Raw genomic sequence first — 72,089 nt, 5'->3', positions numbered from 1 at the left:
ACACAAACATGCCTGAAAATAAAAAGGAGAAGGCGATACAAGGCTCCACAATGCGGTCAGATCAACGACTAGGAGGCAAAATGTGGCATGTCACACCTAAATCGTTAATCATGTCGCCTAGATGATTTCTATGCTGCTGCTTAGAAAGCAGGTGCTGGTGCTCCAAGAAGGCCAACAATTTAAACAAAAAGTTAGCGGCACGCCGCAAAAATATCTTGATAACCATCTTGTTCCACGTCGTCCATAGAGTCCAGTTCACCATCGTGAATACTAACCAGAAGGGGCATCTCCTACTCCCGGTATGGTTGGCCTGAGCTTCCGGGAACTCGGCCAGGTTCAAGTCCTGCCACTTAGGCCCTAGAGCCTCACAAACAAAGCTCCACAAGAAGCGAGCAACTGGAAAAGAACAAAATATGGGTCCTGGACTAGGGGATGCCACAAAGGGGGCACAGACCATCGTCTGGTCCATGTTGCTTGCCCATCGCCCCTGAGCAGATGCAATCTCGAAGAAGCTGCAATATCAAAATATGATCTTCAATGGAAGTGACATTGTCTACAAGAGAGTGGCCCATGTAAGAGCCGGCTCACCAAATATTGGACAAGATATGCTGAGCCAACAGAAAAAGGCCTGACAGGGCCAGGTGCCAAGACACAATGTTTGGAGAGCCCGACAGCACCGGCGGAAGGGTCGCCCACTAGTCGGCCCAAGTTAAGGTCTCTGTAGGGACAACTATTTATCGAACGAGATGTTCCAATTCTCATTGTGTGCAGCCGAGGCAACTAACAATTTTTTTTTGAGCATATTGCATACATGCCATGAAATTCGGTGTGTAACCGGATCCTGCCAAGTCACGGGTCCAAACAGAAAAGGGTCCTTACATATTTGCCTATATAGATGCTGGTACTCGTGTCCTGCAGCACTCACATAGTCACTTGTAGCACTTTCGATAAATAACCCAATAGGGTGTTGATTCTCACAGGGAGCGAAAAGTAAGGTAACTGCCATCACCGCAACTACGTTCTCACCTACATAGCTATCCTCACACCCGAACCATAGTATGAAAATGTTATATTCTACCGGTTTCTAAGTAAACGATAATAAAGGGGTATTTGATGAAACTACGAACAAGAATAAAATATAAAAGGCACTAAAATAAGTGGGTGAGTAATAAAGGCGTTCTCAGGGGTTTGGATTCATCACCTACAAGGATGACCGAGTCTAACTGCGTCAGACCACAGGCATCATGATAGGCCTGGGCCACCAATGATATAGGCGGAAGAGCACTCTGGTTTCCTCCCGTGGTCGCGAAGGAAATATGCCCTAGAGACAATAATAAAGTTGTTATTTATATTTCCTTATATCATGATAAATGTTTATTATTCATGCTAGAATTGTACTAACCGGAAACTTAGTACATGTGTGAATACATAGACAAACAGAGTGTCCCTAGTATGCCTCTACTTGACTAGCTCGTTAATCAAAGATGGTTAAGTTTCCTAGCCATGGACATGTGTTGTCATTTGATGAACGGGATCACATCATTAGAGAATGATGTGATGGACAAGACCCATCCGTTAGCTTAGCATAATGATCGTTCAGTTTTATTGCTACTACTTTCTTCATGACTTATACATGTTCCTCTGACTATGAGATTATGCAACTCCCGAATACCGGAGGAACACCTTGTGTGCTATCAAACATCACAACGTAACTGGGTGATTATAAAGATGCTCTACAGGTGTCTCCGATGGTGTTTGTTGAGTTGGCATAGATTGCTATTATGATTTGTCACTCCGTCTATCGGAGAGGTATCTCTGGGCCCTCTCGGTAATGTACATCACTATGAGCCTTGCAAGAAATGTGACTAATGAGTTAGTTGCGGGATGATCCATTACGGAATGAGTAAAGGGACTTGCCGGTAACGAGATTGAACTAGGTATGATGATACCGACGATCGAATCTCGGGCAAGTAACATATCGATGACAAAGGGAACAACGTATGTTGTTATGCGGTTTGACCGATAAAGATCTTTGTGGAATATGTAGGAACCAATATGAGCATCCAGGTTCCGCTATTGGTTATTGACCGGAGATGAGTCTCGGTCATGTCTACATAGTTCTCGAACCCGTGGGGTCCGCACGCTTAATGTTCTTTGACGATTTGTATTATGAGTTATGTGATTTGATGATCGAAGTTTGTTCGGAGTCCCCGATGAGATCGGGGACATGACGATGAGTCTCGAAATGGTCGAGACATAAAGATCGATATATTGGAAGGCTATATTCGGACATCGGAAAGGTTCCAAGTGATTCAGGTAATTTTTTCGGAGTACCAGAGAGTTACGGGAATTTGTATTGGGCCTTAATGGGCCATACGAGAAAGGAGAGGAAGGCCTCAAGGGTGGCCTCGCCCCTTCCCCATGGACTGGTCCGAATTGGACTAGGGAAAGGGGGTGCCCCCTTCCTTCCTTCTCCCTTCTCCCTTCCCTTTTTCCTATTCCATGTGGGAGGTGGAATCCTATTAGGACTAGGGAGTCCTAGTAGGACTCCACACTTTGGGCGCGCCCTATGAGGGACAGCCTCCTCCTCCCTCCATCCTTTATATACGTGGCCAGGGGGCACCCCATAGACACACAAGTTGAACATTGATCCCTTAGCCGTGTGCGGTGCCCCCTCCACCATAATCCACCTCGGCCATATCATCATAGTGCTTAGGTGAAGCCCTCGACGGTAGCATCATCATCACCGTCATCACGCCGTGATACGTCTCCAACGTATCTATAATTTTTGATTGCTCCATGCTATATTATCTAATGTTTTGGACTATATTGGGCTTTATTTTCCACTTTTATATTATTTTTGGGACTAACCTATTAACCGGAGGCCCAGCCCAGAATTGCTGTTTTTTGCCTATTTCAGTGTTTTGGAGAAACAGAATATCAAACGGAGTCCAAACGGAATAAAACCTTCGGGAACGTGATTTTCTCACCGAACGTGATCCAGGAGACTTGGACCCTACTCCAAGGAGTCAAAGAGGAGGTCACGAGGGTGGGGGGCGCCCCCCCCTAGGGCGCGCCCCCTGCCTCGTGGGCCCCTCGGTGCTCCACCGACGTACTCCTTCCTCCTATATATACATATGTACCCCCAAACGATCAGAACAGGAGCCAAAAACCTAATTCCACCGCCGCAACTTTCTGTATCCACGAGATCCCATCTTGGGGCCTGTTCCGGAGCTCCGCCGGAAGAGGGCCGTCATCACGGAGGGCTTCTACATCATCCTAGCCCCTCCGACGAAGTGTGAGTAGTTTACCTCAGACCTTCGGGTCCATAGTTAGTAGCTAGATGGCTTCTTCTCTCTCTTTGAATCTCAATACAAAGTTCTCCCCCTCTCTTGTGGAGATCTATTCGATGTAATCTTCTTTTTGCGGTGTGTTTGTTGAGACCGATGAATTGTGGGTTTATGATCAACTCTATCTATGAATAATATTTAAATCTTCTCTGAATTCTTTTATGTATGATTGGTTATCTTTGCAAGTCTCTTTGAATTATTTGTTTAGTTTGGCCAACTAGATTGGTAGTTCTTGCCATGGGAGAAGTGCTTAGCTTTGGGTTCGATCTTGCGGTGTCCTTTCCCAGTGACAGAAGGGGCAACAAGGCACGTATTGCATCGTTGCCATCGAGGATAACAAGATGAGGTTTATTTCATATTGCATGAATTTATCTCTCTACATCATGTCATCTTGCTTAAGGCGTTACTCTGTTTTTAACTTAATACTCTAGATGCATGATGGATAGCGGTCGGTGAGTGGAGTAATAGTAGTAGATGCAGAATCGTTTCGGTCTACTTGTCATGGACGTGATGCCTATATACATGATCATGCCTAGATATTCTCATAACTATGCTCAATTCTGTCAATTGCTCAACAATAATTTGTTCACCCACCGTAGAATACTTATGCTCTTGAGAGAAACCACTAGTGAAACCTATGGCCCCCGGGTCTATTCTCATCATATCAATCTCCATCACTTTAATCTTGCTTTGCTTTTTTACTTTGCCTTTACTTTTTACTTTGCATCTTTATACCAAAAATACCAAAAATATTATATCTATCAGATCTCACTCTCGTAAGTGACCGTGAAGGGATTGACAACCCCTAATCACGTTGGTTGCGAGTAGCTATCGTTTTGTGCAGGTACGAGGGACTTGAGCATGGTCTCCTACTGGATTGATACCTTGGTTCTCAAAAACTGGGGGAAATACTTACGCTACTCTGCTGCATCATCCCTTCCTCTTCGGGGAAACCAACGCAAGCTCAAGACGTAGCACGCCGTCGTGCGGACGAAGCTCTCCCTCGACACTCAGCCGAATCGAGAGTTCGTGGGACGTCACCGAGCTGAACGTGTGCAGATCGCGGAGGTGCCATACTTTTGGTACTAGGGTCGGTCGATCGTGAAGACGTACGACTACATCAACCGCGTTTTCATAACGCTTCCGCTTACGGTCTATGAGGGTACGTGGACAACACTCTTCCCCTCTCGTGTTGCTATGCATCACCATGATCTTGCGTGTGCGTAGGAATTTTTTTGAACTTACTACGTTCCCAACAGGTCGTGCTCTTCTTCTCTACTTATCCTTCTTATGAAATCTCGGAAGCAGAAAACCAGAAGGCTTGATACCATGAAAGATATTGAAAATTATGAAGTTTGGCATGTGTCTATTGAGACTCGAGAACAAGTATACTCCCTCCGTTCCCAAATATAAGTATTTCTAGAGATTCCAACAAGTGACTACATACGGAGCAAAATGAGTGAATCTACACTCTAAAATATGTCTACATACATCCGTATGTTGTAGTCCATTTAAAATGTCTAAAAAGACTTATATTTACGAACGGAGGGAGTACATCGCATTATAAGAGACCAACTTGAAGTATAAGACAAATTTGCTCGCATCATAACCAATCCAATCTTTATAATAGGGTAACACTTGGACCAGATGGCGAATCAGATGGCGAATCGCCTACCAAGGTGGAAGGCCGCGCTTATGCCTAAAAGTGGTAGGCTCACGTTGGTGCTTTCGGTTCTGTGTGTGATGCCCATTCAAGCGATGATGGCTTTGGACCTTCCTGTCAAAACGCTTGCGGCCATGAACAAGATTTGTCGTGGGTTTCTCTGCCGGAAAGCGGAGGCAAATGGAGGCAACTATGCGGTGGCCTGGGAGACTGTGTGTGCCCCGAAGTGGGAAGGAGGCTTAGGACTGCCTAACTTGAGGTGGATGAATATGGCAATGCAGGCTAAATGGCCATGGTTGCAGAGGACGGATAGTAGCATACCATGGAGTGAATTCAAAATCAAAGTGCCAGCGGATGCAATGCAAATCTTCCAAGCGGCCACAAGATGCACGACGAACAATGGACTAAACACCTTATTCTGGGAAGATCGGTGGCTGGACGGGAGGAGGAATCAGGAGATTGCCCCGGCCGTCTATGACATGGTGTCGCGCCGGGTTAGACAGACGAGCATACTAGGACATGTGATGACCGATGGATCGTGGGCAGCATGCCTTGGCCCTAATCTGAGTATGGTGGCACTATAGCAGTTCCTATAGCTCTGGCAGAGGGTCCACGCTTGGGAGCCGGTTCAGAATGTTTCGGACAGGATTGCTTGGTCTGGGGAGACGACTGGACAGTTCACAATGAGATTTGCGTACGCAGCGAAGTTTTGGGGAAGGTAGGTTATTCCCTCCGCGGAGTTAACTTGGAAATCGCAAGCTCCATCACAATGCAAGTTCTTCGCGTGGCTGGCACTACGAAACAGATGCTGGACGTCTGACCAGCTTGCTAGGAGGGGGCTGCCGCATCAGGACAAATGCCCTCTTTGTGATCAAGAGGAGGAAACAATGGATCATGTGTTACTAACATGCGTCTTCGCCAGGACGGTTTGGATGGTGGTCTGTCGGGCATTAGGGAAGCCAGAGTGGAAGCCTTCCACGCATGTTGCCCTTATGCCATGGCTATGTGGAAAACAAGCGGCAGGTACCATGGCAAGGAAGGATCTTCACACTATACTGATTCTCACGCCGTGGGAGTTGTGGAAGCACAGAAATGCAGTTGTGTTTGATGGTGCTTCGCCATCGACAGGTCACCTCATGCAGAGAATTGAAGCGGAAGGACGGATTTGGTCGATGTGTGGACTCATGAAAGGAAACGTAGACTTTGTGTTTGCAGGCTTAGCTAGGTGGATCGGTGGTGAGGAGTAGGCGAGCTATAGTACGTGGGGTGGAGTTATACATACGGTCGTGAGAAATCACACCACTTGTAAATGATCGATGGAGGCTTTCTATGCCTTTCCTTTTTTTAATATATGATATGCAATTATGCACACTCGTGCATATTCAAGAAAAAACACTTGGACCAGAATCCCCTGCTCCTTGCATAAGATTACAACAATAGGAGGAGGAGAAGAAAAGGAGGATTGTTCTTGTTGTTTGCTACAACACTTCAGATGATTTCCTTGAGAGCTCTTGGACCGAGCGAGGGAGCGGGACAAGCTTGGTCCTTAACGTGTCCTCCAAGTTGGCTCAAGCCGCTATTTCAGGAGAAGAAGGAAGAAAAAGGGAGTTCACGAGTCTGACCTTTGCCCTGTGAGTCACGATATGTTAAACATAAAATTGACACAGAAGTATACTACTCCCTTCATCTTAAAATATAAGAACATTTTTGACATTAGTGTAGTGTCAAAGGGAGTAGCAATTAGGATACATGCACATATCCGCTGCGGCTGGGAAGACCTGCCAGAGCCCAGAGAGCCAAAGGGCAGCAAACTCCCTTTCTGTCTCCTCGAAGCGAGAGGTAAACACAGCTAGAGCACCGTAAAACCAGGGCGATCACGGCCTACGCCCAGAAAGATTCGAGTCGATGGGTGTAATCACGGCATAACTTGGACCCGTGTACACGTCGATCGATCTGCGTGTGCGTGATCCACTTGCATGTATATTACGTGGACAGCTTGCTGCATGCCTCTGGATAAGCCCACAATATTTAACGTGTCAGAGAAGCATATACTGCTGCTACATATCACACCCACGCCCGTCAAATGCTACGGCCGATATGCATGGATCGGAAGGGCCCTTCGCGACCGCGCGGGGCAGGCCAGGATAGATCAGAGGTCAGGTGACTATGTGGATGCAAAGATCTTGTGCACCCCTACGCGACTAAGCTACTACAGAAAACATGGATCGGAATGGGCGAGTGGGGTCACGTGACAGAGTGGCAGGCCATCAAAGACGGCAAAACTAGGTCTCGACGGATCTTTCCGTTTCGGGCACGGATCGTTAGATAACGTACTTTAGGTTACGATTAGCTGCAACTTGCGAGTCTTCTATGGCTCATCTGGGGAGAGGGAAAGAAGCTTTACTTAATTGGGAATTTAGGATGGATGCCTAGAAATAGACTCCTGATCGCCATGCGTGCCACGTGCACGTGTAATATGCTAGGCCTTCTTTAATTCACAGGATTTTCAAAACGTAGGAATAGGAAAAGTATAGGGTTGGAGTGGCATGCACACATGAATCCTACAGGATTAGCATGGAGTGTTTGATGGCACAGAAAAAGCAAAGGAATTGTAAAAAGAGGTTGGAGTGGATGTTAGATTTCCTATGAAATGTAGTATAAAAGATTCCGTAGAAAAAATTCCTATGGGATTCAATCCTATAAATCAAAGGACCAACATAGAAAAAATTCTTAAGGATTTCAATCCTCCAGAAATTCTATAGAATTCCTTTGAATCAAAGGAGCCCTAATGTGTTAATGTGTTTTTCCGACCTCGTCCTCCCAGAATATCACATCGCAGCTTCTACTAGTCACCTGACCAAAAGAAGAAAAGAAAATTCTCTACTTGAAAAAAATTGCATGGCATGCGATGCTCGTGCAAATTACTCACCTCACGGACGTGAGGCAGCGTCAACGTCACCGCCGTTTCAAGGGATGCAGCCCAGTTCTCCGTCCAGATGCGTGAGGGGGGGCGATGCTCGCTAACTGAAATGCGATGGTTGATTACCCTAAAAAGAAATGCACTCGTGACTGACTGGTGGTTGGTTGTCCGAGCAAGAGGCGCTACGACCCGATGCATTCCTGCGTCTATGTTCGTCATATCGCACTTGGCCCAAATCTCCGTCCAGATGCGCAATGCATCGCTAGCTTGGCGGAGCCATATCTCTGGCCGGATGCGCAACGCATTGCTCTCATACTTTGCACGCTTGCACACGCCAAATCCATAAATGCCCAAGAATGTAAGCATTCTGTCGATAAATTATGTCATAGTCCAATGATGAACACAGTTCTACAAGGAAATGGCTCGACAGTAATTTTAGAGCTTCGTCAAGTGAAAATGTGAGAATGCAACAGCTCACTCAAGGTTTAGGTTTGGTTCCTAGCCACACTATAGTACACCTTCAATTAGGCAAGTTTGACCAAGTTACTTTGAGGGGGAAAGTTAGGTTGATGTTTGATTTTGACCACGGGCCACCCTAAAACACCCTCCGTTCTAAATTACTCGTCGCAGAAATAGATGTATTTAGAACTAAAATACATCTAGATCCATCCATACCCACGACAAGTAATTCGGAACGGTATGCACGGGATATCCTGTGCATGGATCCACTGTCCGTGATTACTATGATTTTTGTGTTTTTTCTGTCAAAATTGTTTTGTTTCAAATTGCCTCGTTCAATTATTTTGTTCATTGTGTAGCAACAAAAAAATGCACCAGTTCTAGATCATGTTAGCTGATGATACACAATTAAACATTATGCTACACTTTGGAACGGGAGAAAAACCTATTGGAACACTTTGGAACAAAGACAAGTTCTAAAAACAGATAAAAAGTAGCCTGGATTTCAATGCAACCATGGAAGGGATCCATGCATGTGATATTCCATGTATGATAGAATTGCATTTCTCCTAAAACAGGGTCATTTTTGTGAGAAGCAAGCCTCACATATCAAGATTTCCTTATGCCACCCTTATGCAAACTAAAGTGTGGCTAAGAATTTGAACTCATAAGTGTGGCAAACTATGACAAATTAATCGCCAGCCAAACATGCCCTAGTTTTAAAGAGAATGGTGGTTAGGGCCACTTTGTTTTGCATTGCATGACTCCAAACCGTAGTTACCAAACTCCTATCCAGATTCTTCTGTGCTGGGGAGGGCGATAAACAGAAATACCACATGGTTAAGTGGTCTGATATTTGCAAGCCCAAGGATTAGGGCGGCCTCGGGGTCATTTCATCTAAAAGGATGAATATTTCCCTCCTCTCCAAGTGGCTCTGGCGCATTCAGACCGGAGAATGTGGACTTTGGCTGGGGATTATCCGCACAAAGTACCTGCGTGGGCAACCTCTCGCGTTCACCTCTAGAACTGGAGGGTCCCAGTTTTGGCAATCGGTTATCCTACTTTTACCGATTCTAGTATTGGGACCTCCATTAAGGTGGGCAATGGTTCCGGTACCTTATTTTGGCTAGCTAGGTGGTCCAGACTAGACCCTTTGCGGAGCCGTTTTACGCATTATTCTCTATATGCGCCTGCCCACAACTTACTGTGGGCATGTCATTAGCTGACCTAGGCTCTATTGCCTTCCGGCGTACCTTTGGGGCGGCGGAGCACGCACAATGTGAGGAGCTGCTCGAGTGTATTGCCCTACACACCCCCTCCCTTGAGCCCTATTCTCTGACCTGGCGCCTTGAGCCCAATGGCCGGTTCTCCACAAAGTCCTTGTACCAGGCTATTGTGCCCACTCCTGGGCCTATTGAGCTTTCAGTGATAGGGGAGATCAAGCTCCCTATGAAAATCCGCATATTCCTTTGGCAATGGGTTCGCGACCGTCTGCCTTCGGGCACAAATGTGCGTAAGCGAAATGGCCACGGGGACGGCCTTTGCCCCATTTGCATTGTACCAGAAGACTCCAACCACATTTTCTTTCGATGCCCAGCGGCTCAGTTCCTTTTGAGCTGCTTCCGGGAAGTTGTTGGTGGTGATTGGTGCCATGACAACCTTCTGAACATGTTTGGGGAGATCCTTAGGCTCCCCAACCCTAAACGTGCCCCCTTTTGGGTGGCTATGGGTACCCTTGCGTGGACCCTTTGGTGTATCCGCAATAAACTAGTCATCGAACGCGTGATCCCGTGTCGTGTGACTGACGCAATCTACAAAATGTGTGACTTCTTACAGCTATGGAGACCGCTTAGCAAGTGGCGCGATCGGGACATCATCAACTCCACCATCACGGGTCTTCGCTCCTCTGCATCGGCGTTAGCGCCGCCACCACCGCCACCCCCTTCGGAGACGGAATAGCACATGTTTTCTTTTATGTTTGGGGTTTGTTTTGCTGTGCCCCCAGCGGTTATTTGAGACTTCCTTGAACTTGAGCCTGTCTTGACTTGTTGTTGGATGCTTGGTGCCGTTGCTTTATAATATAAAGCGCGGGGGGGGGGGGGGGGGGACCCTTTTTCGTAAAATGTTATGTCATTTAGAATCTTGCGGGTTCTTGATTTGTTTCCTTGCGCCACGGGAAAATTAAGAATTTTTTAAGAGGTTTGAATGTATGCTAACGTTTCTTTGAAAACGAAATGCGACGCAAATACTCCATTTGTTCACAAATATAAGATATTTCGAGTATTTCTATACGGACTGAAATGAGTGAAGAAACACACTAACATGTGTCTATGTACATTTGTTTCACAAAAAAAATCAATCTTATATTTATGAACATAGGAAGTAACATTTAGTTTAGAATTCAATCCTAAGAATTAGACAACAGTCTTGCTAAGTCTCAGTATATCCGTAATATTTTATACTCCCTCCGTCCCAAAATTCTTGTCTTAGATTTGTCTAGATATGAATGTATCTAACACGTTTTGTATCTAACACGAACACGTTTTGGGACGGAGGGAGTATTAGGGTCCCTACAAAATTTTCTTTTCAGGTTTTTTTCTTTTTCGCTTTTGCATACTTGACTGAGATTTGGTTAGGTCTCAGTTGACTGAGACCTAATCACTCTTTTTTTTTGCGGGAATAGCCACTCCCATTAGACAAACCATACAAGAAACATTTCTAGGGATTCAGAGGTATGAAGTAGGGAAAAGCTAAAACCTCTTGCAAAATAACACAATTATAGCATCTTGGTAGTTTAATGATGAATAATAATGGCAGGTTACTTCTTACTCCCTCTGTTCCCAAATACTCCCTTCTTCCGGAAATACTTATCATCAAAATGGATAAAAAAGAGGTGTATCTAGAACTAAAATACATCTAGATACATCTCTTTTTATTTCATCTTGATGACAAGTATTTCAGGACGGAGAGAGTACAAGTCTTTCTAGAGATTCCAACAAATGACTACATACAAAGAAAAAAAATGAATCTACACTTTAAAATATGTGTGTATATATATATATATACCTGTATGTTGTAGTGCTTTTGAAATATCTAAAAAGGCTTATATTTAGAAACGGAGGGAGTACAAAATACTACTAGTACCATGTATGGAAAATGCGGATTAACTCGTGGAAAACGGGTACTCCTGCCAGGTCGCCAAGAAGTGCGTTTCCATTTGGCTCTCGCGTGCAGTGGCCTTTGGGACCCGGGGATTGGTCCGGGAGGCAAACCACGGCGGCAGCTAGCAAACCGGCGGCCAAGCACGTAGCTGGAACGGCGGGTCGATGTATCGGGTCCTGCTCGTTGTCGTACGACGCAACCTTTTCTTTTCTCTTGAACAGACCCTAGGACGGCAACTGGTAGTACTCCTAGTAAACATTCGCCGTCCGCACGGGCCACCGACGCCGCTAGCTCTCCGCTCCCTGGCTACGTGCTCGACCGGTTCTCGTCGTGCGCCGGGCCGCCCCGCCGCTACCACCGATGGCCGACGAATGCTGTGGGACGACGGGTGTGTGCCTCTTGACCTACGCGTCCGCCACGGAATCATTCGCCCGTACGCCCCCTTGCTCTCTCGACGTAAAAGAAAAAGAAGCACTTTGCATGCTTGGTTCCCTCCGCTGGCTCCTTCGCCCGTCCCAGAAGCTGCCGCCCGCCAAGCCGTCACTATTTCAAAAGAGGGTGCTCTCGGCTTTCTCCGAGCCTCGTCGTGCCGTTGATACAGCCAGTTGAGCGTATACAAAGTCGGACCATTGCCCCGCAGCGCTAGTACGTGCGTGAACTAAAATGTCCAAACCCGCCGCGCAAGAAACACCGCAAAGCATGCATGTGCGCATGTCTCGGCAAGTACGTAAGATAAGACGTACGTACGTACATGTACAGCGGCGGGTCGACTCGAGTCGACGCGGAGAGATGTCCCTTTCCGTGCCGTCCCGTCCCACGGCCGCGCGCGCACGCGGGCACGTCCCCACGCCACCGCCAAGGGCCAAAGCCGTCGCCCCGCTCCCCGGGGCCACGCACCCGCACGTGCTGACCTGGCCCAATCAGAGGCGATCGCCCGTCCTCCAGCCGCAGGGCCGTCCCGTCCGGACCCCGCGACAGTGCGTGGAGAGATGCCGCGGCATATCCATATCCCGCCCCGCCCCTCGGATCGGGTATATCCTGCGCTGGCTGCCCAATTCTTTTGAGGACGGGCACGCACAGCACAGGGCACTCGTGAAAGAAAGTTTCAACGAGGAGACGTTGCGGCTAATCGTCCGGCGAATATGCTAGTACCACCCCGTGAACCCGCTCGCGGTCAAGGAGGGTCACCTGAAAAGCTTTTCAAACGCTCGTCTAGAAGCGACGCGGTACTACTGATAATCTGACGCAAATTACCACCACTGCTATCACGACCAGCGTTTCCTCGATCGTTGTCGGTGTACCATGTATTCAACGATGAAGTAAACGGAAACGTAGACGTCGTGTTCACTGGCTCGATCGGATCCACGTGTTCAGGACTTCACGACGGCACGCCATGTCGAACCATGGTCGGAACTGGAAGCGATAACAGGCCATTCTCTTCTACACATGTCAGCCATCAGTCAATCAAACTCGCAAACAAACGTGTAGCTGATTAATTCAGTGCGCGGGGCAGGCTTGGACGTGACTATTTTGGGCACCTAGACCTGCCCAGCTCCCACAACCTCGTAGCACCGGACCGGAGCCGGAGCATATTCCCGGGCTCAATTCAATTCCCTCACAGCCCGCGGCGTCCAGAAGACAGCAATGCTAATCAATCCGCGCCTCACCTACTAACGCAAGCACGCACGGGTTAATCCGCCGAATAAACCCTTCCGCCAACCACCCTATAAAGCCGCGGCCCGCGAGTGTCAACCTCCGTCCTCCCGGCACCGCGCACCGCAACCTCCAGCTCCAAGTTCACGCACACACAAAGCCCAGAGCGCGCTCTCGCTCGCTCGCCGGCGGCCACGACAAAGGGCAGACATGGCCGTGTACATCCGCCTCGACGACGCCGTGCGCGCGCGCCTCCGCGGGGACGGGGGCGGCACCAGCAGCGGCAGCGACCACGACGCCTCCGCCTGCCTCTCCGGCCTCGTCCAGGCCTTCCTCGAGACGGACGCCGCCGCCGGCGCCGGGGACGACGCGGGCGGCCCGGCCCCGAAAGGGCGTGACGGGTACGACTCCGACGACGCGGACGGCGCCGCGGAGGCGGCCGCGGCGTCCGTGCGGGAGCTGCTCGACCCGCCGGCCGCGGAGGACCCCTTCCGGATCAGGCTGGCGGCCGCCGTGTCCGCGGCGCTGGACGCGGAGGCGCCGCTGCGGGGCCACGGCGCGGCGTTCCGGCGCGCGGTGATGCGGCGGCTGCGCGCCGCCGGGTACGACGCCGGCGTGTGCCGGTCGCGCTGGGAGACGTGCGGCAACCTGACGGCCGGGACGTACGAGTACGTCGACGTGGTCGTGCCGGCCGCGGGGAAGGCGGCGAGGTACATTGTGGACGCGGACTTCCGGGCCGGGCTGCAGGTGGCGCGCGCGACGGCGGAGTACGCGGTGGTCGTGGCCGCGGTGCCGGCCAGGGCGGTGGTCGCGCGGGAGGAGGCCGTGGGGCGCGCCGTGCGCGTGGCCGCCGACGCCGCGCGCCGGTCGCTCCGGGCGCACGGCCTCCACGTGCCGCCGTGGCGCAAGAGCCGCTACATGCTCGCCAAGTGGCTCGGGCCCTACAAGCGGTCGCCGTCCTCCTCATCACCAGCGTCCGGGGCAATGCCGGCGCCCGGCACCACCGGGCTGGACGTCATCAAGTGCCGCGCCGTCGGGTTCTTCCCGTCCCAGACGGCCGCGCCGGCGGCGAGGATCAAGTAGCTCCTCGGCACCGTTGATTCTCCGCGTCCCCGGAAGATCGATGCCATAGATGTAGAGAGATGATCGATCCGTTCGAGCGAGCCTCGAATTCGTTTCTTGTACAAACAATTTTGGTCTAGATTATATATAATGAAAAAGAGCGAATTGTTCTTCCATCAACATGCATGATCGATATCGTCAACCTTGAAGCAGCCATGGGGCACGATTAAACTATGGATCTTGGTCAGCTGGATACATAAAAGCGTGCGCAAAGATTAACAGAATGAAAATTAAAAGAGACGGGAAAAGGGACCATGGAATGGTGGACGCGGCGGGCGGGCAGGTGTAGCCGGATTGGCATGGGTCGAATGATGGCATTACTTTATCACTCTGCGCTCTGCGGTGGTTGTCGGCGTCGAGATCGTACTAGTAATATACTCCGAGCAAGCAAGATATGTTTAGTGTTATCCTAAACGAATCAGGCGAGGCGGAATTCTGGACGTGATCTTTCGTACAAATTTTTGTCTGGGCTAGGATCTTGATAAGCACATGGCGCGCTCTCTCTACATTTCAGCCTTGCAAACAAGATTACAGTAAGTACTGAGTGTACAATCGGACCTCTCAAACCCGTCTCATACATCTGGGTAGAACGCTCGGTCATCGTCTGGTCAAAAAATTTCGATTCAGATGGGTCTGTCAGACGACCCTCAAATGCTTGGGTTGGCCGACATCCTCCATATCTAGCCCAAACATGAGGCAGACATGAAGGCGTCCGGGCACGCCTGCCACGTCGGCCTGACGAAGGGGCTTCACACGAAAATGCCCGAAAACCCGATGGTCTGAAGGACGCCGCGTGGCGCTGTCCCGGCTTGTCGTCCAAGACAAAATCCGGCTATTTAAGCCGGCCGGTGTCCCGCAACCCTAACCCATCCCCCTTCTCCCCTCTCCGCGCCGCCAGTCCGAGCCCATCCGCCTCCTCCCTCTCCCGCTCCGGCGCTCTGCCCAAGCTCCGGCACTTCGCCATGGTCCGGAGCAAGATCACCTACTATGCCATGCTAACGCCGGAGCACGGCTACGAGATCCAGCAGCTGATCCAGGCGAGGGAGGCCGCACGCGCCGCCCGCATAGCTGTCGGGCTACCTCCAGACTCGCCGTAGCCGGAGGAGGAGATGGCTCCGGTGGAGGTGGAGGAGGCGGAGGAGCCGGACCAGCAACTGTCGCCCTTCAACATGGAGCAGGCAGAGGGGGAGTTTGCCGTCACCTAGTCCGGCAAGATAGCGGAGCAGCAGGCTATCCTGGAGTCCATGCAGGATGATGCCTATTTGAAGGCCAACCGGGCGTTCCTTAAGCGGGAGCAGACGGAGTCCAACGCGCTCTTCGCCGAGCTCGACGCGAAGGAGGCCGGAGCGGAGCAGCCGGAGCTGCCGCTGCCGCTCATGCTGCTGGAGTTGGGCGCCGAGATCATTGTGATCTCCGACGAGGAGTGGTTAGGACCGATGTAGTACGCAAGTTTTACTTCTTTTTGTATGTTTTTGTATGAATATAAAAATTGAGTATGTGATGTCCGGACGCAACAAGTGAAATTTGATGTGTGTCGAGTCACTGCCCGCGTACGCGCCCGGGACATTTGAGGGGCCAGACTTGCCATATGTGGGTGTAGATGCTCTAACTGCATGACCGTAGCATCAAGGAAACAACGGGATTGCCATTTCGGTAGATGATCATACAGTAGTTGGGATCGGAGGGGATAAGGAAAAGGTGATGGAGTTGGGGTCGGAGGAAATAATGCCGAGTGTGGTCCAGGGTTAGATGGATAACGGGGTAGCGACGAGAGCTGTCCACTCGAGCGCGCGTCGGATGGCTTCTTCGTCCACCCATGCGCCACTCGCGGGACCCGCAACTGATTCCCACGTCCGTCTCCGATCGATCGAAGCCCCGACCGGCACATCCCGGCGAGCTGACGAGGCTCCAGTCCATTGGCGGGACAGCGAAGCTTAGCGGCTTTGCACTTGCTAATGGTCCATACCATGCATATATTGTCTGATTTCTGATCGATCGATCTACCTTCGTGTGTGAGAGATCCCCTCGCTTTCGAGCGTTACCACCACCCGTCGACGTGGGGTGGCCACCTGTGGTGCAACTGCAATCGTCTCGACTCTGCTCGTATCTTCCCGGTTGGTGATTTCAATTTTTACCTCCATTTTTCTTTTTCATGTTACCGGCTGCATTTGCCGGCTCCAGTCCATTGGCGGGACAGCGAAGCTTAGCGGCTTTTTCATGTTACCTGTGGTGCAACATTTTTCTTTTTCTTTTTCAGATGTCGGGGTACTGTATCTGGAGAGCACGTGCCACGCGCTTGGACATGACAGACCCACATAATGGACACGACACATGCGCAATGATAGACATGTTGAGAGCGCCACCTTGACGGGACAGAATGAAAATGGTGAGGGCTAGCTACCTGGCCATGGATGGAACTGAAAATGCATTGGTTCAAAGGTTTGGCTAATGGATGGTCGTTATTAGCCTAGTGTATCTCCGGGGAATTCCAAGCAAGATTTGCTGGATTAGGATCACATGTTTTATTTTGTTTTTGAGAAACAAACACCCGTGTATTAGTATTACTCATTGTCAGCATGGGAATCATGTTGGATACATACGGGCATGCAGGATTATAGGAACCTGATACATCCAAGTACTCACAACATTCATATGCAAAAAAAAAGGTACTCACAGCATTCAGTTTCGAGGCAATTTTGGCTGTGTAGACGTGTAGTGAGCAGCCATATTGGCTGAGAGCAGCGTTTTCTTTTCTGAACACCAGAAAAAAATGCGGCGTTTTGGTGCTCGAGTGCATCTTCACCTCTGTGACCAGTAGATTCAAAAAAATACAAAGTAAATTCAGAAAGACTCTTCTAGGCGCTGGCAAATTTCCGCACAGAGATGACACCGGAGCAGCTAATACAGAAAACCTAAATCAGAGCTCCGAAATGTACAAAGTTGCAACAAAGATTCGAGCTCTAATATATTTTTTTGTACCGAGCTCCTTGGATGTCATCTGAGCGCGATAAGTTGCAGTCGCCTAGAAGAGTTTTTCATCTTCGATCTGTGTTTTTTCTAGATTTTTTTTCGAATTTGTCTGGTGTTTAATTTGAATTTGCTGTTCACAAAGGGAGCTTCTGAATTCGGGATCAGAGTTAGATTTCCGCATATTGACCTTTCTTCTTACATGATTAAACTCAAAAGAAATGCACTCCCTAGTAAGATCTTGGATTTGATCCAACAGCGGGGAGGATACATGATCTATTAAATACTACTCCACAAATTAATCAACTCAAGGCTATCAGTTTTCATTATCACCTTCGACATGTTCATGTTGTGCGGCAAATCTGCTTGTCCCGGCAAGCAAAAGCTTCGACAGTGATGACACTAGGGAGCGCTTCATATACCATTTGCTCCTTGCTGCAATAACTTGACCCCGGTCGTCGCGAATGATCCCTGTGGCTCCTTGTTGAGTATCCAGGTTGAAAGATGCATCAACATTTACCAAAACCTAAGGGGGGCGTTTCCATTTAATGATTCCAGTTGCTTCTTTCTCTTTTGCATCAGAAATTGATGTTTCGATCACATCAGATGCCATACCCCATGCCCATTTGCATGCTTGTGAGATGTTCATGGTTTGTCTCCTCATGGCCTCTTTTATTTCAGATGGTCCAGATTGCCCACATGGGGCAGAGGAGAGCACAGCAAAGCTCCTGTGGAGATAAAGCATTTATCAAGTAAGTCATGCGACCAAGTAACAGGGCGTGTAGGCAATTTACAGCCATGCAATTCTTTAAAAGAACATAACCTAGTAGTTAGGGACATTTTTCACAGGAACTTTGTAGAGTTATAATCCCTAAAAGAATCTAATAGTCTGTTTTGTAGGCCTGAATTCTTTTTTTGTAGGGAACGATTCATACAAAATTCTGAAGAAAGAATCATTAGCTCAAATTCTCTTGAAAAATAAATTGTTTCACTTGTGATGGAACGGGAAAGTATCTAGTGCTCCCAGGTATAGGGTGCTCCCGGTGCTCCGATGCGAAAAACATTTTTTAAAATTTTCAAAAAATTCTGAAAAAATGCAGCACATCGACGGAACATCGATGTCTCTTGTCACAAAATTTCAAATCAAAATTCGAAACATTGCTCGAGATACAAAAATGACAAATTTGACATCAATGTGATAATGGGCCAAAACTAAAGCCCAACTTATGTTATGTACAAAAATTTGTCATTTTTCTATCTCGAGCAATGTTTCGAATTTTGATTTGAAATTTTGTGGCAAGAGACATCGATGTTCCGTCGATGTGCTGCATTTTTTCAGAATTTTTTAAACATTTTAAAAATGTTTTTCGGACATTTGGAGCACCGGAAGCACCCCAAGCCTGGGAGCACTAGATACTTTCCCGTGATGGAACCAAGCTTACAAAGTACTATGCTGTAAGATATGGGGAAAAAATGGGATTGCAATCCTATTATTGCAGGGTCTGAAGGAAAAGAGGCCCGAGAAGTTTGAATTTTAATCTGCGTGAAGTTTTCGTTGTCTTTCTTTACTTTTTCCAACTACTATCCCCCAACAGATTATATTCTTGACAGCCACTTCGTGATATAGTTTCCTTGAAGCAGTCTACACATTTGCTCTCTTTACAATGTCCACCTGGGGTTTGCTGAAAGATTTATTTGTATAAGAAATTAAGAATACTATTTTGATTGTTGTGGCGTATATACATGGGCTGCACTCCGCTTATTTTCAAAGCACGTGTTTGCCCGTAATGGCTGCTTATTTGATTATTCCATTCCAAGTAGCAGTTCATTATCAGTAATAAGTTCGTTAACGTTAACAATTGTAGCCTCACTGATTAGAGCAGGTCTTAGACTAATAACGCGTGGCTCTCATGGTTGCCCAAAGGAGGAGCAGATAGCAACCTGTTGATTGTGCGAACCGATTCTTCATGAGAAAGAAAATGAATTAGAAGTGTCGACCGATGCAAAGAGAAAAGAATGACAACAAAACAAAAGGAAGAAGAAAAGATTATGGCACGGTGCCAGGTGTCCTATATCGTACCGATGTGCGTGATATGATATGTTATCGAAATCTTTGAGAAAGAGATGAGTAACATAACATGGAGGGCAGGGGCCAAGTGGCATATTCCAAAGCACACAACCTAACAGATGAGATCAAGCAATGACCACCGGGGATTAACAATGTTATCTCTCCCTCCACTCCAGGGAACAAATTGACGCTACTGACTAGAGAAAGGGCCGCAGCTGAATCAAATACAAGCACATTGTTTAGTCGAGTCTCCTGGGGTCTTGATGGGAATATAATTTGCTTGGAACCCCTTTCCATTATCTCCCATTCTCTATGAATTAATGAAAAGAGGAAAGCCTGGAGCTTTCATGTTTTCTTAGTTAAAAAGAGGCAATGGGTTGGCCTTTCTCAATAATCGAGAAAGAGAGAGTTTAGAGACATGTCTGAGTGCAGCCGTCGGCTAAAAGAAATGTCAAGAGTTTAAAAAAAAAACGAATGTCAAGAGCTTTCATGTGAAGACCGGTGAGAGTAGAACATACAGTACTACACATTGGGCTGTAAATGGGAGGCTGACCTGATGTTGCTAGAGATATCAATTGGGATGCAGAACAACTGACCACATCATGTTTGCAATTGTTAACTGACAAGGCACCAGAAGAATTTCGAACGCAGAAAGAATATCCTTTTACAGCAGGAAGGCATCTGGTGTCAAAATCTTAAGGTTAGGTCACTTCCATCATTCCCGCGAAAAAAAAAGGCCATTTCCATCAGACACTACACAATTGGACCTTCAGGGTTTTTTTTCCGCATGGTAATACATGTCTGATTCATATATCATAAAGAACAAAGTACAAGTCACGTAAGAACCGACATGACAAAACTGAAAAGATAGCAGAACATCTCTGAGCTTGACACTAACGCTCGTCACCTGCCTCCGGCACCATCACAGCAACCACCGAAGAAAAGAATGACGGATCACCTCCTCACCCAAGCTCGACATGGCTCCATCGCTGATATGCAGCTTTGCGGATCTCCAAGGTGGCTCATCAAAAGTGAAGCCATTGTCGTTGAACGAATTAGACCGGGGCAACACCACGGACACGCCATCGAACTCCAGATCTTGCACCCCACCACGACTAAGACGCCGAAGGAGGAAACCATGCCTGCCATCCATGAACCACGAACCCAACACACGTTCTGTCTTCTAGATATCGTTGATGCAAACCGCAATCTGCATCCGCTCCTGGACTACCTCTCAAGCTCCACGCGAACGCTGGAGCAAACGCCATTGCAATGGCGGAGCCCGAGGACACATGTCCACCACGAGGATGCCGCCGGCGCCACGCCATCCTTGCTTGAACAGACTGGTTTCCAAATTCATCCCCAATCATAGGACCGATGGCCTCGTCAGGGAAGGATCCGAAGAATCTTTATTCAGCGCCGTCATCGTTGTCGCCGAAGCGAAGATGATGAACAACCTAAAAACCTAGACTACACAGGAGTAAAAACGATCCAAACGATCCACGGGCGTGGATCCGGCGACCCCCCTCACCATCGACGACCGAGATCGCCGCAGGAGGACGGCGCTAAGAGATGGCCTCTCCTGGTGGCGGCTAGGGTTCCAGCCGCCAGGGAGCAGGGAGGAGAGAAAAACGCTTCACGTCGCTTGGACGTTGGCCCGCGGTCAGTTTTAAGGACGCGTCTAGCGAGCAGCCGTGCGCTCGCTAGCGCTCCTCGGCAGCCGGCTGTATTAGGAAATTTTTTGTCCCATCTCTTGATTAGGAAAGTCCGTTGATTCCAGAGACCAAAATCGAAAAGCATCATCCACTCGCCTTCACGCTGGCCCAAGTTCTTTTTCATATGCTCTGCCATGCCAGTAATAAAGTAAAAAGGCAATTAATTGCATTCCAAAAAATTCAAAAAGCTATAACTTTCGAATTACATGTCAAAATTAAAATCCGTTTCCACCATCGGAACCCTCGCGACGAGATCTTTAAAAGTAGACCCCATTTATATATGTTTCGATGAACTTTTTTCATTGCCAACTGGTTGTACTAGATGGTGCAACTTTTATACTATGAGATGCAACTATTTTTTAGACCACCGTTTGTGCTACCACAACCAATTATAATACAACGTGATGCAATTTTAGTGCTACATGAACCAACTTCACGTAATGAGCAGTTGGCCGAGCGGAAGTAAAGGGAGGAGAGAGGCGTACTAGGCAGCATCAATCAAGGTAAGTTCCCTTTTGGCTCCAGATCCTCCCTTCTTCACTTCCCCTTCCCCTTTGCCTCTGGATCTACCACCAATCTTCTCCTAATTGAAGGGAGTAGCAACAGTAATCTAATGTCTCTGTAATTAAACACCACTTTGTGCAAGTAGACCCAGTAGCAAAACCAACTTCTGCCTGGAAGTGTGCAAATAGACACAAGGGAGTAGTTTTGCAAAAAAAAAATGTGCAACAAACAGCCCAGACTAGAAACATGGAGTGGATGTAGTGTCTGTGCAAATAGAAGTCCATATTTGTGCAACTAAATCGTGGATCCAAGCCAACTTTTTCTACAATGTGTGCAACCAACAGCCAAAACTATAAAGGAGTAAATATATTTGCACACTAAGCATTAATCCAATGACATCTTTCCTGCAAAATATGTGCAACAAACAACCCAGACTAGAAAGATGGATTGGGTGTACTGTTTGTGCGAAAAGAAGCACATATTTGTGCAACTAAGCCATTAGTCCATAACCAACTTTCCTGCAATATGTGTGCAAAAAAAACATCCCAGACTAGAAAGATGGATTGGGTGTACTGTTTCTGAACATATTTGTGCAACTAAGCACGGGTCCAAGCCAACCTTTTTATGCAAATGTACAACAAAACAGCCCAGACTGGAGACCATCTGTTCTAATCTTTTGGCTGTTGGTTGCACACATTGCAGGAAAAGATGGTTTTGGATCCATGTTTAGTTGGCACAAATATGGGCTTCTATTTGCACAGACACTACATTCAGTCCATCTTTTCCTGCAAAAAATGTGTACAACCAACACACATACTAGATGAAACTAAAAAAGACTGAGTTTGCTGTCTGCAAATATAAACATATAATTGTGCAACTAAACTTGTATCCAAATCCCAACTTTTTCTATAAATGTGTGCAGCAAAGAAACCAGACTAGAAAAAGCACAAGAACAATATTAAAAATGAGCGTACAAATAGGCTTGTCTCACACAAATTGCAAATAGGGGGAATATGTTCTATAGGATGTTACTAAAAGTAAATAGGAAAGAAGATGAAATTATTTTTCTTGTCATGAGAAAAAGGTGCCAAAGGTGATCACATTCCGACTTGAGCACATGCGGTTTTGCAAAACAAAAGGAGCCAAAGGTGATTAGTTAACATTGCACACAAAATATATGTTCTTCTGAAAAACTAGATAAAAAAGGTTGACGATGCCAACTTGATATTATGTTAGTTGTGCAACTACAAAATGCATAGGATGCCAACTAAAATAGTTATTCTTGTGCAACTAGGAAAGGTTGAGGATGTTAACTAGTTAGATGCTATTGTGTAACTAGAAAATGCTCAGGATGCCAACTAATTAATACTCATGTGCAACTAGAAAGGTTGAGGGTGCCAAGTCATTAGATACTCTTGGGCAACCCTCAAAAATTTGAAGATGGGACTAAAAAATTAGTTACTCTTGTGCAACTAGAAAGGTTGAGGATGTCAATTACTTGGATAATGTTTGTGCAAGTAGAAATGCTGAGGATGCCACCTAATTGAATACTATTGTGCAACTATAAATATTGAGGATGCCAATTAATTAGATACTCGAAAAGAAATATTCATCGCTTGCATGACCAATCAAAAATTGCACATTCAGGTTTCAGGCTTCTAGAAGAAATGCTGAGGGTGTCAACGCAGCTACAAAAAGACTAAGGATGTCAACTAGTTGGATGGTATTGTGCAACTAGAAATGCTGAGGATGCCAACTAATTAGGTACTCTTGTGCAACTAGAAAAGTATGAGGATGCCAACTCACTTAGATACTCTCTGGGACACGTCATCATCCTCTCCATCCCCGTCATTATCAGTGCCACATGGTTCCTGCTTAGCACCCCGTTTTGAGTCCCGCCGAAAGGTCCTATTTGGAGAACCCTACAATGAACAAAAAAGATTGAACTACTGAGAGGGTAAAAGAGAAGAGCATAATTAATGGTCATGGGATAAAAGAAAAAGAAAATATGAACCTTTGTTTCACTGCCAGGCACCTCTCCTTCACCAACCAATTTGTCTCTGCAAAACAGAAAAAGAACAAACATATTTGTCAAATTAACAAAACTGCCACCCAGAAACAGTTATACTACTTGGTTGGCAAGTCAATCAAAACAACTTGGATAAGGGGACCTGCCTAGTTGCAAAAAAAAGGCTACAAAATGCCTTTGTATCACCGTGTGATCCACATCGTTTGCATGCTCACTGTGCAACTAAAAAAATAGCAGCCTTAGAAAGACTACCCTGGTTGAATTAAAATAAAAGTTGCACATGATTTGCTGCCTAGTTGTACAAAAAAAACTGCCAGCCAAAAACAAAAAATTCCATCAAAAACAAAAAGTTAGGTTGGCTATTTTTAAACATGAAGTTGGCGAGTTCAATATAACAGGTTGCACAAGGAAAGCTGCCCCGGTTGCACAAATGGCTAAAAAACATTCACACAAAATCTGCGAAAACTTCTAAATAACTAACCCTAAGACCCCTAACGTTGCAACATCGGACAAGGATGTCCCGTGTTGATACTGCCCAGTTTTTGGTGGACATGCATGGAGTGGCGGTTCATAGTACAACTCCAAATAAGACACTACAATCACAACTGAAAAGAACGTATGAATAAAAATATGTTGCTTTGGTGCAAGTCTGGTAACAAAAATGTTTCAGTGCTCCGACGTCCTGTGGCGGAGACGTTATCTAGCCGACATAGTATCACTACATTATGCAACTTCTCAAAGGTCGTATCCAACTGAGAACTACTATGTGTGCAACTACAACTACTGTGGATACCAAAAAAAATGTGACTAGCAAAAAAAAGATAAACTTAAGCAAAATCATCATCTAGCCAACTTAGTATGGCTGTGTTGTGCAATTTCGCAATGATCGTGTCCAACTTAGACTACAACCATGACCAACTTAGTACAACTGTGTTCTATCAAAACTATTTCCATTGTCTATAATAATCCTACAATAGTTCAGACTATTTCCATGTCCTAACTGAAAATGATTTAGCGAAAGTGTCAGTAAACTGTTCGTCAGACTAGTACAGTAGTTTCGAACACTGTTTTCCAAGCACAAGGAGATTAGCACTGACTCAACTGCAAACAGCACTGCTATACACACGATTTTATACACATGATTTGTGGACGACGCTAAAATTACAGCGTACGATGCATGGCAGCAGCACTGGTGCATCGTTGGATATGATTGTCGGCTGTATGTCATGCGTGCAGTTTCGGCTACACATCAGTTTGGAACTGCAGATATGAGGAGAAGAGTAGGGAGTTTAAGGCCTCGATCTGACCAGATGGCGTCAAGACGGAGCGAGATTCGATCCCCGCGGCTGTAGCGCACGCACCTAGGGCTCCCTCGAAGCCAAGGCATGCTGGCCGGCCGCGGGGGCGCGGGGGAGAAGGAGGGATCGCCGGCGTCCTCGCCGAAGATGAACTGGATGGAGTCGATCGAGTCGGGGCGAGATCCGAGGCCCGCGGTTGTGGCCCGTGCTTCTAGGGCTCCCTCGGCATGCGGGCGATTGTCGGGGAAGCGGGGAGAAGGAGGGCTCGCCGGGGTCGCTGCGGCGGCGGCCGCCGCCTCGCCTCGGTTTGGTGGAGAGAGTGAGCGAGCGGAGCAAAAGAAGGAACCAGAGCCGCTGTGAGCGAGCGGAACAAAGGGTTGTCGGCTAGCGCGGCCGCTCGTTTCCACCAGATGGTGGCCGGCCGCTTTTTAGATTTTAGGCAGTTTTAATACGAGCTCTTCAATTGGACCTTCGGTTTTGTACGATCTCTTCAACACTATAAAGGTTTAACAAAGGCCTAGATACAATACACCAACTTGCTGCTAGCAGTAAACAAATGGCATGCATACTGCACAGCTTCAGAGTTCAGTAACCAAACCAAAGCTGATAGGAGTAATAAAATGCTTCTGAAGGAAGTAGGACCAGTGCGTGTTTGATAGACCATTTCTTTTTTGACGCGTCAACGGCGGGCTTACGCCTGCCTGAACCTTTATTACCAAAATGATCAGACAAAATTACATAGAGAACCAGAGATACAGGCGGGTGGGGAGGGAAGCGGGGAAGGTTACAGTGAGAGCTTAAACTATAATCTCGCAGCTAGGTGAAACAACATGGAGCCCCAGTCGCGAAGCAGAATCTGGTTGGCAGAGTTGGAGCAGCGATGAGACCAGAGGCGAAGGTCTTCTGCGGCTGAGCGAGCCACCAGGTGCAGACTTTGATGGTCATACCTGAAGACCTTGGCGTTCCGTCTTCTCCAGATATTCCAAAGCACGACCATCGGGATAGTTGACTGACACTTGTTGTTTATATCCCCCTCCTAGGCGTGAAGCAGATCCTGAGGAGTACCTTGACATAGACTATTTAGTTCTTCCCAAATGGGTGCTAGCAGGTGGCATTGGAACAACAGGTGAGTGATAGATTCACAGTGGTTACAGAAGGGGCATGTGTCGATAGTAGCAATGCCCTGGCGGAAGCGGCGTTCATTGGTGAAAAGGCAGTCCTTGTGAGCAAGCCAAATGAAGATGCGACACTTGTTCGGGGCATAATTTCTCCATATCGCCGGCGCCAGCTGGTCCCTAGGACGTTGCTTCCAAACTGCTTTGTATGCAAGCTTATTGGCGAAAGATTTCCCTCCGTTTCTCATAGTTCTTCTGTCAGCAGCCTGCAAATTCAAGTTTACAGTAGCCAAGGTAGCATGCAAAGTAATCAGATCGCAATTTGCCGCATGCAACAATCGAGGAGCAAGGTCTAAGGTTAGGTTGTTCGAAGCCAAAACCCTAGCCACCGAGGTGTGCGGTCTGGTGGAGTGGGAGAAGAGGGCAGGGAATTGCTGGGCGAGGGTGGTGGTGGAGTGAGGAATCCAAAGGTCAGACTAGAAAGACGTCGTTGAACCGTTCCCAAGGTGAACCATTGTAATGGAGCAGAAGAAGTCGAGCCCTTTTAAAATATCACGCCAAATTGGAGAGTGCGAAGAATGGGATATCCCAAGATCATTCGAGGGAGACCAGCCATATTTGGAGCGAAGGTAAGGAGAGTCCTGGGTTGACTCGGAGGTATGAATTTTTGATAAGTGGTGGAGGAGGAGACATTGGTTCATATGGTCTAGGTTCGTGAAGCCCAGCCCTCCATGAGAGAAGGGGGCGCGGACCAGGTCCCAAGCAACTTTGCATTGGCCACCCGTAACAGAATCTTGCCCGACCCAGAAGAAAGCACGACACCGTTTGTCTATCTCTTGCAGGATGCCCACTGGAAGTCGAAGAACGCTCATAGCATAGATCGGGAGAGCGTGAAGGACCCGCCCGGACAAGAACAGCCCTGCCAGCAAGAGACAACAAGAGGCCTCTCCACCCAGCCAAACACCGGTCAACCTTGTCGATGATGAAGAAGAAGTTTGCAAGGTTTAGTTTATGGGTCGAGAGTGGCAATCCCAAGTAAGATTGGGGGAAGGAGGCTACCGGACAGCCAAAAATTGCCGCGAGTTCCGTGGAAAGGTCGTGGTCTACGTGAATGGGGGCGAAGGTGCTTTTTTGAAAATTAATGGTGAGCCCCGTGGCCTCAGAGAACTGGGTCAGGATATGTTTGAGAGTGTGAAGCTGAGCCGCGTCTGGCGGGAGGACGATAAGAGTGTCGTCGGCATATTGAAGGACCGTGCAAGGAAGAGAAGCGTCGAGAGGGTGAGAGAGTTTCCCGTTGGCAGCAGCCTGGATGATAAGTCTCTTAAGGACATCTGCGACAATGATAAAGAGATAAGGGGAAAGGGAGTCCCCCTGTCTAAAACCTCGGCGGCATTGAAACCAGGGTCCAGGTTTCCCATTTAAAAGCACAGAAGAGCTGGCTGTACGGTTCAAGTTTTCAATCCAGGAGCACCAGAGAGGTGGGAACCCTTTGGCGTGCATAATCAGGGACAAGGCTGTCCATGAAACTAAATCAAAAGCTTTGTGGAAGTCTAATTTGAGGACAATAGCCGGACATTTCCGTTTGAAACAAGTTTGAACGATATCCGCAGCATGGAGGAAATTGGAGGCAATCCCGCGGCCCTTGATAAACCCAGTCTGATCATAGTGGATGAGGTAATCGATCAGGGGCTGGGCCCGAATAGATAGACATTTAGACGCAAGTTTGATGGAGCAATTTTGCAGAGAGACCGGCCGGTAGTTCTCCGAGCCAGTCGCATCGGCCTTTTTGGGAAGCAGCACAATGTGAGCTTGATTAATACGCTTAAGATCTGCCCTGCCCGAATGGAAATCGGAGAGCAAATTGAACAGATTCGACTTAACGAGGTCCCAGTTAGCCTTATAAAAATCCAGGTCAAGCCCATCTGGACCCGGGCTAGCGTTATCATTCATGGCCCAGAGGGCGTCCTTGAGCTCGTCCATGGTGAACGGCGGTGAGATATCTAAGGCCTGGGTTGTGGTAAGAGAGTTTGGCAGCAAGAGATTGGAGAGGTCAAGAGATGTGGATACGACAGGTTGAACCCCCACGAGATTTTTGAAGAAATTGAGGAGGACAACCTCTTTGTCGGAATGAGCAGTAAAGGTTGAGCCATTGCTAGAGAGGGTCTTAATCTGGTTTTTGCGATGGCGTACCGAAGCGCAAATATGTAAGTAGGCTGAGTTTTCGTCCCCAAGGACACCGTCTTTGATCTTTGCCCGCTGCCTCTGCCTCCAATAGGCAGCGATGACCGCATTGTGACGGTGGAGGGATAGTTTGACTGCCGTCCTAAGTTGAGCTTCGATCGAGGAAAGCAGCCTAGCTTCTTCTAGCTTATCCATGAGATTAATAGTAGTATGGCAGTTTAGTGCTAGAATCTTGAACGATCTGCGACCGGAAACCCATTTTTTGGCCATGCTTCTCGTGCGCTTGATCTTAAGGGAGATGAGACCAGCAGATCCAAGGTGCAGGTGCCTGGTACCGACGCTGTTTCAGTTAACAGCAACCTTGTCTTTGAATTGGGAAGGATTGCGAGATAGAGGTTACCGCCGTTAAAAGAATGGGGACGTGTTCGGAGGTGGTTCTGGTCACCGAGGAGAGCGAGGTGTCTCGATAGACTGTTTCTTAACAACAGTGCAGGATCATCACAGACTAGAGACATGCCTAAGCTAGACCAAAAACCATGTGTGCACTTTCTATAATCTAGATCTACATACGATCACATCACAATGGTGGCAAGAAAAAAAAACAGTATTTGGTGCAGTTACAGATACTGCAGTTTCATCCCAGCGGCTTGCAAACACACTCAGACAGAGCACTTACGCATCAGTTCGAGCCATCGGGTGTCCTGTTGCACAAATATTGGCAATAAAAATCTTTCGTGTGACAACGTGTCGGGCATAAAATGTAGCGAATATCTCCAGATACAGGTGCATTTCATACTGTTTTCCATCCCTCTTGCCAAGGGATTGGAGTTAGGTGCTAAAAGATATCTCCCATTCCCTATCTCAACTGTGGTCATATACTCCTACAGATTTGCTATAGTTCTTCCTATCCGTGGTACAACATCATAAGCACTCTGATATACACTGACGTTTAGCAGCATTGCAGGACATACCACATAATGGCAAATTGGCAAGTAGCGACCAAGCGTTTTTCTTCACCTGCTGCTGTCTCCCTCTAGTTCTCTTCGTATGGTCTCAAACAGCATCTCGTTCCATGTATCTATAGGTCCTGGCATGCACCAATGCAGACAATCCTGGGGTGGAGGCTTCCCATCTGGTCCTCTTTGAGTCTTCTTGTTTGGGTCGGGACTTCTGTATGGACCAGGATGCCCGTCAGCTCTCAACGCAAAGGGCTCAGTGATGTCCATCAATTTCAACTTGGAGCTATGTTTCCCAGAATTCTGCACTGCCTTTCTGAAGCCTGCAACTTGTTTCTCATACATTGCATCCGTGTATCCGTTCCTCACCACCGCATCCAAGGGCTTAACCTTCCCGGTGCATGACCCACCAGTGTTCCATGCCCCGCCTTCATAATGATCTGGAGAGTATGTGCGCAGAACAGCTATCCCTGTGAAATTTGGGTGGGTCGCCAAAGCAGTCAGGCAAGTCTCAACTGACACACCAAATGCGCCAACGTTGTTTATCTGCATCTTTCCAGCTTGTTGAGGCCACCAGAGCTGCCCTCCAACAACATTGCCATTCTGGATATAGGCTGACCGTTTGGCGAACCAGTGTCCAGATGACAGGACAAGTACATCAAAAGAAGCGATAAATTGCATGAACGTCTCATCTGCTACATCCAGGAAAACCTTATCAAGACCCTCAGGAGCAAACCCCACAGCTTCAATTGATCTGTGCACTAACCAAGCAGACCAGATGCGGATAATAGTTGTTTTGGTTGACCTGAAGATCCACCTGTTCATCCTGCGGCTGCCACGGTCTACTGGGGCTTCTACCTGTCAAAAGGAGAACATAACGTTGATGCCAAGATAAAAAATCAAATAATATGTTGCTCTATGAAATGAGCTACAAGTACAGGATCACTAAGTTGATTAGGTTGATCTGAACATTCCAGCAAGTAAAGGGAAGAAAACCCTTCAGATGTGTTCCATTATAGTACACAGACAGGTCACACATAATGATGAAACCAAAGGGAAGCAATAAAGCGTCAGAAACTCAGAATTATGCTTTGATCTTAGAGATATACTCCCTCTGTAAACTAATATAAGACTTTTTAGATCACTATCTTAGTTTACAGAGGGAGTACTTCCTAATTCCTAAGAGAAGAATTTACAAGATGTGAGGGGCCTCATAACTTGACAAAGTACACACTTCCGAGCAACAATCTTATCTCAGAAAACTGCCTCTGCATAAATTATGTAAGGATCCATTATCAACCGCTAAAATCAACAATCAGTATAGTGAAGTTGCAGAGGCCGGGGGTTTAACCTCCTTTTCCAAAAAAAAAAAAGTATAGTGAAGTTGCCTTTCAATAAAAGGCACGATGAAAAGCAACTAGCTTTGCTTCTACATCAGGAAATTATAACGCTCTCTACTGCTTCACTAAAAGTATAGTGAAGTTGCAGAGGCCGGGGGTTTAACCTCCTTTTCCAAAAAAAAAGTATAGTGAAGTTGCCTTTCAATAAAAGGCACGATGAAAAGCAGCTATTCTGCTTTGATAGGCGCATGAGCTGATATTACAATTTCATCCCAAATGCTTCCACGTGATATCAGGAAAAGAAAATATCTGACAGCAATATCTAAACTCTAAACCACATTCTCTCGAGGCTAGACATGGTATAAGATGTGCAAGATGACGGCATTGGTTCCTATGGTGTTGGTTCCTATGGTTGACAGCAGACAACAGCAGTAACCCAGTAACTTGTCCAGAATAAGGCAAGGCACTTGCAATATCAGGATAGCAATCAAACTGACAATAAATCTTCTACGAGATCGATAATTTTCACCACTTTTCAGGAACCATGTACATATGGTGAGTTTTCACACTTTATTTTTAAGAAGGAACTTGTAAATAATGTTATGTTACTACAAGCAAGCATCATAAAACCAGAAACAAAATTTGCCATTGTCCACACATAAGTCCAAATAACACCTTAACTCGGACCATCGGTCGGTCAAAAAAAATAAATCATCATTCATCAAAAGGTCTTAGATCTTGTAGCGACTTAATCAGTTTTCAGCAAAAATAATACTACATGTCAATAAAATTGGTCATGGATAGTATAATTGGCAAGCTACCGTCTACTTAGGCAAATTACAGTGAGAACATAAATCATTAATAGTATCAGTGAAGTATCTCACCTGCCACAGAATGCAAAGGAGAGATTCCATGTGATTTCGAGCAACCGAGTCCCCAACAAAGGCAAGAGTCTTGCCTCTCATTAACTCCAAGAACTTAATTCCATCAAAGCGTGGGAGGGTGCACTGTTGAGGTTTCCATCTCCAACTCTCATAGTCCTTGTCCGGTCGCCCATTTCCCTGGCAATTCTGCATCCGTGTGATGACAGGGCAAGAGTTGTTTGTGTACAACGCCCCAGATGAATCGAAAACCCACTCCCCATGATAAAGATCACAGGTACCTGCACAATAAAAGAGGTCAATTCATCGTATCCCAGCTACGCCTTTATCATGAATAAATCAGTATAGTGCAGCGGGAAACAACATTTCATTCATGTCTGTAAGATGTTGTGCAGAAGTCAAACAGGGGAATGAAGTAAAGCTCACCTTGATCAGGCCTTTGAGAATCATTGAGTTTTGGCGTGGTATCATCCATAGCTACTACTGGATCCTGTATTTTGCTGTCAACAGAAACTGGATCCGGTACTGTGTCATCAACCTCTCTTGTATTCAGAGACCCCTCGCTTGAGTTGAGAGTAGCATTTTGGGCGCTGTGCTCAACCAAGGGCTCCTGGCCACCCTGCAACTCTTTCCCTGGTAATGGAACACCAGTGGCAATATCATTCTTGCTCCCATCATCGGCGGTAGCGTTCCCCTTTGGGTGACTAGCTCTGACAGCTGGGTATTCAGGGAGCGACGCCCCGGGCAGGGGCGAGCCCACCGACAGCGAAATCACCACCAGGATCAGCACCAGCGCCAGCGCCAGCAGCACGGCGGTGGAGAGCCACCGCCGGATTCCCCCAGCCCCGGCCGCGGCCTTCTTTCCCGGCAAACTCATGGCCGCATCCGAGACCCGCAACCTCAAGTGATTTCTCCAAGGGCCCAACGACCAGGCCCTGCAACTCAGGGGGCGGATCTGGAACGGCGTGCGCTCACCGGGCGCCGCGCCGCGAATCCGTGGAGCTCGGTGGGGTTTGACTAATCGCTGGGATGGAACGACGAAATGCTCGTACCTCGAATGTCCGAAATAGGGGGCTGGCGCGGAGGCAGCAGGCGCGCGGTGAGGTAGATCGGGTATGCCTATGGCGGCGAACGCGCGTGGGGAGCCGCCGGCGGCGCGGATCTACTCAATTCTCTCTTCTGGATCAGATCTGGGGAGGAAGGAGGTAAAGGAAGCAGAGGGGGTCGGCGGCCTCGCTCTCGGTTCGTTACAGCAAGTGCTATTCGATAACAACCCCAAACTCTCAGTCTCGCACCCCCTTAACTGGTCAGGCACGCAGGCCAAACTCAACCCACACACGCACTCACTCCTTGGCCCGACACTGGCCTGGCCCTCGCCCTTTAGGCCCATCAGTGGTGGCGGCAGGCCCGCTCACACCCTCTTGTTTGTCTGCAGGTGGAGCCCACCTGGCAGGCGTGGCATTCGCCCCTCCTTGAGCAGCGGGTCCTCAAGGCGTTGTAGATGGAAATCGGCGATGAAGCGCCACTGGATCCTCCCATGTTGCCAATGTTGTAGATGGAAGAGGAAGGGGAAAGGAAGGCATGGGAAGGTGGAGAAGTCTATCAATACCAGAGACATTCTCGACACGTAGATCCGAGTTCGCGTGCCACGTCGCCAGAGGGTTAAACCAACTCAGAGTTTGAACGGCACATTCATCTAGATGTTTTTGTTTTCACTCTACTCTTATTATCAATTCAATGTTAGTACATTTAATATCTTGGCCTGCCCGCAATGGTGGGAGCAGATAGGAGTGACTGTTTTAGGCACTTATGTGAAAGAATTAAAGAAAGGTTGAAAGGATGGATGGAGAAACAACTATCTACCGGTGGCAAGGAAATACTTATTAAATCTGTTGCCAAAGCAATCCATGTTTTTGCCATGTCAGTATTCAGTTCACCCAAGGACATTTGCAAGGAGATCACGGACTTGATAGCCCAATTCTGGTGGAGCGATGATGAGGATCATAAAATAAAGCATTGGTATACTTGGTGAAAACTATGCTACCCGAAAAATGAAGGAGTAATGGGTTTTAGAGATCTCTATTCTTTCAATTTGGCTATTGTCGGTGTCAAAACCGGCGGATCTCGGGTAGGGGGTCCCGAACTGTGTGTTTAGGATCAATGGTAACAGGAGGCAGGGGACACGATGTTTACCCAGGTTCGGGCCCTCTTGATGGAGGTAATACCTTACGTCATGCTTGATTGATATCTTCTATATCTAAATAGCTAGCCCCCACTAAGATATTTCTCTCAACATGCAATCATGCCACATCATCAAGCAACATGCATGGCAAAAGGCCCACCACAACACGCATTCATGCACATGAAAATGTCCACCTCAACATGCAAACATATATTAGATATTTTACAATACATTAATCAAACACAATAAAGCATATGGATTTGCAATTTTAGTTTTCGTAGTATCACTATTCACGTTCCATAGAAATCACACATCATCGAAATGTATTGCAAATATTCCCGCAACAACGTGCGGGGTATCATCTAGTTGATGATATGAGTATTACAAGAGTTGATCTACCACGAGATCGTAGAGGCTAAAACCCTAGAAGCTAGCCTATGGTATGATTGTATGTCCTCTATCGACTAGCCTGGCCTCGGTTTATATAATGCACCAGAGGCCTAGGATAACAAGAGTCCTAGCCGAATACGCCGGTGGGGAGGAGTCCTTGTCTTGATCACCAAGTCTTGTGGAATCTTCCATGTATGCGACAGCTGTCCGAACTGGCCCATGAGTATACGACCATGGGGGTCCTCGGCCCAATCTAACAGATCGGGAGACGACGTGGTGAGTACCCCCTAGTACAGGACACCATCAGTAGCCTCCTGAACCGGTCTTCAAGTTAGGGACGCTCCTCGATTCTTCCGAACTGTTCTTCATCTTCGGTTGTCGGTCTTGAAAACTGGTTTAACAAATGTTCTCACCTTCGATCTTGAGGATTGCCGAAATGCATTCGACGAGTTTACACGTCGGGTATCCGAGGAGCCCCTTTAAGTTTCCGGCCTTTATCAATGCCTTGTTATTTATATGCCACACCTCGGGTTTGAAGTTGTTCCCGGGAGGCAGTGCCCTCTTGCGTCCATGCTCTAACGCCGGACTGCATTCGAGGTATCTTTTGCAGCCGAGCACCAATGCCGGACTGCTTCCGAGCTCTAACGCCGAAATGTATCCAAGCTCCAACGTTGGACTGTGTCCAAGCTCCAACGCCGGACTATACCCAAGATATCATAGATCATCTTGGTCCAAAAAAGTTGAAGGAGTTTAGCCGAGCTTAATGCTGGAAATGCCCTCTATGGAGCCAGCCACTAGCGCCCGAGCTTTATGTCGGACTGCTTCCGAGGTGGTGCACCATCCCGACTGTGGGCCAATCTTTTGTCAATATTTTTGATCGGTGCAATTTATTCTCTACCGAGATATATAGACAATAACCCTCAACGTGTGTATCAGTTTAAAACCCGAGATGCACCTGAAGGATGATGTAAGACCACTGATCCCAGTAACCGCTGAGACTCAGGTTGATTTGCAAAATCAGCCTGAGGATCAAGTCCTAGCTCGGCAGAATACTTCGGGATACAAAAAGCGGCGTGCTCAGTCCTCGAGACTCAGGTTGGGTGCGGCCGACCAACCTGAGGATCATAATCTCCTCGGAAACTGTATTGCACTTAAAATTTTCTGCATTGGACAGGCAATGCAGTAGCCCCCGAGACACTGGTCGGGTGACAACACCAGATCAGGGGATCGATGTGCCCCTTTAATATTTGTAAATAATAAGCCCGAAGCCCAGTAGCCCCCGAGCCTTAATGCGGGCATGGGTGGCCGAATTAAGGATCGATATCCATAGTAAAATCACAATTTATGTGTAATGACTCTATGTATCCAAGTACTTTACATCATTAATGCTCGGATCAGCATTGTATAAAACTTTGTTGACCGACCATCGGCTTCCACCTCCTCAGCTAGTAGCCGAGGAGTGTTTGTCCTACTTTATAAAGCCTTTATGAGGGCAAAGATTTACGACAAACAAGGCAATCTGGCCATACAGTGTTATAAACAAAGGTACGGAGAGAGATATGTTATATTACTGTTTAACATAAAAAATGTCTTCCAAAGAAAATAGTCCCGCTATCGGTTCCTTTCTTTGGGTTGTCATGCTAAGCATGATTATGAAACCTCAGCCCTAATGTAAGAGCAAAATATTGAGGATTTAGTTTGGGAGGCCAGTTACTAGCCCTCGGTAGTGTTCGGCGACAGTCGAGGTCAAGCCGTAAACACTTCGGCCATTGTTATGAATGGCCCGTCATTTAACACCGTCATCGGATTGCTGACCAGTTTATGCTTATTGTGACAGTCAGTTTTCGGCTTTCTCCACTGAGGTGCTTAACCATGTGAGCTGGAAGCACAATCGCAGTGGTTCTCCCTTTGCACACCTAGCCGAACAAAGTGGAAGTAGGAGGCAAGCGCAGGAGCCGGGCAACCCAACTATTGACCGAAGACACAATTCGAAACCAATGCATATATAGTGAGATCCGAGAATGTTTTTGCCGAATCTATAAAGGTGTCCGGCATTGCATTGTGAGACTTGTGCTGGAAACACACAAATAGTTTAAAAGTGCCAAAAAGCTTGGAAAACCAAAAAACGTCAGTAAAAACATGACGTCGAACAAGATCAAGTGTTCGGTGCCAATCCGAAAATTGGAAGAGAAAGAAAACATTGTGATTCTGTCGTGTTTTGACAACGACCAAGAAGAAAACACATTTACAGCTCATATATAAATTCTAAGAGCCCCCAAGTGACTTGGGTAAGAATTTTATGTATAATGATTGTATGTACTGAAGTACTTATATCATATTTGTGTTCACCCGAACTTTAAACGCGTCTTAACCGACCATCGGCTTCTCCCTCTTCGGCCAAGGGCTGAAAAGTGTCACGTACTCCGCCTGTCGAGAGTATCGATGGTGTTTCCGATGACCAGGCAATCAGGCCATAAGGTTGTAACAGACAAAACGCACTCAGGGAACTTATGCTATATTACTAACGAAGTGTAAGAAGTACCTTCGAAGAAAATAGTACCCCCACCGATACCTTTCTTCGATGCTCATTATTACTATGAGACTTGTGCAATAGATTTTTTGTACTCATGAGTTTCGTTGTGTGCCGACTATGATTGAAAACAATAAGAGCGCTAGCTTTCGGCTTCACCTAATCTGAGGTCAGAGCTCGGATGACCCAGTCGTGACAATCGTAGAGGTGCTCCCTTTACTCCCTAGCCGAACAATCGGGAACGTAGGGGTAAGCACAGGAGCCAGGCAACCTAGCTTGCAAATCGCTTAGGTCAATATGGTGCATATTGTGGCGTAATACACGAACAAGGAATGAAGCCGTACAAGTATAATCATATGCATCAGGAAAAGCTCCATCAAGGGAGCCCCCAAGTAAACGGGGTATTTGAATTTGTGTGTCACAAACAAAGTTTTGACAAGGAGATTCTCTACAAGCAACTTTTTTTTCAAAAAGGTATAATGCTTGGTCGAACCGAACACAAGTTAAAAATTTAAAACTTTGAGCATGAAGGCAACTTAGCTGGTTAATGTGTTCGGTATTGATGATGCGGCCTGAGCTTGATGCGGGACAAGGTTCCATCCCCCAAGCCGGTCCCAAGGTGGCGGAGCAAAGAGCTCGGCACTCCAAAGTGGTGACATAGCACGGTCAATGCGGGCCGGCAGAGTGATGCCGAAGTTCCTGGCATGGGGTAATGAAGTGTTGACGAAGCCCCCCGTCCAGCTGAGGTGACGTGGTATGTCAGTACGCCGAGTTGACGATACTGCCCAACCCGGATCATTTTCCTGTGCACGAAAAATAGTGCAAACCGGAGATAATAGTAATAATAATAATTAAAAGAATCGTTGCATAATAAATAATTTATGCAAAGTGAGTAATAAAAGAAATATGGCTTGGCGCCGAAGTTAATGTCGATGCAGGGCATTAGCATGACGCGGTGAAGGCGTGACAAAGACTGAATTTGCAGGGCGGTCCAGGCTCCGGATGCGGCGTTCGTCGAACTATGTACGGAAACTGACCGAACCACCACGCGACCGTTTTTAATGTGGCCGCCATTTGATAGACCTGTGTACAGATGATGGAACAAACCAGAGTAATAATTCCTTAAGAAAAATAAACCCAACAAGCAAAAATTGTTAGGATTAATAACACCTGGTTTATTTGTTGTAGCATTTCAAAGAAAAGCGACTCCCAAAATCGGAAATCGATCCGCACACCCATTGCCTGATGGGCGATAAAGCGATGGCCTGGTGATGCTGGCAAAGGTTGGCTTGCCGAGGAAAAGCCCTCGGTCTAGCTAACGTGACGGAGCTGGTCGGTTAGTGACGCCGAAGTCTCCGGAGTAGGTTGATGAAGAGATGGCGAAGCCCCCGGTCTAGCCGAGATGTCGAAGCCTCGGTGTCAGCCGATGAGTCGAAGTAGGTCGGCGTGATGGACACCAGCTTGAAGAAGCAATAGTGCGGCCCTGCCGATGCAGGTCGTGACGTGGTCGATGCCGGCTTGATGAAGTGACCGTGCGGCGATGCCGGTATGCCCGCTCCGTGTAATCCGTGGGGCGGCGATGTTGGTGATGATTTATCCTTCACGATGTCGGACTCTTGTTCGGCTTGTTGAAATGATGATCCAAAGAAGTTGAGCTCGGCTCAACAAAGTGACGACGTGTCTAGCATAGGTCGGCAGCCTTGGAGCAATATTACCGGACTGGTTTGACACCAGCATGATGATGAAGATGACCTCAGGGGAGGCTTAAAAATTTACGGGCACGTGTTTAAAAACAACACACAATACCCTAGAAGAGAATTCCTCTAAAAAGGTTGTCTAATATCATGTTCATAAAGAAACATGAATTCGGGTCGGATCTATATTCGTACAGAAAACGGATCCGAAAATTGGTCCACTCATCGAAAGGTTCCCAGAGTTTGAACCATCAGATCGAGCTGAAATTTGGAGGGGTTGTAGATATGGGAATTCCGCAGTAGATGAACGGTTGGATCTTCGAAAGGACCTCCGAGCTGGGCTCTGGAGACCACGCCCTAAACTCGTCCAGATTCTCGTCCAGATTTGACAAGGCTCCGGTATATCGTAGATTGTCGGAGATTTCTCCATCCGAACTCGACGAAATTTTGCATGACTGTTGTAGACGTAATTCCGCACTATTCCATCGAAGCAATCGTCAAACCGACGCTCGAGGAGGCAGTGACGGCGAATACAAGTTCGCTATCCATAAAAACAGCACGGCCGCCCGAGGGCAATGTTGATGTTGAGCCCTCAAGCTCCATGGATGATTCCTCCATGATCACGATAGAGATCGAAGTTGATGTTGAAGAAGGCCCCCGTCCGAACATGATGATTGGAGATGGAGCATGGTCCTCGGTCGAGCCAAGGTGACCAGCCGAGCTGGTAACGAAGATGCCGGCATCGCAGTTGACCTGCGGGCGAGCCATTGATCCTTTTGCCGATCACACAGTGGAACTCTCAATGAAAGCACCAATGTCGGTGTCAAAACCGGCGGATCTAGGGTAGGGGTTCCCGAACTGTGCGTTTAGGATCAATGGTAACAGGAGGCAGGGGACACGATGTTTACCGAGGTTTGGGCCCTCTTGATGGAGGTAATACCCTACGTCCTGCTTGATAGATATTGATGATATGAGTATTACAAGAGTTGATCTACCACGAGATCGTAGAGGCTAAAACCCTAGAAGCTAGCCTATGGTATGATTGTATGTCCTCTATCGACTAGCCTGGCCTCGGTTTATATAATGCACCAGAGGCTAGGATAACAAGAGTCCTAGCCGAATACGTCGGTGGGGAGGAGTCCTTGTCTTGATCACCAAGTCTTGTGGAATCTTCCATGTATGCGGCAGCTGTCCAAACTGACCCATGAGTATACGACCATGGGGTCCTCGGCCCAATCTAACAGATCGGGAGACGACATGGTGAGTACCCCCTAGTCCACGACACCGTCAGCTATGCTCTCGAAACAATGTTGGCGTCTCATTATCAACCCAGAATCTCTATGTGCCCGAGTGTTGAAAGCAAAATACTTCCCTAATGGAAGTTTACTTCAAGCAACTTTGAAAAGTGGGGCATCTTTCACCCGGCAGAGCATAATGAAGGGATTGGAAACATTTAAATTGGGATATATCTAATGTATTTGTTGTTAGAATCGCGATTCCGTTATACGATTCTACGACTTTACGATCCAAACTTACCCATCTGATTCTACGATTTTAGTTCATAAAATCTACGTTTCTACGATCCTGGTAGTGAAGATTCTACGATTTATGATTCTACCATCAGAGCTCCAATCCGATTCAAAATCGCGATTTTGACAACCTTGCGGTGAGAATGTGAAAATTTGGAGTGATCCTTGGGTATCTTCAAGCCCTAATAGGATGGTAATCTTCAGTAGAGGATAGTCCATCCTCACGACAGTTAGCGATCTCATCGATCCATATACTGGAGTATGGGATGAACCCCTAATTCGGTCTATATTTAATCCTGTTGACTTTAGAAGGATTATGCAAATCCCTTTGAACCATGGGGCATTTGAGGTTTTTATTGCCTGGAACCCAGATCGGAGAGGGATGTTCTTAGTCCGGACGGCATATCGCATCCAATGGATTCAAACTTACCGTGCACAGGCAAATCTATTGACACACCCTTCTGGTTCTAATTCACTAGAAATATGGAGTAAAGTTTGGAAATTGCAGGTTCCATGTAAGATACATATTTTCTTTTGGCGAACCCTTCATGGAATTATGCCATTGAAATCAATTCTCACAAAATAGACATGTAGGATCGAATAGCTCTTGTCTGATCTATCATCAGGTTGCTGAAGATGTGCGCTATCTACTGTTTGACTGTACACAGGCTCAAGATTTATGGCATAGATTGGGAATTCTTGATATCATTGAAGAAGCAAAGAAAATTGACCATTCAGGCTCGATCATCTTAGAATATCTTCTGTTGGGGGAGGCCAGGTCGCTACCTTTGAAACCTTGCCTTGATGTTAAACAGGTAATAGCTATTGGATCCTGGTACTTGTGGTGGGCTCGGCAAGAGTTAACTCATGGTGGATCACCACCTCCACCTACGAGATGGCCACTTTCCGTCTTAGCAATTTCTAATGACTACCACCAGATGAATAAGAAAATACGTGAGATACAGGAGCATACATGGAGAAAACCAGACCCCAAATTCGTGAAAGTGAATGTGGATGCTTCTTTTCACCTGGACAAGGGAACTGGACCTACGTCAGCTGTTATTAGAGATTGTAAAGGAAATTTTGTTGCAGCCAGTGCAGATTCATTCTGTTTGCAGCAGATCTAGTAACTTCATAAGCAATGGCAATGTGTGATGGATTGGCATTTTCTAATGCCTTGGGGTTTTCTCGAGTTGAAGAGGAGTCCGATTCTTTAACTGTGATTAATTACTGCAATGATCAAACAAGATGGTGGGACGCTGCGGTGGTGATTTTTGCGGAGTGTGTGGATGTGGCTACGTCTATTGGGAAGGTCACTTTTAATCATTGATTTCGTTCTTGTAATGATGCAGCGCATGTGCTAGCTAAACATAGTTTTTGTAATAAGATTTCTAGTAGTTGGATGGACGAATCCTCGGGTTATCTTGTCTCGAGACTTGTGGATGATGTATTACCAGTTTAATTTGCAATAAACCTAGTCATGTGTTGACCCACAAGTATATGGGATCAATTGTAGCTCTTTTTGATAAGTAAGAGTGTCGAACGCAACGAGGAGCAGAAGGAAATGACAAGTGATTTTCAGCAAGGTAATGTCTGCCAGTGCTAAAATTGTAAGTAACAGAGTAATTTGATAGCAAGATAAATTGTAACGAGCAAGTAACGATAATGGTAACAAAAGTGCAGCAAGGTAGCCCAATCCTTTTGAGGTAAAGAACACGCCAAAACGATCTCTTACAGTAAGCAAAGCGTTCTTGAGGGTACACGGGAATTTCATCTAGTCACTTTCATCATGTTGGTTCGATTTGTGTTCGCTACTTTGATAATTTGATATGTGAGTGGATGATACGTCCATTTTGCATCATGCTTTTATATTGATATTTATTGTATATGGACTGTTATTACACATTATGTCACAATACTTATGCCTATTCTCTCTTATTTTACAAGGTTTACATGAAGAGGGGGAATGCCGGCAGATGGAATTCTAGGCTGGAAAAGGAGCGAATATTAGAGACCTATTCTACACAGCTCCAAAAGTCCTGAAACTTCACAGGAGTTATTTTTAGAATATATAAAAAATATTGAGCAAAGAAAATACCAGAGGGGGCCCACACCTTGGCCACGAGGGTGGGGGCACGCCCTACCCCCTAGGCGCGCCCCCTGATACGTCTCCGTCGTATCTACTTTTCCAAACACTTTTGCCCTTGTTTTCGACTCTAACTTGCATGATTTGAATGGAACTAACACAGACTGACGTTGTTTTCAGCAGAATCGCCATGGTGTTATTCATGTGCAGAAACAAAAGTTCTCGGAATGACCTGAAACTTCACGGAGCGTATTTGGAAATAATAAAAAATCTGGGCAAAAGATCAAGACCAGGGGGCCCACACCCTAGCTACGAGGGTGGGGGCGTGCCCCCTACCTCGTGGCCCCTGGAGCTCCTCCGACCTCAACTCCAACTCTATGTATTCACTTTTAGGGAGAGAAAAATCAGAGAAAAAGATTCATCGCGTTTTACGATACGGAGCCGCCGCCAAGCCCTAAACTCTCTCGGGAGGGCTGATCTGGAGTCTGTTCGGGGCTCCGGAGAGGGGAATCCGTCGGCATTGTCATCATCAACCATCCTCCATCACCAATTTCATGATGCTCACTGCAGTGCGTGAGTAATTCCATCGTAGGCTTGCTGGACGGTGATGGGTTGGATGAGATTTATCATGTAATCAAGTTAGTTTTGTTAGGGTTTGATCCCTAGTATCCACTATGTTCTGAGATTAATGTTGCTATGACTTTGCTATGCTTGATGCTTGTCACTAGGGCCCGAGTGCCATGATTTCAGATTTGAACCTATTATGTTTTTATGAATATATGTGAGTTATTGATCCTATCTTGCAAGTCTATAGTCACCTACTATGTGTTATGATCCGGCAACCCCGAAGTGACAATAATCGGGACCACTCCCTGTGATGATTGTAGTTTGAGGAGTTCATGTATTCACTATGTGTTAATGCTTTGGTCCGGTACTCTATTAAAAGGAGGCCTTAATATCCCTTAGTTTCCGTTAGGACCCCGCTGCCACGGGAGGGTAGGCCAAAAGATGTCATGCAAGTTCTTTTCCATAAGCACATATGACTATATTCGGAATACATGCCTACATTACATTGATGAATTGGAGCTAGTTCTATGTCACCCTAGGTTATGACTGTTACATGATGAACCACATCCTGCATAATTCTCCATCACCGATCCATTGCCTACGAGCTTTCCATATATTATTCTTCACTTATTTACTTTTCCGTTGCTATTATTATCATCACTACAAAATACCAAAAACATTACTTTTGCTATCATTACCTTTTGCTACCGTTACCACTATTATCATATTACTTTGCTACTAAACACTTTGCTGCAGATATTAAGTTTCCAAGTGTGGTTGAATTGACAACTCAGCTGCTAATACTTGAGAATATTCTTTGGCTCCCCTTGTGTCGAATCAATAAATTTGGGTTGAATACTCTACCCTCGAAAACTGTTGCGATCCCCTATACTTGTGGGTTATCAAGACTATTTTCTGGCGCCGTTTCCGGGGAGCATAGCTCTATTCTTTGAGTCAATTGGGATTTATATCTGCTTATCATTATGAAGAACTTGAAAGATCCAAGAACCAAGATTTATCCCTCAACTACGAGGGGAGGTAAGGAACTGCCATCTAGCTCTGCACTTGATTCACCTTCTGTTTTGAGTAAGCTTGCGACACCTAAACCTGCTTCTGCTATTGATTCTGATATGTCGCATATTATTGATGATGCCACTTCTGCTATGCATGATATTTATGATGAAACTACTTCTATGCGTGATACTACTGTGCCACTTGGTGAATTTCTTGATGAACAACTTGCTAGAGCTAGAGAGAATAAAATTATTGAAACTGATAATACTGATGAAAGTGATTATGAAAGCTCTCCTAATAAATATGAATTACCTGTTGTGTCTGAGGGTTATGTTCTGGATCAAGAATCTTCTAGAGCTATTCTTGCTTGTAATGATAGAAGTGATCTTAAGAAGTTATTAGCTAAATGGAAGCAGCAATCTGTTAATGCTAGAATGAAACCTGATCCTGCTTTTGCTACTTCACCTATCTGTGTTACTTATAAGGATTATGAATTCTCTGTTGATCCTGATATAATTAATTTGGTTGAATCTGATCCTTTTTATGGCTATGAATTTGAAACTGTTGTGGCACATCTTACTAAATTAAATAATATAGCCACCCTATTCACTAATGATGAGAGAACTCGCTACTTTTATATCCTTAAAATATTTCCGTTCTCATTAAAGGGTGATGCTAAGATATGGTTTAATTCTCTTGATCCTGGTTGTGTGCGTAGTCCCTGGGATATGATTAATTACTTCTCTGCTAAATATTTCCCTGCTCATAAGAAACAAGCTACCTTAAGGGATATATATAATTTTGTGCAAATTGAAGAAGAGAGTCTCCCACAAGCTTGGGGGAGGCTTCTCCAATTACTTAATGCTTTGCCCAATCATACTCTTAAGAAAAATGAAATACTTGATATCTTTTATAATGGACTAATCGATGCTTCTAGAGATTACCTGGATAGTTGTGCTGGTTCTGTTTTCAGGGAAAGAACACCGGATGAAGCTGAAATTCTATTGAATAATATGTTGACAAATGAAAATAATTGGAGACTTCCTGAGCCAGTTCCTGAGCCAGTTCCTGAGCCTATTCTTAAACCAACTCTGAAGAAGAGAGGTATTCTATTTCTCAGTCCTGAAGATATGAAAGAGGTAAAGAAATCCATGAAAGAAAAGGGTATTAAAGCTGAAGATGTTAAGCATTTACCTCCTATTGAAGAAATACATGGTCTTAATTTACTACGTGTCGAAGAAATGCATAACTTTAATCCATCTCCTATTGAAGTAATACATGGTCTTGATAACCCGACACAGGTAGTAAAGGTAAATTCTCTCTATAGATATGATAAAGCTGAAATCCCATTTACTAAGTTTGCTAGCCCATGCTTAGATGAGTTTGATAAATTTATGGTTAAGCAAGAAGACTTCAATGCTTATTTTGGTCGAGAATTAAAACACAGTGCTGATATGCTTGAACACTTGGGTGATTATATGGCTAATGTTAAAGGTGAACTTAAACTTATTAGTAAACATGCTTCTATGGTTACCACTCAAGTAGAACAAGTACTTAAAGCTCAAAATGATTTGCTCAATGAATTAAATAGTAAGAATAATGATTATGTTGTTAGAGTGGCTACTAGAACTGGTAGAATGACTCAGGAACCTTTGTATCCCGAAGGCCACCCTAAGAGAATTGAGCAGGATTCTCAGAGAAATAATATAGATGCACCTAGTCCTTCTAAAAGGAAGAAAAAGAAAAATGATAGGACTTTGCATGCTTCTAGTGAACCTACTACTGAAACACCTGAGAATCCAAATGATATTTCTATTTCCGATGCTGAAACACAATCTGGTAATGAACATGAAACTAGTGATAATGTTAATGATGATGCTCAACCTAGTAATGATAATGATGTAGAAATTGAACCTGCTGTTGATCTTGATAACCCACAATCAAAGAATCAACGTTATGATAAGAAAGACTTTGTTGCTAGGAAACATGGTAAAGAAAGATAACCATGGGTTCAGAAACCCATGCCTTTTCCTCCCAAACCATCCAAGAAAAAGGATGATGAGGATTTTGAGCGCTTTGCTGAAATGATTAGACCTATCTTTTTGCGTACGCGATTAACTGATATGCTCAAAATGAATCCTTATGCTAAGTATATGAAAGAAATTGTCACTAATAAAAGAAAGATACCGGAAGCTGAGATTTCCACCATGCTTGCTAATTATACTTTTAAGGGTGGAATACCAAAGAAACTTGGAGATCCAGGAGTACCCACTATACCATGCTCCATTAAAAGAAACTATGTTAAAACTGCTTTATGTGATCTTGGAGCCGGTGTTAGTGTTATGCCTCTCTCTATATTGTAGACTTGATTTGAATAAGTTGACACCTACTGAAATATCCTTGCAAATGGCTGATAAATCAACTGCTATACCTGTCGGTATTTGTGAGGATGTGCCTGTTGTGGTTGCAAACGTTACTATTTTAACGGACTTTGTTATTCTTGATATTCCCGAGGACGATAGTATGTCTATTATTCTTGGAAGACCCTTTTTGAATACTATAGGGGCTGTTATTGATTGCAACAAAGGAAATATCACTTTTCATGTTAATGGTAATGAGCATACGGTACACTTTCCGAGGAAACAACCTCAAGTTCATAGTATCAATTCTATTGGAAAAATTCCATCGATTATTTTTGGAGGTTTTGAATTTCCTCTCCCTACTGTCATGAAGAAATTGTAGGAGATATGCCCTAGAGGCAGTAATAACAGTTATTTTGTATCTCCAAAGTTTGTAATGAATGTTTAGCTTCCATGCTATAACTGCAATGATTCTCGAGTCTGCAATATCCACGAGACTCGGAGGGAAACTCATGTGCACGTGTGGTATACTAAATGGTAAAATGTATTCCTAGTCTTGCCTCTAAGACTAGCTCATGTATTGCATGATGATCCTGTTTTCCTGATCATGGGCATGTCTATGCTGGCAATTCTGAGGGCGCGATGTTGGTAGAACACTTGTGTTGAATCGACCCAAATTGATGTTATGCTATGAGATTCTTTTCATCACAAGTTTATGGTTAATAACACAGAGATAGTTAATGTTTTCATAATTCCTTAGACCATGAGAGTATGGAGTTCCTTCGTACTTGCTTCGTGAACTTTGGGGTTTGTTAAACGTCATCCGTAACTGGGTGGCTATTACGGCAGCTTACGGGTTCACGGAAAAGTATGGCAAGTAACGAGATAGCTCAAGATTGGGATTTGCTCCTCCAACACTGGAGAGATATTCTCGGGCCCTCTCGGTGTTACGGTATCCATAATCGTCTGGCCAGACATCTTGTGATTTGATCACTGGGATGCCGAAACACGGAAACGAGAAAAGAGAACAATGCCGGTAATGAGGTAACTAGCATAGTGGACAAGTTGTCGATCCACGGGAATGCCAACATGTCTCACCTCGGGTATTTGAAACATATCGCGAAGCAACAGGAATAGCACATGGCAACTGGAGGTTCACTCGAATATTCATTCGTGTGGGTATAGGGGTCAATATGGGTGTCCACGGCTCCGATGTTGATCATTGATCGGAAGGGGTTCTGGGTCATGTCTATACTTCACCGAACCTATAGGGTCACACGCTTAAGGGTCATATATCTGTTGAATACTAGACAAGGAGTCTGAGAGAAAATCACTGAAAAAGTTTCGGACAGCGGAAAAGGTTTCGCAGAGAGAGGTCATTGGATGTGTTTCGATGAAACTGAAAAGTTGTTTCAGGGGATACCATTAAGTCAAATTGGTTTCGGCACATGCCTGATAATTCTTGGAGGGTGCCAGAATCATTCTGGAAGCTTTCTGGAATTTTCCGGGATAATAACCGGATAAGCTTCGGAGCTGCCGGAACCACTTCAGATGCTTTTCGCAGATGAAAATCACTAAACCAGAATTGTTTCGGAATGCGTTGAAAATAATTTTGGTGGGTACTGAATGTTCTAAGCCCACATAAATATTTCCAATTCGAACGGACGCTGAAAAATGTCGTCGTGAATAGTGAAATGCACTAATTGGTTGCTTTTTGGGAAAATATCTAAAGGGGATCTTTCCAAAAGATCTAGGGATGACATGGATGGATTGGGAGGCCCTCATGGCCCCCCAAGGGGTGTGGCCAGCCACACTTGGGGCTCCACCTTGGAGCCCCTCTTGTTCCTTGGTTTTCACTCTTATGCCCTTGAGGAAGGACTTCATTCATGTGCATTTTGGGTTTTTGTGTTAAACTACCCTACCCCTTGGGATTTCCTATAAATAGAGGTGGAGGGGCAGCCATCCACACTCATCCCTTGCTCTCATACACATGCCATGCATTATCTAGCTTCTTCTCTTCCTCCCACGAAAAGAGTTTCGTAGAGCCGTAAGGCTGTCTAGGTTCCGGCAGGAACTAGTTCTGGACGGTGAAGCCCTCTCGGATAGCTGACACCGTATGTGTGCAACCCCGTAGAGAGGTCGTAGTTTCGGTCTTTTACCCGAGGGGCTGTTCGAGTGTCCTCCCGAAGGGCTATCCGCGACATCGTCCGGGGGACTGTCCGACCACCTCCCGAAGGGCTGTCCGGCGAGGGAGTACATCCTCACGGTTGGGAGGTTGTAAATCCTAGCTGCGGGGATCTGCACCAACAATCTCCATCGACTCTTCTTCTGCTATGCTTCGAGTCGGTACGGAACAGATCATACCTTGTATGCAGTGTCCGTAGTGGTCCTGGGCGTGCTCGATATATCGAAATTTTTGTTTTCTGTCGCGTGCCCCTACAGTGGCATCAAGAGCCGTGCTATGCATAGATGCAGGTTACGATCTAGAATACATGGAGATGTATGGGTATTGCATAATATAATTTTGGAGTAGATGAGATCTATTGCCGAAAATTATTTATGCGGGTGACAGATGAAATCAGTTACCCGACGTTCTTGTTGCTTCCCTAGAATTTGCGTTTGCTCAATCTCGAGACAGCATGGTGGAATTTGACAAAGTTCTGGCAATCTGTGATCCTGATTGATCATGGAAGTGCTATCAGTTCTTTGGGTTCTGCCATAGTCAAAAGAAAGATGAAATTCGCAGATGAAAGGGCATTGCAGATATGATCTGCACGGGGGTCATGCGTATGACGAAGTTTAGTATGGGGCTCGAGATTTAATTATCTCGTGTTTCATACACCCCGAGATGTTAATCTAGCAACTTGAATAATCATACTTGACGATAAAACGTTGGTAGTTGTCGTTTAAGTCAAAACCTTAGAAGCCACGTGAAATAAAATTTTGCATAGACCGATTAGAGGCGTCTAACTTGGTTTTGCAGGATGTGCATGTGATGTGGTATAACAATGCTCATATTCAATTTGATTGTGTATGAGATGACTATATGATGTAATTAACATGACCTGCGTGTCATGATTTGGCATGATGGCTGGAGCCATATGATTGCACTTTAATGACCTGTGTGTCAACCTTAAGTAATGCATTTATTTTATTTGCTATGGAGATAGTGATATTATCTGGTGCATCGATAAGGTGGTGGCAATCTTCGCGAAGGTGAACACCGACGCGAATGCCGAAGACGAAGAAATACTTAACTTCTCCGTCAGAAGAGGCTATACCATATCATGCTATTATGAATTGCCTGAGATGTTTATCCCTCTTGATACACCCTTCTTGATTGCGCGGTAGTCGCTTTTATTAGGGTGATCTCTCAAACTTAAAATATCAAAGTAGTTAGTGTTCACCCAAGTGTAGCACCGTCTGAAATTCGTATCTTTTTGGGGTGTGCCATGTACACATGAGCACGAACGAATCGAGAGGAATGAGGCGGGTGAGGTCAGACCTCACAGCAAGATCACTTGGTTGTCTTTGACGTTCAGGCAGGAGAGTCCTGAGCTCAGAACACGCCCATCGAAAGATGAACAAGAATCGCATAGAGATGTGATCGGCAAGTTGGCCTATCGATTGAAATTCGTGTCATCGGTGATGAACCTGTCAATGGCATCGAATAGAAATATGGATCTTGAATCACCCTAAATCAATTATGAGAGATATTGATTTGAGTGGGAGCACACTTTAGAATAAAAATGTTTATTCACTAGTGCAAATTTCATTATAAACAAAGTCTAAGTGAAACTTGTATTTTTCGTTGTAAATCAAATGGCTCGCAACACCGCGTTCAACTTAGGCCCGATGTTAGAGAAAGAGAAGTTAGCTACGACTGGAAACAACTATGCGGACTGGGTCCGTAACCTAAGGAATGTCCTCCAGAGCGCTAAGAAATTGTACGTGCTTGAAACTGCTCTTCCAGCTAAACCGGCGGTAGAGGCCCCGGAAGATGAACAAAATGTCTGGGCCACTAAGGATGATGATCACAACTTAGTGCAGTGCCTCATGCTAGCTTGCATGAGTCCAGGGCTTCAAAAACGTTTTGAATTCCATAAACCCCGTGATATGATCCGGGAATTGGATGCTCTATACAAGGAAACCGCAAAGTCTGAACGATTTGATATCATGAAGGCTTTGATGGAATGCAAGATGGCTGAGGGTAGTTCAGTTGGTGAACACGTGGTCAAAATGATTGGCTATTCTGAAAGGCTTAAAGCCCTAGAATTTCCACTTCCACCTGGCCATATGATGGACATGTTGGAAATATGCCCTAGAGGCAATAATAAATTGGTTATTATTATATTTCCTTGTTCATGATAATCGTTTATTATCCATGCTAGAATTGTATTGATAGGAAACTCAGATACATGTGTGGATACATAGACAACACCATCTCCCTAGTAAGCCTCTAGTTGACTAGCTTGTTGATCAACAGATGGTTACGGTTTCCTGACCATGGACATTGGATGTCGTTGATAACGGGATCACATCATTAGGAGAATGATGTGATGGACAAGACCCAATCCTAAGCCTAGCACAAAGATCGTGTAGTTCGTATGCTAAAGCTTTTCTAATGTCAAGTGTCATTTCCTTAGACCATGAGATTGTGTAACTCCCGAATACCATAGGAGTGCTTTGGGTGTGCCAAACGTCACAACATAACTGGGTGGCTATAAAGGTACACTACAGGTATCTCCGAAAGTGTCTGTTGGGTTGGCACGAATTGATACTGGGATTTGTCACTCCGTGTAAACGGAGAGGTATCTCTGGGTCCACTCGGTAGGACATCATCATAATGTGCACAATATGATCAAGGAGTTGATCATGGGATGATGTGTTACGGAACGAGTAAAGTGACTTGCCGGTAACGAGATTGAACAAGGTATCAGGATACCGACAATCGAATCTCGGGCAAGTATCATACCGATAGACAAAGGGAATTGAATACGGGATTGATTGAATCCTCGACATCGTGGTTCATCCGATGAGATCATCGTGGAACATGTGGGAGCCAACATGGGTATCCAGATCCCGCTGTTGGTTATTGACCGGAGAGTCATCTCGGTCATGTCTGCATGTCTCCCGAACCCGTAGGTCTACACACTTAAGGTTCGATGACGCTAGGGTTATAGGGAAAGTATGTATGTGGTTACCGAATGTTTTTCGGAGTCCCGGATGAGATCCCGGACATCACGAGGAGTTCCGGAATGGTCCGGAGGTAAAGATTTATATATGGGAAGTCCTATTTTGGTCACCGGAAAAGTTTCGGGTGCTATCGGTAACGTACCGGGACCACCGGGAGGGTCCCGGGGGTCCACCAAGTGGGACCACCAGCCCCGGAGGGCTGCATGGGCCAAGTGTGGGAGGGGACCAGCCCTAGGTGGGCTGGTGCTCCCCCCACAAGGGCCCAAGGCGCCTAGGGTTTGGGGAGGGGGCGCCTCCACCTAGTTTGGGGGGGCAAGTTTCCCCCTCTCCCCCCCTTGGCCGCCACCCTAGATGGGTTTGGGGCCGCCGCACCCCTTGGGGTGGAAACCCTAAAGGGGGCGCACCCCCTCCCTCTCCCCTATATATACTTGAGGACTTTGGGGCTGCCAATAAATGAGTTTTCACCTCTCCATGGCGCAGCCCTGCCTCTCTCCCTCCTCCTCTCCCGCGGTGCTTGGCGAAGCCCTGCAGGATTGCCACGCTCCTCCACCACCACCACGCCGTCGTGCTGCTGCTGGACGGAGTCTTCCCCAACCTCTCCCTCTCCCCTTGCTGGATCAAGGCATGGGAGACGTCACCGGGCTGTACGTGTGTTGAACGCGGAGGCGCCGTTGTTCGGCGCTTAGATCGGAATCAACCGCGATCTGAATCGCTACGAGTATGACTCCTTCATCCGCGTTCTTGCAACGCTTCTGCTTAGCGATCTACAAGGGTATGTAGATGCACTCTCCTTCCCCTCGTTGCTAGATTACTCCATAGATTGATCTTGGTGATGCATAGACAATTTTGAATTTCTGCTATGTTCCCCACAGTGGCATCATGAGCTAGGTCTATGCATAGTTTCTATGCATGAGTAGAACACAAAGCAGTTGTGGGCGTCGATTTTGTCAATTTACTTGTCGTTACTAGTCTTATCTTGATTCGGCGGCATCGTGGGATGAAGCGGCCCGGACCGACCTTACACGTACTCTTACGTGAGACTGGTTCCACCGACTGACATGCACTAGTTGCATAAGGTGGCTAGCGGGTGTCTGTCTCTCCCACTTTAGTCGGATCGGATTTGATGAAAAGGGTCCTTATGAAGGGTAAATAAAAATTGGCATATCACGTTGTGGTTTTGGCGTAGGTAAGGAACGTTCTTGCTAGAAACCTATAGCAGCCACGTAAAAAACTTGCAACAACAATTAGAGGACGTCTAACTTGTTTTTGCAGCATATGCCTTGTGATGTGATATGGCCAAAAGGATGTGATGAATGATATATGTGATGTATGAGATTGATCATGTTCTTGTAATAGGAATCACGACTTGCATGTCGATGAGTATGACAACCGGCAGGAGCCATAGGAGTTGTCTTAATTTATTTATGACCTGCGTGTCAACATAAACGTCATGTAATTACTTTACTTTATTGCTAAAGCGTTAGCCATAGTAGTAGAAGTAATAGATGGCGAGACAACTTCAAGAAGACACGATGATGGAGATCATGATGATGGAGATCATGGTGTCATGCCGGTGACAACGATGATCATGGAACCCCAAAGATGGAGATCAAAAGGAGCAAATGATATTGGCCATATCGTGTCACTATTTGATTGCATGTGATGTTTATCATGTTTTACATCTTATTTGCTTAGAACGACGGTAGCTTAAATAAGATGATCCCTCGTAATAATTTCAAGAAAGTGTTCCCCCTAACTGTGCACCGTTGCAAAGGTTCGTTGTTTCGAAGCACCACGTGATGATCGAGTGTGATAGATTCCAACGTTCGAATACAACGGGTGTTGACGAGCCTAGCATGTACAGACATGGCCTCGGGACACATGCGAAACACTTAGGTTGACTTGACGAGCCTAGCATGTACAGACATGGCCTCGTAACACGGAAGACCGAAAGGTCGAGCATGAGTCGTATAGAAGATATGATCAACATGAAGATGTTCACCAATGTTGACTAGTCCATCTCACGTGATGATCGGACACGGCCTAGTTGACTCGGATCATGTTTCACTTAGATGACTAGAGGGATGTCTATCTGAGTGGGAGTTCATTAAATAATTTGATTAGATGAACTCAATTATCATGAACATAGTCTAAATTGTCTTTGCAAATATGTTGTAGATAAATAGCTCATGTTGTAGCTCCCTATTTCAATACGTTCCCAGAGAAAGATTAAGTTGAAAGATATTGTAAGCATTGATACGGACTAGGTCCATAGTCCGAGGAGTGTCCTCACTTCCACACAGAAGGCTTACGTCTTTGATGCACCGCTCGATGTGCAAACCCATACAACGTCGTCTGTAGATGTTGTGAACACCTGACAGACACATCCTGATGACTACTTGATAGTTTAGTGCACCATACTTTACGGCTTAGAATCGGGATTCCAATGACGTTTTGAACGCCATAGAACATATGATATGTTCCAAGAGCTGAAATTGGGATTTCAGGCTCATGCCCGTGTTGAGAGGTATGAGACCTCTGACAAGTTCTTTTGCCAACAAGATGGAGGAGAATAGCTCAGCTAGTGAGCATGTGCTCAGAATGTCTGGGTGCTACAATCACTTAAACCAAGTGGGAGTTAAACTTCCAGATAAGATAGTGATTGATAGAGTTCTCTAGACACTATCACTAAGCTACTAGATCTTCGTGATGAACTATGACATGCAAGGGATGGAGTTGATCCCAGAGCTATTCGCGGTGCTTAAGACCGCAAAAGGTAGAAATCAAGAAGGAGCATCAAGTGTTGATGGTTTAACAAGACCATTGGTTTCAAGAAGGGCAAGGGCTAGAAGGGAAACTTCATGGATGGCAAACCAGTTGTCGCTCCAGTGAAGGAACCCAAGGTTGAACCCAAACCCGAGACTAAGTGCTTCTATTGTAAGGGGAACGGTCACTGGTAGCGGAATTACCCCAAATGCTTGGTAGATAAGAAGGTTGGCAACTTCAACAAAGTATATACGTGTTATTAATGTGTACCTCACTAGTACTCCTGGTAGCACCTAGGTATTGGATACCGGTTCAGTTGCTATTATTGGTGACTTGAAGCAAAAGCTACGGACTAAACGGAGACTGGCTAAGGGCGAGGTGACGATGTGTGTTGGAAGTGTTTCCAAAGTTGATGAGATCACCATCGCACGCTCCATTTGCCTTCGGGATTAGTATTGAACCTAGATAAATGTTATCAGGTGTCTACATTGAGCATGAATATGATTAGATCATGTTCAGTGCAATACGGTCATTCATTTAAGTTAGAGAATAATGGTTATTCTGTTTACATGAATGATACCTTTCATGGTCATGCACCCTTTGTGAATGGTTCATTGAATCTTGGTCATGGTAATACACATGTTCACGCCAAAAGATGTAGAGTTAATAATGATAGTACCACTTTCTCGTGGCACTACCGCTTAGGTCATATTGGCATAAGATGCATGAAGAAACTCCATGTCGATGGATGTTTGGAGTCACTTGATTTTGAATCACTTGACACATGCGAGCCATGCCTCATGGGTAGGATGACTATGACCCCGTTTTCAGGTACAATGAAACAGGCAAGTGACTTGTTGGAAATCATGCATGCCGATGCGTGTGATCCAATGAGAATTGAAGCGTGCGGTGGATATCGCTATTTTCTCGCCTTCACTGACGATTTGGGTAGATATAGGTATATCTACTTAATGAAGCACAAGTCTAAAACGTTTGGAAAGTTCAAGCGATTTCAGAGTGAAGTTAAGAATCATCATAACAATAAGATCATGTTCCTACGATCTGATCAAAAGGGGATTTTCTGAGTTATGAGTTTGGCAATCACTTAAGACATTGTGGAATTGTTTCACAGTTGAAGCCACCTGGAACACCACAAGGTAATGGTGTGTCCGGACGTCGTAATCGAACCCTATGAGATATGGTGCGATCTATGATGTCTCTTACCAATCTACCGTTTTCATTTTGAGGTTATGCGTTAGAGACAACTGCATTCACTTTAGATAGGACACCATCTAAGTCCGTTGAGACAACGTCATATGAACATTGGTTTGGCAAGAAACCAAAGTTGTCATTTCTTAATGTTTGGGGATGCGATGCTTAAGGCTTCAGCCGGAGAAGCTCGAACCCAAAACGGACAAACACATCTTCATAGAGTACCCAAAGGTGACAGTTGGGTATACCTTCTATCTCAGATCCGAGGGCATATTGTTTGTCGCTAAGAACGGGTCCTTTCTCGAGAAGGAGTTTCTCTCGAAAGAATTGAGTGGGAGGAAGATAGAACTTGATGAGGTTGTCGAACCTTTATTTCAACAGAAAGTGATGCAACACAGAAAGATGTTTTCTGTGGCGCCCACATCTATTGAATAGGAAGTTAATGATAGTGATCATGAAGCTTCAGATCAAGTTGCTATCAAACCTCGTAGGCCGACAAGGATATGTACTACTCCTGAGTGGTACGGTAATCCTGTCTTAGATATCATGTTGATAGACAACAATGAACCTAGGAACTATGGAGAAGCGATGGTGGGCCCGTATTCCGACAAATGGTTAGAAGCCATGAAATCCGAGATAGGATCCATATATTAGAACAAAGTATGGACTTTGGTGGAATTGCCCGATGATCGGCAAGCCATTGCGATAAATGGATCTTTAAGAAGAAGACGGACGTGGGCGGTAATGTTACCGTCTATGAAGCTCGACTTGTGGCAAAGAGTTTTTCACAAGTTCAAGGAGTTGACTACGATGAGAATTTCTCACCCGTAGTGATGCTTAAGTCCGTCGGAATCATGTTAGCATTAGCTGTATTTTTCCGAGTATGAAATCTTACAGATGGATGTCAAAACAAGTTTTCTTACCAGTTTTCGTAAGAAAAGTTGTATGTGATACAATAAAAGGTTTTGTCGATGCTAAGGATGCTAAAAGGTATGCTGGCTCCAGCAATCCTTCTATGGACTAGAGCAAGCATCTCGGAATCGGAATATATGTTTTGATGGAGTGATCAAAGCTTTTAGGTTCATACAATGTTTGCTAGAAACTTGTATTTACAAGAAAGTGAGTGGGAGCACTACAACATTTCTGATAAGTATATGTGGATGACATATTGTAGATCCGAAATAATGTAGAATTTCTGGAAAGCATAAACGTTTGTTTGAAAAGTGTTTTTCAAAGGAAGACCTGGATAAAGCTGCTTACATATTGGGCATCAAGATCTATAGAGATAGATCAAGACGCCTGATGATACTTTCAAAGAACGCACACCTTGACATGTTTTTGAAGGAGTTCAAAATAGATTAGTCAAAGAAGGGGTTCTTACCTGAGTTGTAAGGTGTGAAGTTGAGTAAGACTCAAAGCTTGACCACGGCAGAAGAAAGAGGAAGGACGAAGGTCGTCCCCTATGCTTTTGTCATAGGCTCTATACGGTATGCCATGCTGAGTACCGCACCAGATGTGTGCCTTGCCACATGTCTGGCAAGAGGGTACAAAAGTGATCTAGAAGTAGATCACCAGATAGTGGTCAAAATTATCCTTAGAGGAATAAGGAAATGTTTCTCGGTTATGGGGGTGATAAAGAGTTCGACATAAAGAGTTACGTCGATGCAAGCTTAACACCTATCCGGATAGCTCTAAGTAGAGATTCCGGATACGTATAATGGAGCAACAATTTGGAATAGCTCCAAGTGTAACGTGGTAGCAGCATGTACGATATAAATTTTTTGAGAAATACATAGGGATCTGAATATGGCAAGACCCATTGACTACAACCTCTCTCACAAGCATAACATGATCAAACCCAGAACTCTTTGAGTGTTTATCACATAGTGATGTGAACTAGATCATTGAGTCTAGTAGACTCTTGGATGTTGGTCACATGGCGATGTGACCTGTGAGTTTTAATCACATGGCGATGTGAACTAGATTATTGACTCTAGTGCAAGTGGGAGACTGTTGGAAATATGCCCTAGAGGCAATAATAAATTGGTTATTATTATATTTCCTTGTTCATGATAATCGTTTATTATCCATGCTAGAATTGTATTGATAGGAAACTCAGATACATGTGTGGATACATAGACAACACCATGTCCCTAGTAAGCCTCTAGTTGACTAGCTCGTTGATCAATAGATGGTTACGGTTTCCTGACCATGGACATTGGATGTCGTTGATAACGGGATCACATCATTAGGAGAATGATGTGATGGACAAGACCCAATCCTAAGCCTAGCACAAAGATCGTGTAGTTCATATGCTAAAGCTTTTCTAATGTCAAGTGTCATTTCCTTAGACCATGAGATTGTGCAACTCCCAGATACCATAGGAGTGCTTTGGATGTGCCAAACGTCACAACGTAACTGGGTGGCTATAAAGGTACACTATAGGTATCTCCGAAAGTGTCTGTTGGGTTGGCACGAATCGATACTGGGATTTGTCACTCCGTGTAAACGGAGAGGTATCTCTGGGCCCACTCGGTAGGACATCATCATAATGTGCACAATATGATCAAGGAGTTGATCACGGGATGATGTGTTATGGAACGAGTAAAGAGACTTGCCGGTAACGAGATTGAACAAGGTATCGGGATACCGACGATCGAATCTCGGGCAAGTATCGTACCGATAGACAAAGGGAATTGAATACGGGATTGATTGAATCCTCGACATCGTGGTTCATCCGATGAGATCATCGTGGAACATGTGGGAGCCAACATGGGTATCCAGATCCCGCTGTTGGTTATTGACTGGAGAGTCATCTCGGTCATGTCTGCATGTCTCCCGAACCCGTAGGGTCTACACACTTAAGGTTCAATGACGCTAGGGTTATAGGGAAAGTATGTACGTGGTTAACGAATGTTGTTCGGAGTCCCGGATGAGATCCCGGACATCACGAGGAGTTCCGGAATGGTCCGGAGGTAAAGATTTATATATGGGAAGTCCTATTTTGGTCACCGGAAAAGTTTCGGGTGCTATCGGTAACGTACCGGGACCACCGGGGGGGGTCCCGGGGGTCCACCAAGTGGGACCACCAGCCCCTGAGGGCTGCATGGGCCAAGTGTGGGAGGGGACCAGCCCTAGGTGGGCTGGTGTTCCCCCCACAAGGGCCCAAGGCGCCTAGGGTTGGGGCGCCTCCACCTAGCTTGGGGGGCAAGTTTCCCCCTCTCCCCCCTTGGCCGCCACCCTAGATGGGTTTGGGGCTGCCGCACCCCTTGGGGTGGAAACCCTAAAGGGGGCGCACCCCCTCCCTCTCCCCTATATATACTTGAGGACTTTGGGGCTGCCAACAGATGAGTTTTCACCTCTCCATGGCGCAGCCCTGCCTCTCTCCCTCCTCCTCTCCCGCGGTGCTTGGCGAAGCCCTACAAGATTGCCACGCTCCTCCACCACCACCACGCCGTCGTGCTGCTGCTGGACGGAGTCTTCCCCAACCTCTCCCTCTCCACTTGCTGGATCAAGGCATGGGAGACTTCACCGGGCTGTACGTGTGTTGAACGCGGAGGCGCCGTTGTTCAGTGCTTAGATCGGAATCAACCGCGATCTGAATCGCTACGAGTACGACTCCTTCATCCGCGTTCTTGCAACGCTTCCGCTTAGCGATCTACAAGGGTATGTAGATGCACTCTCCTTCCCCTCGTTGCTAGATTACTCCATAGATTGATCTTGGTGATGCGTAGAAAAATTTGAATTTCTGCTACGTTCCCCAACAGGACATGTTGCTTTCTTCACTCCCCCCGTCTTACGACGGTTTTGTCATGAACTACAACATGACAGGGATGGAGAAGACACCGGAAGAGGTGCTCGCCATGCTGAAAACTACAGAAGGAGGACTGCAGAAAAATTGCAAGCAAGTGTTGCTTGTGAATAAAACCGCCAGTTTCAAAAAGAAAGGCACGCCAAAGAAGGGCAAGGGCGCTGGTAAGACCGGCTCCCAGAGCAACTCTAAGGGCGGAGCCAAGAATGAAACTGAGTGCTTCTACTGCAAGGGCACAGGACACTGGAAGAGAAACTGCAAGAAGTATCTGGAAGATAAGAAGACCGGGAAAACCGGAAAAGGTATAATTGTTATACAAGTTAATGTCATTGACATTTTGCTTGCTAGCAAAAATTCTAAGTCTTGGGTATTTGATACCGGATCGGTTGCTCACATTTGCAACTCGATACAGGGGCTTCAGAAGGTGCGCAAGCTAGCAAAGAATGAAGTCGTGATGCGCATCGGGAATGGCGCTAGGATCGCCGCTCAAGCCGTCTGCATTATGCCTCTACGTCTCCCTTCAGGATTTATCTTAGAACTAAGTAACTATTATTTTGTTCCACTGTTGTGTAGAAACATTATCTCCGGATCATGTTTAGTACATGATGGGTATTCGTACAAGTCTGAGAACAATGGTTGTTCACTTTATTGTAAGGATATGTTTTATGGATTTGCACCCATTGTTGGGGGCCTTTTCATACTAAATCTTGAATGTGGAAATGATGTCTTTAACGTGAATGCTAAACGCCTTAAGAAGGCTGATACCACCACCACTTTCATGTGGCACTGTCGGCTTGGCCACATCGGAAAGAAATGCATGCAAAAACTCCATAAAGATGGAGTTTTACCGTCCTTTGATTTTGAGTCATTTAACACATGTGAAGCTTGCCTGATGGGGGAAATGACCAAGACGTCGTTCACGGGTCATCCTGAACGGGCTGGTGAATTATTGGAAATAATACATAGTGATGTATGTGGTCCAATGAACACAGGTGCACGGGGTGGGTATTTCTACTTTGTGACTTTTATTGATGATTTGATTAGGTATGGCTATATCTGCTTAATGAAGCATAAGTCGAAAACCTTTGAAAAGTTCAAAGAATTTCAGAATGAGGTAGAAAATCATCGTAACAAAAAGATTAAGTTTCTGTAGTCTGATCGCGGAGGCGAATATCTTAGTCATGAGTTTGGCCAACATCTAAGTGACCGTGGAATTGTTTCGCAGCTTACGCCTGCCGGAACTCCACAAAGAAATGGAGTATCGAAACGACGTAACCGAACCTTGTTGGACATGGTAAGGTCGATGATGTCTCTTACAAATCTTCCGATGTTGTTTTGGGGTCACGCACTGGAAACTGCTGCTCACACACTTAATAGAGCACCGTCTAAATTAGTTGAGACGACACCATACGAGTTATGGAACGGGAAGAAACCCGGTTTGTTGCATCTCAGGATTTGGGGTTGTGAGGTATACGTAAAACATTTACAACCTACCAAACTAGATCCCAGATCAAACAAATGTTACTTTGTAGGTTATCCCAAGGAAACAATTGGGTATTCCTTCTACCACCCGTCCGATAACAAAGTGTTTGTTGCCAGAAATGGACAATTTCTTGAGAAAGAGTTTCTCGCCAAACAATTAAGTGGGAGGACAGTACAACTTGATGAGATTAGTGAATCTTCGACAACAGTTGATATGGCTAAGGAACCAGAAGAAATTCCGCTAATTATCCTTGCAACTGAGCCTGAAGTTGTCGCATATGATGCGGAGACTTCGGACAATGTTGTAACTGAACCGCGCAGATCCGGTAGGGCTATCCAGCCACCTGAGTGGTTTCATAATGAAATCTTCATTCTTGAAGACGATGAACCTGCACACTACAAGGAAGCGATGGCGGGGCCCAGCTCAAATGAATGGCACAAGGCCATGAAATCCGAAATGGAATCCATGTACGAAAACCAAGTTTGGAACTTGGAAGAACTTCCTGAAGGCGTAAAGCCGATTGGTTGTAAATGGATTTTCAAAAGGAAGACAGACGCAGATGGTAATATTACTATCCACAAAGCTAGACTTGTCGCAAAAGGGTTCACACAAGTTCCAGGAGTGGACTACGACGAGACTTTCTCGCCCGTAGCTATGCTTAGGTCTGTTCGGATATTACTAGCAATTGCTGCTTATTTCGATTTGAAATATGGCAGATGGATGTCAAAACGGCTTTCCTAAATGGAAACCTCAAAGAGGATGTATACATGATACAACCAGAAGGTTTTGTCGTTCATAAGAATGCTGGAAAGGTATGCAAACTTCAGAAAGCCATTTATGGTCTGAAGCAAGCGTCAAGGAGCTGGAACATTCGTTTTGATGAAGTGGTCAAAGAATTTGGCTTCATCAGGAATGACGAAGAATCTTGTGTTTACAAGAAGTTTAGTGGGAGCGCAAAAGCATTTCTAATCTTGTATGTGGATGACATATTATTGATTGGAAATGACGTGAATTTTCTTAGCGAAATAAAAGACTCATTGAAGAAAAGTTTTTCAATGAAAGACTTAGGCGAAGCGGCATATGTATTAGGCATCAGAATCTATAGAGATAGATCAAAACGCCTGATAGCGCTTAGCCAAAGCATGTACATTGACAAGGTGTTGAAAAGGTTCAACATGGAGAACTCCAAGAAGGGCCTTCTCCCCATGTCACCTGGCACAGTGCTTTGCAAGAATCAGTGTCCTCGGACTCTCGATGAGCGAGTGCAAATGAATGATGTTCCATATGCCTCGGCAGTTGGTTCTATTATGTATGCCATGCTATGTACAAGACCAGACGTTTCCTATTTGCTAAGTGTTAGCAGCCGGTACCAAAGTGATCCAGGATTGGAACACTGGGCCGCAGTCAAGGGTATTCTTAAGTACCTCAGAAGGACCAAGGATTTACTCCTTGTGTACGGAGGTGATGAAGAGCTCATTGTAAGTGGTTACACTGATGCAGGCTTCATGACTAACCCAGATGACCTCAAATCTCAATCAGGCTATGTTTTCATATTGAATGGTGGCGTAGTTGATTGGAAAAGTTCCAAACAAAAGACCGTAGCGGATTCTACGACGGAGGCAGAATATGTTGCCGCTTTAGAAGCCTCCAAGGAGGCGGTATGGATCAAGCAATTACTTGAAGACCTTGATGTGGTTCCTAGTGCCCAGGACCCGGTGGAGATCTATTGTGATAATAGTGGCGCCATGGCTCACGCAAGGGAGCCAAGTTCGCACCATAAGACAAGACATATTGAACGCAAATATAAACTCATTCGACATCATGTCGAAGCGGGTTTAGTGAAAGTACGCAAAGTTCACACGGATCTGAACGTGTCAGACCCGATGACAAAGCCTCTACCATGAGCAAAGCATGAGCAACACCGAATAGCCGTTGGTGTTAGGGAAGCCATGTAACTGGATTATGACTCTAGTGCAAGTGGGAGTCTGTAGGAGATATTCCCTAGAGGCAGTAATAACAGTTATTTTGTATCTCCAAAGTTTGCAATGAATGTTTAGCTTCCATGCTATAACTACAATGATTCTCGAGTCTGCAATATCCACGAGGCTCGGAGGGAAACTCATGTGCACGTGTTGTATACTAAACGGTAAAATGTATTCCTAGTCTTGCCTCTAAGACTGGCTCATGTATTGCATGATGATCCTGTTTTCCTGATCATGGGCATGTCTATGCTGGCAATTCCGAGGGCGCGATGTTGGTAGAACACTTATGTTGAATCGACCCAAATTGATGTTATGCTATGAGATTCTTTTCATCACAAGTTTATGGTTAATAACACAGAGATAGTTAATGTTTGCATAATTCCTTAGACCATGAGAGTATGGAGTTCCTTCGTACTTGCTTCGTGAACTTTGGGGTTTGTTAAACGTCATCCGTAACTGGGTGGCTATTACGGCAGCTTACGGGTTCACGGAAAAGTATGGCAAGTAACAAGATAGCTCAAGATTGGGATTTTCTCCTCCGACGATGGAGAGATATTCTCAGGCCCTCTCGGTGTTATGGTATCCATAATCGTCTAGCCAGATATCTTGTGATTTGATCACTGGGATGCCGGAACACGGAAACGAGAAAAGAGAACAATGCCGGTAACGAGGTAACTAGCATAGTGGACAAGTTGTTGATCCACGGGAATGCCAACATGTCTCACCTCGGGTATTTGAAACATATCGCGAAGCAACAGGAATAGCACACGACAACTGGAGGTTCACTCGAATATTCATTCGTGTGGGTATAGGGGTCAATATGGGTGTCCACGGCTCCGATGTTGATCATTGATCGGAAGGGGTTCCAGGTCATGTCTATACTTCACCGAACCTATAGGGTCACATGCTTAAGGGTCATATATCTGTTGTACTAGACAAGGAGTCTAAGAGAAAATCACCGAAAAAGTTTCGGACAGCGGAAAAGGTTTCGCAGAGAGAGGTCATCGGATGAGTTTCGATGAAACTGAAAAGTTGTTTCAGGGGATACCATTAAGTCAAATTGGTTTCAACACATGCCTGATAATTCTTGGAGGGTGCCAGAATCATTCTGGAATTTTCCGGGATAGTAACCGGATAAGCTTCGGAGCTGCCGGAACCACTTCAGATGCTTTTCGCAGATGAAAATCACTAAACCGGAATTGTTTCGAAACGCGTTGAAAATAATTTTGGTGGGTACTGGAAATGTTCTAAGCCCACATAAATATTTCCAATTCGAACAGACGCTGAAAATGTCGTCGTGAATAGTGAAATGCACTGATTGGTTGCTTTTTGGGAAAATATCTAAAGGGGATCTTTCCAAAAGATCTAGGGATGACATGGATGGATTGGGAGGCCCTCATGGGCCCCCCCAAGGGATGTGGCCGGCCACACTTGGGGCTCCACCTTGGAGCCCCTCTTGTTCCTTGGTTTTCACTCTTATGCCCTTGAGGAAGGACTTCATTCATGTGCATTTTGGGTTTTTGTGTTAAACTACCCTACCCCTTGGGATTTCCTATAAATAGAGGTGGAGGGGCAGCCCTCCACACTCATCCCTTGCTCTCATACACATGCCATGCATTATCTGGCTTCTTCTCTCCCTCCCACGAAAAGAGTTTCGTAGAGCCGTAAGGCTGTCTAGGTTCCGGCAGGAACTAGTTCTGGACGGCGAAGCCCTGCCGGATAGCTGACACCGTATGTGTGCAACCCCATAGAGAGGTCGTAGTTTCGGTCTTTTACCCGAGGGGCTGTTCGAGTGTCCTCCCGAAGGGCTATTCGCAACATCGTCCGGGGGACTGTTCGACCACCTCCCGAAGGGCTGTCCGGCGAGGGAGTACATCCTCGCGGTTGGGAGGTTGTAAATCCTAGCTGCGGGGATCTGCACCAACGATCTCCACCGACTCTTCTTCTGCTGCGCTTCGAGTCAGTATGGAACAGATCATACCTTGTATGCAGTCTCCATAGTGGTCCTGGGCGTGCTCGCTATACCGAAATTTTTGTTTTCTGTCGCGTTCCCCTACAGAAATATGATATCCTAATTATTGGGGATGTGCATATCCCCGTTGAGGTAACTTAGTGTTATTCGAAATTTCTTCGGTTCCATGTTATTTGTAATGAGTTTGTTAACAAGACCTGATCAACCTTGTTAGTGGACTCCTTTTGATGATCATGAGATGGATGAAGTTAGAAAGCACAACCTACTGTACCATCCTTTTACTTTCTGTTATTTATATTAAATAAAGAAAAAATAGTAATTTCGGTCTGTTATCTAAATTATCCGTGCAATATAAAAATACCCCGAAAATAAAAGTTCTCCCAATGCCCTGAAATTTAAATATGATTTTTTGGAATATTTGAGAATATTTGGGACTGAGAACACAGCAGGGGGGCATCCACCTGGCCACGAGGGTGGAGGGTGCGCCCTACACCCTGGGCGCGCCCCTTGCCTCATGGGCCCACGGTGGCCCTCCTCCACTTATTCGTGCACCCACACACTCCTTCCTCCCACAAACACCATTATCCAGCTCAAGCACGAGTTCTAGCTCATTTTGCTGCGATTTTTGACCTCCTTGCTCAAAGCACCTCTCATAAAACTGCTTTGGGGGATTGTTCCTTGGTATGTGACTCCTCCATTGGTCCAATTAGTTTTTGTTCTAGTGCTTTATTCATTGCAAATTTTTGCTGCTTAGGTGACCCTGTTCTTGAGCTTGCATGTCAAATTTATGTGGTCAAAAGTAGTTTTGATGCATGATATTGCCTCTAGGCACTTGTAGGAGTAGTTGCTATCAATTTTGTTGAGTTTGGTTTACTTTTATTTTGAAGTTACTAAAAATTTCAGAATTTTTTCAGAAGAAGAAATATGTTTAGGAAAATGTACCAAGGTGGTTATTCAGGGAAACAAGGACCCCAACTTGCAATGCGTGATGCTGATGATGAGCCACCAAGGGATGCTCCAGTGCGGCCTTGTGAATGGCCTTCAGAGGACTTCATGGATCGAGCAGCAATTAAGGAAGAATTTAACGCATATTTGCGTAATGCTGATCTTGTGAGCTTCGAGGCAAAAAAGTGCCGACAATATCACTATCTCACTAGTTCCTTTGTGAGGAGGTTTGAATTTTCATCTTCATGCAATTCTCAAGCTGTCCTGTTTGATCTTTATGAAAAATCTTATACTATGGACTTAGAGGATTTTACCACTGCCTGCAAACTTCTACAATGGGGTAGTATTAATGAACCCCGCAAATCTAAGTTTAGAGATTTTCTTGCTAGTATAACCATGGGGGAATATAGAGATATAACACAAGCTACCATTGGGAGCATTCATTTTCCTGCTATACATTATTTTGCTCTCTTCATAGGTAGATGCATTAATGGTAAAGATGAAGTATGTCACATGTGTGTGCCTGACCTCAGTATTCTTAGGAGTCTTGTGTTAGGAGATAAATCTTATAATTTGGGAGCCATTGTTGCACGTAGGTTGCATCTTAATAAATTTAATGGAGATTTCTTTGGTGGAATTTATGCAACCCGCATAGCTAATTTTCTTGGTATAACCATATGTGAGGATGATATTGAGTTGCCTTCTGCTTATTTGGACTATGAGGCTATGGTTCGTCATCAGTTTGTTGAGAGGAATGATCAGTTCCTCCAGTACCGACTAATCTTTGACAGACGACGCACCTACACGTCACTCTGCCGGCTTCTACTTTCTTTGACTTTCAGGCAAAAGGGAGATATTTTATAACGAGAGAGGAGGCGAAAGAGTATAAGAGGAGGGCTGAGATAGCTCGCCTCCAAGCTGCAGCCCACAATGCAATGACTGCTGCATCTCAGTACAACCCCAACTATTACTTTGGATATCCACCAGGCCAGCCGTGGCCATAGACCAACTTAGGCCAAAAGCCTAAGCTTGGGGAGTACGTATTTCTCACCGACATTACATTCATGTTCACACACTCATTTCTAGATGTCGGTGCTCATACTTTTTCATTGTATTATCCATGTTAGTTTATTTCTTTTTTCTTGCATTCTTCTTGTGTATTTGATAAACCTTAAGAAAAACAAAAAAATTAGTTGTAGCCTTTAATTATTTTAATTTCCATGCTTGTAGTAGTAATTAAAAATAAACCCCCAAAAGATTTCATTTTCTTCTTTTGCTTGTTGGGAGCTTTCCCGTGTAAATAGTTCTATTTCTTTTCTTTTCTTTGGGGGTCGATAGGAGAAGACCATAATTAAATTGTTGAAGTGGCTCTTATATGCATTATTGTTGATCTAACAAAAGAGCCCATATTGCCTTGTCTTCTCCTGTTTATTGAATGCTTGCAGAATCCAGCTTAGTCCAATGCACGTGCACTATTTATTATTATCCACATCATTCGGTCGTGCAAGTGAAAGGCAATTATGACGATATATGATGGACTGAATGAGATGAGAAAAGCCGGTATGAACTCGACCTCTCTTATTTTTGTAAATATGATTAGTTCATCGTTCCTGATTCAGCCTATTATGAATAAACATGTTTGCAATGACAACTAGAGATCATAGTTTCTTGTGCCATGCTTAATTAGCTAGGAGCTTATAATGGTTTACCTTGCGTGCCAACATGCTATTAAAATGATTGTGATGTGGTATGATAGGGTGGTATCCTCCTCTGAATGATTTAAGTGACTTCACTTGGCACATGTTCACGCATGTAGTTGAAACAAAATCAACATAGCCTTCACGATATTTATGTTCATGGTGGATTATATCCTACTCATGCTTGCACTCAATGTTCATTGAATTTAATGCACCCGCTGGAGAGCACCTCTACAAATCCCTGCTTCCCTCTACGAAGGGCCTATCTATTTACTTTTATGTTGAGTCATCCTCCTCTTATTAAAAAGCACCCGCTGGAGAGCACCTCTATCATTTGCATTCATTACTCCTTAGTTTACATTGAGTATGACTTGACTGGATTTCTTTTACCATGAATTACAATGTCTAGTCAGTCCTTGATCTTTAAAGGTGCTCTGCATTTATGTTTTGCGGTCTTAGAAAGGGCTAGCGAGATACCATCTTGTTATATTATATTGTGATTGTTTTGAGAAAGTGTTGTCATCCAAGATTTATTATTATTGCTCGCTAGTTGATTATGCCATTGATATGAGTAAACATGAGACCTAAGCGTTATTGTGGATATGGTTAGTTCATAATCTTTGCTGAAAACTTGAATGTTGGATTTACATATTTACAACAACAAGAGAAAACAGAGTTTGTAAAAGTTTTTCTTTATCACTTTCAGTTTGTCAACTGAATTTCTTGAGGACAAGCAAAGGTTTAAGCTTGGGGGAGTTGATACGTGATAACCCACAAGTATAGGGGATCGCAACAGCTTTCGAGGGTAGAGTATTCAACCCAAATTTATTGATTCGACACAAGGGGAGCCAAAGAATATTCTCAAGTATTAGCAGCTGAGTTGTCAATTCAACCACACCTGGAAACTTAGTATCTGCAGCAAAGTGTTTAGTAGCAAAGTAATATGATAGTGGTGGTAGCGGCAACAAAAGTAAAGACAGCAAAAGTAATGTTTTTGGTATTTTGTAGTGATTGTAATAGTAGCAGCGAAAAAGTAAATAAGCGTAAACCAGTATATGGAAAACTCGTAGGCACCGGATCAATGATGGATAATTATGTCGGATGCGGTTCATCATGTAATAGTCATAACATAGGGTGACACAGAACTAGCTCCAATTCATCAATGTAATGTAGGCATGTATTCCGTATATAGTCATACGTGCTTATGGAAAAGAACTTGCATGACATCTTTTGTCCTACCCTCCCGTGGCAGCGGGGTCCTATTGGAAACTTAGGGATATTAAGGCCTCCTTTTAATAGAGAACCGGAACAAAGCATTAGCACATAGTGAATACATGAACTCCTCAAACTATGGTCATCACCAGGAGTGGTCCCGATTATTGTCACTTCGGGGTTGCCGGATCATAACACATAGTAGGTGACTATAGACTTGCAAGATAGGATCTAGAACTCTCATATATTGATGAAAACATAATAGGTTCAGATCTGAAATCATGGCACTCGGCCCTAGTGACAAGCATTAAGCATAGCAAAGTCATAGCAACATCAATCTCAGAACATAGTGGATACTAGGGATCAAACACTAACAAAACTAACTCAATTACATGATAAATCTCATCCAACCCATCACTGTCCAGCAAGCCTACGATGGAATTACTCACGCACGTCGGTGAGCATCATGAAATTGGTGATGGAGGATGGTTGATGATGACGACGGCGACGAATCCCCCTCTCCGGAGCCCCGAACGGACTCCATATCAGCCCTCCCGAGAGGTTTTAGGGCTTGGCAGCGGCTCCGTATCGTAAAACGCGATGATTTCTTCTCCCTGATTTTTTTCTCATCGAAACTCAATATATGGAGGTGGAGTTGGAGTCGGAGACGCAACGGGGGCCCACGAGGTAGGGGGGCGCGCCCTAGGGGGGCCCCACCCTCGTGAGAAGGGTGTGGGCCCCCTGGTCTTCATATTTGGCGATGATTTTTTATTGTTTTTTCTAAGATGTCCCGTGGAGTTTCAGGTCATTCCGAGAATATTTGTTTTCTGCACATAAAACAACACCATGGTAATTCTGCTGAAAACAGCGTCAGTCCGGGTTAGTTCCATTCAAATCATACAAGTTAGAGTCCAAAACAAGGGCAAAAGTGTTTGGAAAAGTAGATACGACGGAGACGTATCAACTCCCCCAAGCTTAAACCCTTGCTTGTCCTCAAGCAATTCAGTTGACAAACTGAAAGAAAGAAAGAAAATCTTTTACAAACTCTTTTTGCTCTTGTTGTTGTAACTATGTCAAGCCAGCATTCAAGTTTTCAGCATAGATCATAACTAACCACATTTGCAATAATTCTCATGTCTCATAATTACTCATATCAATAGCATAATCAACTAGCAAGTCATAATAATAAATCTCGGATGACAACACTTTCTCAAAACAATCATAATATGATATAACAAGATGGTATCTCGCTAGCCCTTTCTGAGACCGCAAAACATAAATGCAGAGCACCTTTAAAGATCAAGGACTGACTAGACATTGTAATTCATGGTAAAAGAGATCCAATCATAGTCATACCCAACATAAATTAATAGTGATGAATGCAAATGACAGTTGTGCTCTCCAGCTAGTGCTTTTTAATAAGAGGGTGATGACTCAACATAAAAGTAAATGGATAGGCCCTTCGCAGAGGGAAGCAGGGATTTGTAGAGGTGCCAGAGCTCGGTTTTGAAATAGAGATAAATTGTATTTTGAGCGGTATACTTTCATTGTCAACGTAACAACTAAGAGATGGCGATATCTTCCATGCTAAACACATTATAGGCGGTTCCCAAACAGAATGGTAAAGTTTATACTCCCCCTCCACCAACAAGCATCAATCCATGGCTTGCTCGAAACAACGAGTGCCTCCAACATACATCAGGTCCCAGGGGGAGTTTTGTTTGCAATTAATTTTGATTTAGTTTGCATAAAGCATGGGACTGGGCATCCCGGTGACCAGCCATTTTCTCGTGAGTGAGGAGCGGAGTCCACTCCTCTTGAGAATAACCCGCCTAACACGGAAGATAAGGACAACCTTTGTTGATACATGAGCTATTCGAGCATACAAAACAGAATGTTTATTTGAAGGTTTAGAGTTTGGCACACACAAATTTACTTGGAACGGCAGGTAGATACCGCATATAGGAAGGTATAGTGGACTCATCTGGAATAACTTTGGGGTTTAAGGGATTGGATGCACAAGCAGTATTCCCGCTTAGTACAAGTGAAGGCTAGCAAAAGACTGGGAAGCGACCAACTAGAGAGCGACAACAACCATGTACATGCATTAAAATTAATAAACATTGGATGCAAGCATGAGTAGGATATAATCCACCATGAACATAAATATCGTGAAGGCTATGTTGATTTGTTTCAACTACATGCATGAACATGTGCCAAGTCAAGTCACTTAAATCATTCAAAGGAGGATACCACCTCATCATACCACATCATAACCATCTTAATAACATGTTGGCACGCAAGGTAAACCATTATAACTCATAGCTAATCAAGCATGGCACAAGCAACTATGATCTCTAGTTGTCATTGCAAACATGTTTGTTCATAATAAGCTGAATCAAGAACGCGGGACTCATCATATTTACAAAAACAAAATAGGTTGAGTTCATACCAGCTTTTCTCATCTCAGTCAGTCCATCATATATCATCATAATTGCCTTTCACTTGCATGACCGAACGGTGTGAATAATAAGAGTGTGCGTGCATTGGACTAAGCTAGAATCTGCGAGCATTCAATAAACAGGAGAAGACAAGGCAATATGAGCTCTTGGTTAATTTCAACAATAATGCATATAAGAGCCACTTCAACAATTTAATTATGGTCTTCTCCTACTGACCCCAAAGAAAATAAAAGAAATAAAACTATTTACACGGGAAAGCTCCCAACAAGCAAAAGAAGAACGGGAAATATTTTTGGGTTTTCTTTTTAATTATTACTACTACGGCAGAAAAATAAACTACTACTAATATTTTTTGTTTTCTTAAGGTTTATTAAACACACAAGAAGAAAGCATAAAAAAGAAAATAAACTAGCATGGATAGTACAATGAAAAAGTATGAGCACCGACATCTAGCAATGAGTGTGTGTGAACATAAATGTAATGTTGGTGAGAAATACATACTCCCCCAAGCTTAGGCTTTTGGCCTAAGTTGGTCTATGGCCACGGCTGGCCTGGCGGATATCCATAATAATAGTTGTTGGGGTCATACTGCGATGAGGAAGAAGAAGGCTCCGATTGCCACTGGCTGGCAATCATCTCCGGATCCCACTGATAGTTAGACTACCGTGAAGGATCAAATTGTGGTTCCGGTTCTGGCTCCTCAGCTGGTGTAGGGTTCCGGTAGGCGTGAATAGCTGCCAACGGAACAAGGTATGTGCCTACAGTCAAATCAAACAAAGGAGCATGCAAGGTAATAGTCTCAGGATGATGTTTATTAAAGAACAATTGATATTTAAGCTCTCCTGCCCTATTCTTAACAATAAAATCATGTGCCACCATACTTTTATGATCTAGATAAACACGGGGTAGCAGCTTTTCTTCCTTCTCAGCATGCCTAATAGGTATGTTAAAATGTGCGGCTAGGCGTGTAGCATAAATGCCTCCAAAGATGGGGCCCTTAGTACAGTTCATATTTAACCGTCTGGCAATAATATCACCCAAACTAAAAGTGTTATCACTGTATAAACCTTGGAGTGGAATAATTAAATCAGGGATACTAAGGTTTCCACTGTTTCCGCGTCCAATTAAACAACGACTAGCAAATAATGCAAAGTAACGTAAAACAGGAAAATGTATGCTAGTGATTCGTGCATCGGAAACCTTCCTGGTTTCTCCTACAGTGATATTATTAATAAATCCCTCCACATCATCATGATGTGGTTCTTCTGTCTTGCCCTCAAAAGGGACTAAACAAATACGACAAAAATCAAAAAGTGACATCTCCTTAGGCTCATCATATAAATGAAATTCCACCATAGCTGGTGATTTCCTAGAATGGAAATAAAAGTTTTGCACAAAGGTATTTGTGAGCAAGAGATACTGATCGCATTGGTCATGGAGGAAAGCGGTTAGGCCTACATTGTGAGCCAATTCATGAAAATCTTCATAGATACCGGCTGCTCTCAAGAAATCCTCGGAGGGCCATTCACACGCACGAATCTCCGCGGTGCGCGGCAAATTATACTTAGGCTTCGGTGCCTTTTCCTTCGAGATTTGGCTAGATGAGCCCCTCAATA

At 45.2% G+C, this 72,089-nt stretch overlaps 2 protein-coding genes and 1 long non-coding RNA gene across 3 annotated transcripts; 1 reads left to right on the top strand and 2 right to left on the bottom strand.

Annotated features, from left to right (window-relative positions):
* Positions 1-13,149: 13,149 nt before the first annotated feature.
* On the top strand, positions 13,150-14,449 carry LOC123059001 (uncharacterized). The gene has a single exon (XM_044481666.1). It carries the CDS (start codon positions 13,418-13,420, stop codon positions 14,288-14,290), a length of 873 nt encoding a protein of 290 aa, XP_044337601.1. The 5' UTR covers positions 13,150-13,417; the 3' UTR covers positions 14,291-14,449.
* Positions 14,450-21,039: 6,590 nt separating this feature from the next.
* Positions 21,040-23,857, bottom strand: LOC123063052 (uncharacterized). The gene is made up of 3 exons (XR_006430043.1): positions 23,598-23,857; positions 23,390-23,505; positions 21,040-21,208 (listed from the first exon to the last, which is right to left on the bottom strand). It is a non-coding gene; the product is annotated as an uncharacterized lncRNA (long non-coding RNA).
* A 5,064-nt stretch (positions 23,858-28,921) lies between these two features.
* Positions 28,922-32,664, bottom strand: LOC123063051 (protein YLS7). The gene is made up of 3 exons (XM_044486778.1): positions 31,810-32,664; positions 31,387-31,664; positions 28,922-30,020 (listed from the first exon to the last, which is right to left on the bottom strand). The coding sequence occupies exons 1-3, from the start codon at positions 32,258-32,260 to the stop codon at positions 29,220-29,222; spliced, it is 1,530 nt and encodes a 509-aa protein (XP_044342713.1). The 5' UTR covers positions 32,261-32,664; the 3' UTR covers positions 28,922-29,219.
* Positions 32,665-72,089: the final 39,425 nt, after the last annotated feature.

The sequence above is a fragment of the Triticum aestivum genome, chromosome 3A (genome assembly GCF_018294505.1).
Source record: "Triticum aestivum cultivar Chinese Spring chromosome 3A, IWGSC CS RefSeq v2.1, whole genome shotgun sequence".
Taxonomy (NCBI): domain Eukaryota; kingdom Viridiplantae; phylum Streptophyta; class Magnoliopsida; order Poales; family Poaceae; genus Triticum; species Triticum aestivum.
This window is presented reverse-complemented; position numbering and strand designations above follow the sequence as displayed.

Bases quoted from the DNA above. Each gene is read 5' to 3' on its own strand.
- LOC123059001 (XM_044481666.1), top strand. From the start codon at position 13,418: ATGGCCGTGTACATCCGCCTCGACGACGCCGTGCGCGCGCGCCTCCGC.
- LOC123063051 (XM_044486778.1), bottom strand. From the start codon at position 32,260: ATGAGTTTGCCGGGAAAGAAGGCCGCGGCCGGGGCTGGGGGAATCCGG. The intron at 31,665-31,809 runs GTGAGCTTTACT...TTTATTGTGCAG, and splicing joins TTCTCAAAGGCCTGATCAAG to GTACCTGTGATCTTTATCAT. The intron at 30,021-31,386 runs GTGAGATACTTC...TCCTTTTGACAG, and splicing joins TCCTTTGCATTCTGTGGCAG to GTAGAAGCCCCAGTAGACCG.